The 72,089-nt window shown below is 40.0% G+C and overlaps 1 protein-coding gene across 1 annotated transcript; it reads right to left on the bottom strand.

Moving 5' to 3' along the window:
* Window positions 1-30,149: 30,149 nt before the first annotated feature.
* On the bottom strand, window positions 30,150-54,621 carry LOC148874647 (eukaryotic translation initiation factor 2 subunit gamma-like). The gene is made up of 10 exons (XM_088962509.1): window positions 54,533-54,621; window positions 47,151-47,241; window positions 45,512-45,626; window positions 45,414-45,479; window positions 44,413-44,427; window positions 37,315-37,334; window positions 34,402-34,651; window positions 34,248-34,306; window positions 30,665-30,735; window positions 30,150-30,357 (listed from the first exon to the last, which is right to left on the bottom strand). Exons 1-10 carry the CDS (start codon window positions 54,619-54,621, stop codon window positions 30,150-30,152), a joined length of 984 nt encoding a protein of 327 aa, XP_088818635.1.
* Window positions 54,622-72,089: the final 17,468 nt, after the last annotated feature.

Below are 72,089 nucleotides of genomic sequence, written 5' to 3'. Positions count from 1 at the left end.
CATTTCTAAAGGGATGAGACATCCATCATATGGATGGCCAAACCTTGCAAGAAGGTTCGACGAAATTTCAAAAAATCTTGAACCAAACTGGACCAGATCTGAAACCTATAGGGAGGAGAGGGATATACCTGATACGAAGTAATAGTAACTCCCAATGAAGGTGTTCATGCCCAAGGAGAAGACCAAAAACTATTTCCACTGAAGATGACATGGTGTGAGGTGAAGCAGAATTAGCAAGACGACTCTTCAGCAAGAACAAAATTCTTCAGCAAGAATGGGGTAGAGGGCTGGTGAGCGCGACTTCAGATTGCTTCTTCTATAAGGAAGCAATATCAAGAACAATTCTTGATCACTCCCACAAGTGGAGATCTAACTGGGTAGGAGGGGCAATAATAGGGAAGAACTCTGTAGATTGCTACAATGTCTATTGTGTGTTGTTTGAGGAATTCGTCCCCTTTATTTATAGCCTCTAAGGATCAGCCTCCTAATCCAAGAGAGTTCTTTAATCCAAAATCTGATATTTGGATCTGGACTCTTGAATGGATAAGACTTATCTTGTCCTTCAGCTAATCATAATCAGATTATAAATCCTATCTTGTATCCTTTTGATTAATTGAGTTAAGCCCAGTTTGAATTGGGCTTTAGGCCCATTAAGTTTATGTGCTCATCTAACCACTTAACCTGCTGCCCAGTTGGCTCTCTTTGTATGGCATGGGACCCAAACATTGATTTACACATCAGCCAAATGTGTTTGGCCCAGCCTTTGTAACAAGGCCTGGCCGAATTCACTGTAGGAGACAGTGAACCCCTGAGTCCATCACCATGGGCTCTTAATGGGCCCAACATTTACCCTAAATGGTCCTTGGGTCCAGCCACCTTATGAAAACCCAAGGACTATGGGCAGATGCAAGATTAGCCCATTGGGTATTACCCTCAATGGTCTTACACTTAACCTCTCCGTCCATAATGATCAAACACTACCCGACAAGAGATGACCTTTCCCTCAACTGCAAGGTACAATGCTGCACTCTCTACTCACATGGATCCCGAGAATTAAAACCTTTTGCAAACATTTTGAAACCATAATATATATGTATGTATATCTTTATATAAACATATTTTGCAAAATCAAATTTCAATGGTTGAAATCAACTGCCGACAGTTTAGGTTTCCATTAGAGAGAGTGCATTCCCCGATCATTCACTTTGTCCGATGAAGGGGATGATCCTGTCACTATGATCACCCACTCAGGTGAATTCTTAAACTATCCCAACATACCTAGGTTTTGACCCCCTCTAAGTATCCCATTGATTGGCATATCAAAGACAGCCCAATCCAACACCTAGTGTAGTACCATAATCGGGTCTAAGAGTCAGGTGTAACATTCTAGTTTTACCCATCCAAGGTTTTGGACAATACTGGAATTTGGTCTGGTTCAGGGTTTCAAGTGATAACTCTATATTTTGATGCCCTAAGGGCATTATTTCAGGGGTATTTTAGGCTTTAGAATAGTCAAAATGTCCCCTTTTCCCAGTTAAATTCAATACTGTGACCTCTGAGGGTCTCTGTGCAAATCTTGGGAAAAACTGGGGTTTCACGGTTAAAATGCAGTTTTTGGGAAGCTGGTGTGAATTCCAACTGAGAGAGGGGGTGTTTTTGTGAAAATTTGAGCATAGGAGGGCGCCTATTATCTGCTAAACCCAGACTGGCTTCCCTTCTGCTATATTAGCATACTGCCCTCTCCCTAGCAAACCCTAGAGCAACTCTCCACTCATTCTTTTCATCTCTAACAAACCCTAGCCGCCCCTAACTGCTAAATCTTTACCTTCCATCCCTTCCTAACATCTAATCTCCACCCTCCATTCTAGGGCACCCTCTTTGTAGTGCATTTTTACCCTAGGGCACCACCTAACTTCTAACCCTCCCCATTCAGCCTTGAGCCACTAGATCTCAACCCTCTATTTCACTCTCTATCTCAGCCATTCACCCTAGGGTGCCACTCACTACTTTGAATCTCCACCTTTCAGCCCTAGGCGCCTAAATCTCCACTGTCCAATTCTAGGCACCAAAATCTTATCCCTACATAATATTGGGGACCCTCTCATTCTCTTCTCCGCCTTAGGATCACCTTAGAACAATCCTAACCCTCCATTCTGAACCCTAGGGCACCCACATTTTTGCTAAAACCCAGTTGCCGCCCCCTATTTCTCTATAATCTCAGCTTTATCCACCCTTCTCTATAAAAAGGACTCAAGGGGTCCTAATAAGGGATTGGATTCTGCCCCCATATAAGACAGAAGGATGTTCTTGAGAAGTTCAAGGGTAGAGGAAGAGGAGAACACCCAGGTAAGAGGAGGGATTCATGCTTGCAGTTCGCCTAGCCACTACCATCACCTCTGGATTCGGAACCCAACCAATTTTCCATTAGTTTCAGATTTACTTTCCATTCTTTAATTTCTAGTCCTTATTTTTATTTTTGCAATTTACTTTTATCTAGTTTAATTTTTGTATTCCTTTCTATAGATCTAAAATTCGGCTAGGTAAGATGGAAGGCCTAGCTCGAGGAGTTCAAGAGTCAAAGGAAAGATTCAGAGACTGCTACCTTTGACCGAGTTGCTGACTTTCTATTTAGTTTTATTTATTTATTTATTTCTGTCATTTATTTATCTTTTTGCAAGTTTCTCTTTCGGCATTGTTAGAATTTTATTTTAAAGAATTCTAGTTCAATTAATTCAATTTTGTGTTTCTACAATCTCCAATCGTGTTATTTTGCCTGGATTTAAGTATGTAACGATTTTTCCCTCGCTTCCCTATGGATATGACCCTTTTCTCACCACTAACTGCGTTTGTAGTTATTTTGAGAATTGGAAGAATTTATAAATATTGAAAATGGTGTGCCGAAGTGGTTAACGACATGATTCCGGATACACCAACAAGCTACCCCAACCAACTTGGCGGCACATCAGTGTCAGCCTTGATAGTATAAATCTTCCAAGATCTATCAAACGGCTATGTAGATTGTAACTAACACGAGTCTCATAAGTGTCAAGTTTAAGGGTTTTAGACATGAATCAATTATGCACTTTATTCATTTACAATAAGTGACAATGACTACATCAATCTGATTGAAGCTAATGGCATACACTATCTAATAGCTCCCACTTGCACTTATGTCCAATCGGGTAGAAGCCAGAGTCCCATACTTTCCACGTGTTTCTCAAACACTTTCTATGTCAGTGTCTTAGTCAATGGATCTCCCACATTCTCTACTGGCACTACCTTCTAATAACAATCTCCTATAGACCTAGTGTTGTCACACAATAGTGGAATGGGTGATGTGCTGAATTCCTAATTCCAGAATGAACAACTTCATTCATTAGGCATCCTCACTTATGACAATGTGCTCGGCTTTGTCATGAACCTATTTTTTCTCAGTCATTTTTGCGGTTTTAAATAATTTTAAGATCTTTTGTCAAGTAGAACGATTCTGCTCTTCATACATGGTCCTCAAACTATCCAAGATATCCTTGGACACTTCGATCTGATCGAATTATCTCTATATCAGATTGTCTAAGAAGACTATGATTTAGCACTGGGCAAGAGAATTTTTCTCTTTTCATTCTCAATACTCTCCTATGGGCCTTAGAAGCCCTATCAGTTAGAGAGTGTATGCCCTTACCTCCAGTCAGATTGATGTACTTAAATTGGACACTTATGAGACTGATGTGTCACCAAGTTGGTTAGGGTGGCTTGTCTCAGCTGCTAGGGTGAGACCTGAGGTACATGCAATGTGGGTTTGCTTGAAACACTGAACCGGGCCAAGCTCCAGTATTGCCCTGGACCTTGGAGATAGGTGGGAAAAACTAGAATGTTACACCTAACCCCTAGACTCAATTATGGTACTACACTAGGTGTCAGATTGGGCTGTCCTTGATATGCCAATAAGTAAGATCCTTTACTGGGTCAAAACCTGGGTATGTTGGGGCAGTCCAAGAATTCACCTGAGTGGGCGATCATAGTAACAGGATCAACCCCTTTGTTGGACAAAGTGAATGATCGAGGAATGCACTCTCTCTGATGGAAACATAAACTGCCAGCAGTGGATTTCAAATGTGTTTGAAATTTGTTTTGCAAATTATATTTATATAGATATATACTTATCTGATATGGTTTCACAAAATGTTTGCAAAAGGTTTTAATTCCCAAGATCCATGTGAGTAGAGAGTGCAACATTGTACCTTGCAGCCGAGTGAGAGGTCGACTCTTGTTAGGCAGTGTTTGATCATTTAGGGTTGAGAGGTTAAGTGTAAGGCCATTGAGGGTAATACCTGATGGGCTCATCTTGCATTTGCCCATAGTCCTTGGGTTTTCGCAAGATGGCTCGACCCAAGGACCATTTAGTCTAAATGTTGGGCCCATTAAGAGCCCATGGTGATGGACTCATGGGTTTACTATGACCTATAGTGAATTCAGCTAAGCCTTATAACAAATGCTGGGCTGAACCCATGTGTCTAACGTGTAGATCAATATTAGGGTCCCACGCCATACAGAGAGAACCAAACTAGACAACACGTAATGCGTTAAGTAAGCAATATGACTTAATGGGCCTAAAGTCCATTTTGGACTAGGTTTAAATGGTTTAATTGAAATGGGCCATTCTGGGTTTATAATCTGATTGGGATTAACAGTTGGATAAGATAAGTCTTATCAACTTGAGAGTCCATATCTAAATACAAGATTTAGATTAGGAAGTCACATTCCTAATCAGATTAGGAAGCTGATCCTGAAGGGATTATAAATAGGGGGCGAATTCCACAGAAGGAACACAATTCTCTTTGTAGTCTTTTCTCTCCCTCAGTTCTTGAAACCATCCTAGTTCAATCTCCACCTACCAGAGTGATCAAGAAGTGTTCTTGATATTGTTTCTTTCTGAAGAAACAATCAGAAATCGTGTTCACACCACCCTACTCGATTCTTGGTGAAGAATCCCAGGTTTTTGTTGGTCCTGCCTGAACATACACTGTGTCATCTTCAGTGGAGGTGGATTTGGTATCCTCTTTGGGTGTGAATACCTACATTGGGAGTTCCTTTTAATTCCATATCAGGTAGTTACCTCTCCCTTCTTTTGGTTTCAGATCTGGTCCGATATTGTTTCAAGAACAAACGTTGAAATGTAGTTTTCTAAATTAGGGAATACAATTCCCGGATGGGAGAGAAAGAAATTTTTGAAAATTTGCCCATCCTTTCTTCAAGGTTTGGCCATCCATATGATGTACCTTCCATCCCTTCAGTGGTGTCAGAGCCGGGTTCACATTCTTGAACCAAAATCAGACCTGATCTGAACTTGCACGAATAGGCATAATTAGTTCTACCCGATTTGTGCAGATTAGGGTTTTCTCTGAGAATTCAGTTCTCAGTTATGGGCGAATGATCTGAAAATTAATTTTTTATTTATCTGCAATAACTATAGAAATGTTCCATATTTATTTCTTGAATTATGGGCTGTTTGTATGGTGGAGATCGAAATATTTTATTGGTGCCAAGAATTTGCGCATCCTGCTATATCAGTCTATTCAATTCGATCTGTAAATAAGTTTTTTATATGAAATGTATAGGATCTATTCTGATATAAATTAATAGTGAAATTAGGTTTTTTCTATTTTTTCATTGGAAGAAGTGTTGGTTCGCATGGAGGACAAGAAGACATTTGCACATATAGAAGATCTGTAATCTGTGATTTGCAGAAAACAAATCCGTAAACTGTGACTAACCTCTTTCATGCAGGTTTTCAGACACATGAACTGCCCACTATTATGATTGATTTCTGATTGTTGATTGTCTTTTATCAGCCATAATTATTTTCAGATTATGTTCTTGAATTGTTCTTGCAATGGACGCCAAACCCTAAGCTGGTTTGACCCAAGTTTGGTCCAAACTGGTTAGACTGAACCAGTGGTTCAGTAAGGGGTTTGTTCTTAGCCCCAAATACTGATTTGGAGAAGGGCTTTGATGGCCCATTGCAAGGTGCAATTCGGCCCAACCTATAAAACCCAATTTTGTTAAGTTAAAACTGCATCAGCTCTAATTCAGCATAAATGCTACATGGATTGAACTGCCTTTTGAAGTTCAACCTATATACCTAGATAATGTTATGGGATTTAATGGTCTCATATAATTTAACCTAATTAATTTAGAGTTTTATAGATAATTTAATTGATTGGATCAATTGTGTTATTTTTCATGCATGTGATGTATGATGTGTGATGTGCTACGTACAAGGGCCATAAGCACTTGACCCATGTTAATTTGATAGTGGCTCTTTCGTACTCCATGGCTTAATGCAAATCATTGCCATGGTGTCCTTAAGATCATTGGATGATTTCCCTACTTGATGGGCCCCACTTCAGCTTCCTCCCTAAGTGGAACCATGCGCAACCCTAACCGTTTAAGGCCCATCTAAATCTGACTTTAAGAAAGTCAATAGGAGCCACATTGGTTTGACCTAAATTAAACTAGGGCATAATTATTGATTTCCTCCACTAAAATATAAGTGCAAGTGATAGGGAGATTCATATGATGAACTCTCTAAAGGCCTTCTATCATTAATATGAAGATGGGTCATTCAGTAATGAGGAGATGCACTATAAAATTGGGCTATCCATTTGCTGTTAGGTCTGTTGGATTATTTCATAAGATGATAGGAGTGTCATAGACCGATGTGGAAGGGGCCTATGCTGAAATGGATGACTCTCTCATGGTACCTTGGTGTTCACGAATATGGGTAAGCACTTACAGGACATAAATGTTTAACCTAAGATGGCAATGAACCTTGTGTAATAGAGGCCAAAGGGGAAAGCTCATAAAATGAGTGGATATGATCCTTTAAAGAAGGTGGTGGGGTTATGCAGAACAAATAGTTGGCTCCATGCACTATATGTGATTTCCCATATTTCCAGATACATACTTCGCAGTCTCTGCCATTGAGATAGGAGCAAAATCTCAGAGATGAACAAATGGAAATGGAACATAGATTAAAAGCCATATCTATGTAGTAAACATGAATCAATTCAGGTTGTGGAATAATAATCTACCTTGCCTTTTATCAGAAATGGAAAGCGGACAATTCGTGAAGTTGTTGGACGATAATAAGCTTAAGGGTCCAATCTATGCTGACTGGTTCTGTAACATTATGATGGTATTAATGCCTGAGAAATTGAACAAGGTTGCTAAGAACCCTGCTCCGGATCGTCTAGGTGATAGGGCTTCTAAGGCACGTAGGAAAGCGTATCAAGTATGGGAAGAGAAGAACTCTCTTACCCAGTGATAGGGCTTCATAGCCTCCCTCAATAATCCGATACTGAGACAATTCAATCAAATCAAAGTGTCCAAGGATATCTTGGATATTTTGAGGACCCTGTATGAAGAGTAGAATCATTCTACTTGGCAAAAGGTCTTAAAGTTGTTTATGACCACTAAAATGATCGAGAACCAGATGATTCATGACCATTGTCTTAAGATGATGGGTTTCATTAATGAACTAGAGGCACTCGGGTCAAGGCTAGATCAGGTCACCAAAGTTGATGCCATCCTAAACTCTTTGCCTCCCTCCTTTAATCAGTTTATCATGAATTACAACATGAATAAGCTAAATGTTAGCCTTCAAGAACTCAACAATATGTTGCAGAGGGCTGAAGAACTGATTAAGAAGGATAATCTGATAGCCATGCTTGTTGAAGGTGGCAATTCGGGTATGAAGAAGAGGAGGGCAAAGAAAAAGCTTCAGAAAAAGGTTAGCAAGCCTAAAATGCAAAAGAAAGACAAGACATCTGATGCTAGTCACTTTTGCATGTAGTTCGACCACTAGATGAGGAACTGTCCTCAGTATCTGGACACTAAGAAGCAAGGTAATTTTGAAAATTTTATCATAGAGACCAATTTATTGGTCACTTCTACTTCTTAGTGTATTGACTCCGGGGCTTCAACTCATGCATGTAACACATTGTAGGGGTTCAAGACAAGTAGAAAACTGAGTGACGGAGAAGTAATGCATTACTTAGGGTCTGCAATAGTTACAACTACAACCATAGGATTTGTAGGACTAGTTTTCAGAGAAGGAATCGTTGTGCTGAAAGATTGTCTTTATGTACCAACACTTAGAAGAAATTTAGTTTTTGTTTCAAAATTGTACATGAAAGGTTATTCTATTTTGTTTAGTAACGTGATTAGTATTAAACGGAATAACAAATTCCTCGCATATGGAGAACTTGAGAGCGGTCTCTATGTTCTCCATCTTTTTCTGGAAACAAACATAACTAAAACTACATCAGAAATAATCCCCAAGAAGAGAACTCATGATATAGTTAATCCCACGTGCTTGTTGCATTACCGACTTGGCCACATTATTATAGATCATATCACAAGGTTGGTAAAGGATGGTCATTTGTATTTTCTAACTATAGGAAATCTTCCAACTTGTAAACTTTGCCTTCAGGGTAAGATGATGAGGCGACCATTTATGGGAAAGCCTGAAAGATCTATAGGCACTCTTGACCTTATATATACTGATGTATGTGGTCCCATGAATGTTAGGATACATAACCAACATGTTTATTTTATAATATTCACTGATGATTTTTCAGAGTATGGTTACGTGTACCTAATGAGACATAAGTCTAAATTCTTTGAAAATTTCAAAGAGTTCAGACAAGAGGTTGAGAAACAGTTAGGGAGACACATTAAATCCCTTCAATCAGATCGATGAGGCGAATATCTCTCTGACGTATTCAATGAATACTTAAAGAAAAATGGGATTGTATCACAACTAGCTCCTCCTACTACACCATAATTAAACAATGTATCAGAGAGGAGAAATCAGACTCTATTAGATATGGTCTGTTCACTTATCGTCCACTCAGAGTTACATATATCATTTTGGGATTATGCATTAGAGACTACGATTTACGTGTTGAACCGGGTTCCAATCAAATCCATTTCTAAGACTCCATATGAGCTATGGACCGGTAAGAAACCAAGTCTGAGACACTTAAGGATTTGGGGTTGTCCAGCACATGTTAAAAGAACTAGTGCTGACAAATTGGAATCCAAGACCAACCGCTGCCTATTTGTTGGTTACCCTAAGGTCTCAGTAGGTTACTTATTCTATGATCCAAAAGAGCAAAATGTGTTTTGTAGTCGAAATGCCTACTTCCTAGAGGAAGATTACATCTTGGATAATTTTGACCAGGAAGTTGTTCTTGATGAGGAGAGCCCAAGGCCTCCTAAAGGAAGATTATCCATGATAATCTTCATCTTGTATAATCTTCATCAGGTCTAACCAGGTATCCAGGCCTCTAATTCATTACGACTATAACCAAGAAAGTTACTTGGTGGAATCCATGACCAATGAGGAGGATCCCGTAACTTATATGGAAGCTATGTTGGATATAGATTCCTTGAAGTGGGTAGATGCCATGAGAGTTGAGATGGACTCAATCGAGACCAATGGAGTCTGAACTTTAGTAGATCTTCCCCTTGGGGTAAAAGCAATTGGTTGCAAATGGATTTATAATAGGAAGAAAGGCCTTGATGGTAAAGTTGAGACCTACAAGACTCGTCTTGTGGCGAAAGGGTACACTTAGAAAGAAGGAATCGACTATGAGGAAACCATTTCACCCATGGCCATGCTTAAATCCATTAAGATCCTACTAGCTGTAGTAGCATACCATGACTACGAGATTTGGAAAATGGATGTCAAAATTGCATTCTTGAATGGAGATCTTACTAAATATATCTATATGTAGCAACCGCAAGGTTTTATAACTACAGGTCAGGAACACATGGTATGTAAACTTAATCGATCCATATATGGACTTAAGCAAGCTTATAGGAGATAGAACATCTGGTTTGACTCTACTGTCAAACAGTTTGACTTTGATCAAAATCTAGATGAGCCCTGTGTTTATAGGAAGATAGTGGGAGATAAGGTTATGTTCCTAGTTCTATATATAGATGACATCCTACTCATTGGGAATGATGTAGGAATGTTAACTATGGTGAAAGTATGTCTTTCACAACAATTATCCATTAAAGATCTTGGAAAAGCCTCCTTCATCTTGGGACTTCGACTCTATAGATATAGATCAAAGAGGATAATAGGATTATCCTAGTCTACTTACATTGATAAGATTGTCAAAAGACACAGTATGGAGAACTCCAAGATAGGAAATGTTTCTTTCAGGCACAGAGTCGCTATCTCCAAGGGCATGTCTCCCAAGACTCCCAAGGAGATTGGGGGCATGAATGAGATTCCCTATGCTTCAGTTGGTAGGGAGCATCATGTATGCTATGTTGTGCACTCGGCCCGACATTCCTCAAGAAGTAAGTGTGGTAAGTATGTTTCTGTCTAACCCAGGTCAAGAGCACTAGACAGTTGTGAAACACATACTAAAATACCTTTGAAGGACAAGAATTTTGTTTCGTATTCGATGGTAGTTCACTATAAATCGTCTGGTATATTGATACCGACTTCTAGTCAGACCTAGATGATAGAATGTCTACATTTGGTTACATCTTCACGATGGGGGTTCTGAGTAGTAAAAATAAAGGTCCACAACCCAAGCCACACACATTACCACATGTGAGGCTGCCTAATGGATGAAGGTGTTTATTCTGGATTTGAAATTTAGCATATCACCCATTCCACTGTTGTGTAACAACACTAGATCTATGGGAGATTGATGTTAAAAGGTAGAATCAGAGGAGAATGTGGCTGACCCATTAACTAAGCCACTAACACGAAAAGTCTTTGAGAAACACATGGACAGTCTAGGACTCCGGCTTGTACCTGATTGGACCAAAGTGCAAGTGGGATACCATTAAATTGATGTACTTATTGTCATTTATTGTAAATGAATAAAATTCATAATTGATTCATGTTATTTTGGTGTGTTTCTGTGTAATACCATTAAATTGGATACTTATGAGACACATGTTAGTTTAGAGTTTTCACAACCATTGGATAGATCTAGGGATATTTATCCTACCAAGGTTGACACTAATGTGCCACCAAGTTGGTTGGGGTGGCTTGTCTCAACTGTCAGGTTGAGACTTGAGGTACATGCAGTGTGGGTTTGCTTAAAATCCTGAACTGGACCAAATTTCAAATGTGTTTGAAATTTGTTTTTCAAAAATATATATATATATATATATATACTTATATGATATGGTTTCACAAAATGTTTGCAAAACGTTTTAATTCCCGGGATCCATGTGAGTAGAGAGTGCATCACTGTACCTTGCAGTTGAGGGAGAGGTCCTCTCTTGTCGGGCAATGTTTGATCATTAAGGGCTAGGAGGTTAAGTGTAAGGCCATTGAGGTAAGACCTGATGGGCTAATCTTGCATCTGCCCATAGTCCTTGGGCCTTCATAAGATGGCTGGATCCAAGGACCATTTAGTGTAATTGTTGGGCCCATTAGGAGCCCATGGAGATGGACTCAGGCGTTCACTGTGTCCTACAATGAATTTGGCCAGGCCTTGTAACAAAGGCTGAGCCATGTGGCTGATGTGTAGATCAATGGTAGGGTCCCACGCCATATTAAGAGAACCAAACTAGCCAGAACATAACGGCTTAAGTAAGCAATATCACTTAATGGGCCTAAAACCCATTTCAAACTGGGTTTAAATGATTTAATTAAAATGAGCCATTCTAGGTTTATAATCTAACTGGGATTAACAGTTGGATAAGATAAGTCTTATCAACTTGAGAGCCAGATCTAAATACAAGATTTAGATTAGGAAGTCTCATTCCAAATCAGATTAGGAAGCTAATCCTAAAGGGATTATAAATAGGGGGCAAATTCCATAGAAGGAGCACAATTCTCTCTCTAGCCTTTTCTCTCCCTCAGTTCTTAGCGCCATTCTAGTTCAATCTCCACCTATTGGAGTGATCAAGAAGTGTTGTTGATATTATTTCTTAGTGAAGAAACAATTAGAAGTCGTGCTCACACAACCCTATTCGATTCTTGGTGAAGAACCCTTGGTTCTTACTGAAGAACCATTCTTGTTGATCCTTCCTCAACATATGCTATGCCATCTTCAATGGAGGAGGATTTGGTATCCTCTTTGGGCATGAACACCTACGTTGGGAGTTCCTTTTAATTCCATGTTAGGTATTTCCTTCTCCATTTTTTTGGTTTCAGATCTGGTTCAGTTTTGTTTCAAGAACGAACATTGAAAATGTAGTTTTCTAAATTAGGGAATACAGTTCTTGGATGGGAGAGAAATTTTCTTTTGAAAATTCGCCCAACCTTCCTTAGGGTTTGGCCATCCATATGATGGATCTTCCATCCCTTCACTATCATTCGGATGATCTGGAGCAGGGTTCTTAGCAACCTAGTCCAATTTCTTGGAGTTAATACCAGCATAAGGTTATGAACCAATTAGCATAGTTTGGGCCCTTAAGGTTATTGTCATCTAACAAATTGGTGAACTATCTGTTTGCCATTTCTGATAAAGGCAAAGTAGATTATTAGTCTTTAACCTAAAATGATTCATTTAAATACATAGAAATGGCTTTTAATTTATGTTCCATTCCCATTTGTTCATTTCTAAAATTTCCCTCCTATCTCAGTGACAGAGATGCTATTATGTCTACAAATGTGGGAAATCATATATAGTGCATGGAGCCAACTATTTTGGCTGCATAACCCCACCACCTTCTTTCAAGGATCATATCCACTCATCTTATGGGCTTTCCCTTTGGCCTCTATCAGACAAGGTTCATTGCCATTTTAGGTTAAACCTTTCTGTCCAGTAAATGCTTACACATCATATTAGTGAACGCCAAGGTACCATGAGAGAGTCTTCCATTTTAGAATAGGCCCCTCCCACATCGGTCTAGGATGCCCCTATCATCTTATAAAACAATCCAACAGAGCCAACAACAAATGGATAGCCCAATTTTGTGGTGCATATCCTCATTACTGATGGACCCATCTTCATGCTAATGATGGAAGGTCTTTACAGAGTTCATCATATGAATCTTCCTATCACATGCACTTATATTTTGTTGGAGGGAACAGGTAATTATGCCCTAATTCTTATTTAGGTCAAACCAAAGTGGCTCCCACTGACTTTCTCAAAGTTAGATTTAGATGGGCTCTAAACGGGCTAGGGTTCCGCATAGTTCCTCTTGGGGAGGATGCTGATGTGGGGCCCATCAAGAAGGAAAATCATCGAATGATCTTAAGGACACCATGGCAATGATGTGCATTCAACTATGGTGTGCAGAAGAGCCACTATCGAATTAACATGGGCCAAGTGCTTATGACCCATGTACGTAGCACATCATACATCACACATCACATTCATGAAACAAATTGGTCGAATCAATTAAATTATCTGTAAAATCCTAATCAATTAAAAATTATCATCCCATTATAGCCCATAATATTATAAAATAACATTATCTAGGTATATGGGCTGAATTGTAAAGGGCAGTTCAGCCCATATTGAAATTATGCTGAAATGGGCTAAAGTAGTTTTAGTTCATTAAAACTAGGTTTTATAGGGCTAGGCCAAATTGCATCTTGTGATTGTTAGACAGTGTATGCCCTTAGCTCCAATCAGATTGATGTACATTATGACATTTACTGTAAATGAATAAAGTACATATTTGATTCATGTTATAGTGGTGTGTTTCTGTGTAATACCCTTAAACTGGACACTTATGAGACTCGTGTTAGTTTAGAATGTACACAACTGTTGGATAAGTCTAGGGAGATTTATTCTGCTAAGGCTGACACTGATATGCCGCCAAGTGTTGGGGTGGTCTGTCTCAGTTGCCAGGGTGAGACCCGAGGTATATGCAGTGTAGGTTTACTTGAAACCCTAAACCGGACTAGATTTCTAGTATTGCCTTGGACCTTGGTGATGAGTGGGCAAAATTGGAAAGTTACACCTGATCCCTAGACTCGATTATGATACCGCACTAGGTGTCGGATTGGGTTGTCTATGATATGCCAATCAGTGAGATCCTTAGAGGGAGACAAAACCTGGGTATGTTGGGATAGTCTAAGAATTCATCTGAGTGGGTGATGATCATAGTGACAGGATCAACCCCTTTGTTGGACAAAGGTAATTATCAGGGATGCACTTTCTCTGATGGAAACCAAGACTGCCGGCAGCCGATTTCAATCATTGAAATTTGTTTTGCAAAATATATTTTATGTATAGATATAAATATATATATTATGGTTTCAAATTGTTTGCAAAATGTTTTAATTCTCGGGATCCATGTGAGTAGAGAGTGTAGTACTGTTCCTTGCAGCCGAGGGAGAGGTTCTGTCTTGTTGGGTCCCACGGCATACAAAGAAGCTCAACTGGGCAGCATGCTGGAAGCTATTTTAGCACTTAGACTTATTGGGCCTAAAGCCCATTTCGAATTGGCCTAGTTTGACTAGTTAAATAAGGGGGCAAATCTGGGATTAAATCAATAGATAGGATAGGGTCTTACTCTATCCACTCAGAGAGTCCAGATCTGAATTCAGATTAGGAAACCTCTTAATGAGATTAAGAGAGAGCTGGTCTAATCTGTAGATAAGATAAGGGGCTTATCCTTATCTCTTAAAGAGAACTCCTAATCAAATTTGGATTAGGAAACTCCTAATGAGATTAGGAGCTCTCTTTAAGGCTATAAAAGGAGGATGAGGCAAACCATTCAGCCCATCCCAAAAATCTCAGAGATCAGATCTCAAAGCATCCAGAGAGAAGACAACAACAGTGTGACTGCGCCATCTTCTCCTTGCGATTTCCTCCAGTTGCCACCACAGCCAGTTCCATCTCCTTCCTTTGTAGGAGCGTTCAAGGGGTGTCTTGATATCAGTCTTTGGAGAAAGGTTGATCAGAATTCGTGCTCACTACCTCCATCGAATTCTTGCTGAAGAATTCGGTTCATTGGATGGACCCTACTGATTCTGCTCCACCATTCACTGTGTCACCTTCAGTGGGAGCAGTCTTTGGAGTCTTTCTTTGGGCGTGAAAACCTTCGTTGGGAGATATTGCATCTTCATATCCGGTATATCCCTTTCCTACTATTTTGGTCCAGATTTGCTTTAGTTCTTGGTTCAAGATTGATCCTTGAAAAATGTTGTTTTTCTTAAGCAAGGAATGTGATTCCCAGATGGGAGAGAGGAAATTTTTGAAAATTTTCTCTACCTTCCTGTAGGGTTTGGCCATCCATATGATGAATCTCATCCCTTCAGTGGTATCAGAGCCATATTCAAATCTTGAACCAAAATTGAATAGATTTGAACCTGCGCAAATGGGCAGAAGGCATTCTACCCGATTTGCGCAAATTAGGATTTTTCTGGGAAATCAGTTCCCTGTTAAAGGGTGAATGATCTGAAATTAATTTTTATAAATCTGGATTATATTTAGAATTGTTCTTTATTATTTTCTTGATTTATGGGCTGTTCGTACAACTAGAGATCGAAATGTTGATTGGCGTAGTGAACCTACGATTTGTAGTTTTTCTTTTTTACATTCTGGTTTGTAATTTTTTTTTATTTTCTAGATTGAATATATAGGATTTGATTAGATGTAATATTAATAGAAATTAGGTTTTCTATTTATTTTATTTTCTTGGTCGAAGATGGCGACGCAGAAGGAGATTTCGCAGACTTTTGTTTTGTAGGATGGAGGTGTGCGAACAACCCTATTACTAATTATTGCTTGTTCTTTAATCAGTAATTAATTTCATATCGTTTTCTTGAATTATTTCTTTAATTAAAAATCAAACCCTAGACCCATTCAAACCTTATTGGTTCAAATTGGTTGGACCAAATCTATGGTTCGATGGAGGCTGATGTCAACTCTAATTTCCACTTTTGGGTGTAGGGGTTGATGGTTAATTAAGAGACTTAATTCGGCCCACACCTATAAGGCCCAGTTTTAAGATGTTAAAACAGCAAAAGCCCACAATTTGTAGGAAAACTATATGGGTCGAACTGCCTAACCCTATTCGGCCCATATACCTAGATAATATTAATTGGTAATATTATGGATTCAAATGGGCTTTAATTAATGAGCTCTACAGATATTAATTGATTGGATCAATTCTATCCTTGCATGTAATGTATGGATGTGTGATGTGCTACGTACATGGGCCATAAGTGCTTGGTCCATGCAGATACGATAGTGGCTCTTGCGCACACCATGGCTGAATGCACATCATTGCCACGGTGTCCCTAAAGATCATTGGATGATCTCCCTCAGTGGTGGGCCCCACACCCTTGAAAAGGATTCGTGCGGAACCCTAGCCGTTTAGGGCCCACTAGAAATCTGGATTTATGAAAGTCAATGGGAGCCACTCTGGTTTGACCTAAATTAAAACTAGGGCATAACTTTTGTTCCCTCCTGCAATATGAGTGCATGTGATAGGGAGATTCATATGATGAACTCTCTAAAGACCTTCTATCATTAGCATGAAGATGGGTCCTTCAGTAATGAGGAAATAGACCAGAAAATGGGCTATCCATTTGCTGCTGGATCTGTTGGAATGTTTCATAAGATGATAGGGGCGTCATAGACCGATGTGGGAGGGGCTTCACCAGAAAATGTGAACTCTCTCACGGTACCTTGGTGTTTACGAATATGATGGATGAGCACTCACTGGACAGAAAGGTTTAACCTAAAATGGCTCTGAAACTTCTCTGACAGAGGCCAAAGGGAAAGCTCATACGATGAGTGGGTATGATCCTTTACAGAAAGATGGTGGGGTTATGCAGCTGAAACAGTTGGCTCCATTTACCCTATGTGGCTTCCCACATTTCCAGAGACAATTCGTAGTCTCTGTCACTGAGATAGGAGGAAAATCTCAGAGATGAATAAATGGGAATGGAACATAGATTAAAAGCCATATCTATGTAGATAACATGAATCAAATTAGGTTGTGGACTTATGTTTGCTCTTTTATCAGAAAATGGCAAATGGACAATTTGCAAACCTTCTTGATGACAACAAGCTTAAGGGCCCAAACTATGCCGACTAGTACCGTAACCTTATGCTGGTCCTAACTTTTGAGAAGTTGGACAAGGTGGCTAAAAACCTGCCCCAGAGTGTCCGGGTGATAGGGCCTCTGAGGCCTGTAGGAGGGACTATCTGGATTGGGAGGAGAAAAACTCCTTGGCCCGGTGCTATATCATTGCCTCCCTAGACAATCCGATATAGAGGCAGTTTAATCAGACCGAACTTGCCAAGGATATATTGGATAGTCTAAAGACAATATACGAAGAGCAGAATCGTTCTACTCGGCAAAAGGTCTTGAAGCTGTTCATGACTGCATAGATGTCCAAGGGGCAGCAAGTTCATGACCATTGTCTTCAGATGACGGGCTACATCAATGAGCTTGAGGCTCTTGGATTCGGGCTGGATCACACAACCCAGATAGATGCCATCCTGAATTCTTTGCCTCCTTCCTTTAATTCATTCATCATGAATTACAACATGAATAAGCTGAATGCCAGCACTTAGGAACTCAACAATATGTTGTAGAGAGCCGATGAACTGATTAAGAAGGATGAACCTATTGCTATGCTTGTTGAAGCTAGCAAGTCAGGCAAGAAAAAGAGGAAGGCAAAGAAGAAACCCTAGAAGAAAGCCACCAAGTCCAAGAAGCACAGAAGAAGGACAGGGCATCTGATGCATGTCACTTCTGCAAACAGACTGGCCCCTGGAAGAGGAACTGTCCCCAACACTTGGAACCCAAGAAAGGTAATTTCGAATCTTGTGTCATAGAAACCAATTTATTGGTAGCTTCTGTGCCCTGGTGTATTGACTTTGGGGCTTCAACTCATGCGTGTAACTCATAGCAGGGGTTCAAAGTAAGCAGAAGGCAGAGTGAAGGAGAAGTAACGCTTTACTTAAGGACTTCTACAAGTGTTGCAGCTACGGCCATAGTAACCGTAGAATTAATTTTTAGAGAAGGATCTATTGTACATAAAGATTGTCTTTTTGTACAAAATTTAAGAAGAAATTTGATTTCTGTCTCAAAACTATGTGCAGATGGATATTCTATCTTCTTTAGTAATAGAATTACTATCAAAAGAAACACAAATTCATCGCATATGGGGAACTTGAGAACGGTCTCTATGTTCTACATCCTTCTCTAGAAACTAACATAGCTAAAACTACGTCGACTGATATCCCCAAGAAAAGAATCCATGATACAGTTAATTCCACATGCTCATTGTTAGACAGTTTTGTATGCCCTTAGCTTCAATCAAAATGATGTACTTTATGAGTTTATTGTAAATGAATAAAAGTGCATATTTGATTCATGTTCCCTTGGTATGTTTCTGTGTAATTCCCTTAAACTGGACACTTAATGAGACTCGTGTTAGTTTAGAATGTTCACATCCAATGGGTTGGTCTGGGGAGACCTATCCTAACAAGGCTGACACTGTGGTGCCACCAAGTCGGTTGGGGTGGTTTGCCTCAGCTACTGGGGTGAGACCTTAGGCACATACAGTGTAGGATTATTTGAATCTCTGAACTGGACCAGATTTCTAGTATTGCCCTGGACCTTGGAGATTGATGGGCAAAATCTGGAAAGTTACACCCGACCCCTAGACTCGATTATGATACTGCACTAGGTGTCGGATTGGGTTGTCTTTGATATACCAATCAGTGAGATCTTTAGCGGGGGTCAAAACCTTGGTATGTTGGGACAATCTGAGAATTCATCTGAGTGGGTGATCATAGTGACAGGATCAGCCCCTTTGTCGGACAAAGGTAATGATCGGGGATGCACTCTCACTGATGGAAACATAGACTACCGGTAGCCGATTTCAATCGTTGAGATTTGTTTTGCAAAATATATTTTATATGAGATATAAAAGTATATATATTATGGTTTTAAAGTGATTTGCAAATGGTTTAATTCCTGATATCCATATAAGCAGAGAGTGCAACACTGTTCCTTGCAGCCAAGGGAGAGGTCCTCTCTTGTCGGGCAGTGTATGATCATTATGGGCTAATTTTGCATCTGCCCACAGTCCCTGGGTGTTACAAGGTGGCTTAGCCCAGGGACCACTTAGGGTAAGTGTTGGGCCCATAGAGCCCATGAGATGGGTTTCAGGGGGTGCACTGTCCATAATAGTGTATTCGGTCAGGCCTTGTAACAAAGGCTGGGCCGAACCCTTGGACAATCCAATTCAGAGGCAGTTCAATCAAATCAAACTTGCCAAGGACGTATTGGATAGTCTCAAGACAATGCACGAAGAGTATAATCGTTCTACTCAGCAAAAGGTCTTGAAACAGTTCATGACTGCATAGATGTCCAAGAGCCAACAAGTTCACCACCATTGTCTCCGGATGATGGGTTATATCAATGACGGGTTTGTCAAAGCCCTCAAAATTAGTACTTGTCCCACAATAAAATACTTGTAGTAAAAGTGGTACTGGGTCGAATCCCACAGGGAGCAAATCAGTAATCTCTTAGCTGAATGGATAAAGTAATTGTGTGAAAAAATTTAATAACTAAAATTAAAAGAATAACAAACTAAGCAAACTTAACTAAAATTGAATCGATCCTATATTTATTAGGATAGCCATAATAAACCTTGTGTTTTCCTAATTCAGTTGACCAAACCCAGCATTCGATCAACTCTTATCACCACTCAACTGGGTACGATAGCGTTCCATGTTAAACAATGATAGCATTAAGATTTGTGAAAATAGTTAAACCAAAATAACAATAATTGATATAACTGCAATTATTGAATTTTGTTCCATCAATTCCTTTAGGTTGAACCATGATAAAACATTGGTCAAAGGCTAACAGGAATAATTGACCCAAAAAGATATCAACCTAATTGCTACATGTACCATTATTCGTGACAATTACGGATCACCGAAATCATGGATAGCAATAGGAAAATCAACATTAATTCAGTTTGTCAAACTAATTAACATCAACATCCAATAAAAATATGCACAAGAATCAATGAATACTTGAATTAGAAATCAAGAAAATAAAGTAACTACAGAACCTCACAATGACACAATCAAACCTCCCCCCTTGAACCAGAAAAAGAAGCTTAGCTACTCATGATCTGTGCAATCTCCATGCCTTTCTTCTCCATAGCCGAACTGCATCCTTGATCTTCTTGGCCTCTTGATGATCTCTTGGATCTTGGAATGAGAGTGTTGCTAGAGCTGGTTCACCCCCCTCTCTATATAGCCAAAGGAGAGGGCTATTTTCCAACTCCTTCTAGGAGATCATCTTATCTTTAGGGAGTCTTGATCTTCTTTGAACTAATCCTATCCTATCTCTTATCTAATCCCCAACCTTCTTATCCTTATAGAATTACATTCAAAGTTTAGATCTAATAAGACTCTTTTCCTCTTGGGAGATTACATTCGAATTAGGACTCTAGACTCTTGCATCCGAGTTGGGCTTCTCTGCTACTTGGGCTGCTTCAAGGTTCTTCTGCGAGTTGGGCTTCAGCTGTTAAATGGGCCTGGATGCGAACTTGCTTTGACTTCGGTCCCGGTTTCGTACTCGATGTGGATCAAATCAGTCAAAATCCAAAACACAAAAGTTATGGGCCTTTCTTTCTTCTTTCTAATGCTTCTTTGATTTCCCAATTCGGAGTCCGGAATTGTGAGTTAGGCCCAGATCACTGACTGTTGCCGAAACTGTGCAAAATCACCCGAATTGGCATGTTTCCTTCCAATTGCCTTCTTTATTGCCCTGAATCGAAATATAAGAGTAATGAGTGCATTTAAGTGCCAAAGTAGTGTAAAAGGATGAAAATTAGGGGACAAATATAGGATTCTTTTCATTCTCATCAATCAACGAACTAGAGGCTCTTGGATCCGGGCTGGATCTAGTAACACAGATCGATGCTATTCTCAACTCTCTGCCTCCATCCTTTAATTCATTCATCATGAACTACAACATGAACAAGCTGAATATCAGCTTGTAGGAACTCAGCAATATGTTGCAGAGGGCCGAAGAATTGATTAAAAAGGTTGAGCCCATTGCCAAGCTTGTTGAAACTGGAAAATCGGGCAAAAAAAGGAAGGCAAAGAGAAATCCCCAGAAGAAGGCTGCCAAACATAAAAGCAGAAGAAAGATAAAGCATCAGATGCCTGTCACTTCTGCAAGAAGACTGGCCACTGGAAAAGGAACTATCCTGCCTACCTGGAATCTAAGAAAGGTAATTTCAAAACTTATGTTATAGAAACCAATTTATTGGTAGCTTCTGCATCCTGGTGTATTGACTCTGGGGCTTCAACTCATGCATGTAACTCACTACAAGGGTTCACGGTAAGCAGAAGGCTGAGTGAAGGAGAAGTCACACTCTACTTGGGAACTACTACAACTGTTGCAACCACGGCCATAGGAATTGTGGAGTTACATTTTAGAGAAGGAACTATTGTACTTAAAGATTGTCTTTATGTACAAAATTTAAGGAGAAATTTGATTTCTGTCTCGAAACTGTGTGCAGATGGTTATTCTGTCTTCTTTAGTAATATTATTACTATTAAAAGAAATAACATATTCATCGCATACGGGGAACTGAAGAACGGTCTATGTTCTACATCCTTCTCTAAAAACTAACATAACTGAAACTACGTTGGCTGAAATCCCCAAGAAGAGAGCCTATGATACAGTTAATCCCACATGTCTGTGGCATTACCGACTTGGCCACATCGGTGTTGACTGAATCACAAGGTTGGTAAATGATGGTTCTTTGGATTTTCTAACTGTAGAAGATCTTCCCACCTGTGAGCCTTGCCTACAAGGCAAGATGACGAAACGACCATTTAACGGTAAGCCTGAAAGATGTACAAGCACACTTGACCTAATACATACTGATGTATATGGTCCCCTGAGTGTTAGGACATGGAATCAACACGTGTATTTCATCACCTTCACAGATGATTTTTCACGATATGGTTACGTTTACCAAATGAGACACAAGTCTGAATCCTTTGAAAAGTTCAAAGAGTTTAGACAAGAGGTCGAGAAACAGTTAGAGAGAGAAATTAAAGCCCTTCGATCAGATCGAGGTGGCGAGTATCTCTCTGACGAATTCAGGGACTACTTAAAGGATAATGGGATAGTATCACAATTAACTCCTCCTGCTACACCACAACTTAATGGTGTTTCAGAGAGGAGGAATAGGACCTTACTGGATATGGTCCAGTCGCTTCTCATGCACTCAGAGTTACACACATCCTTTTGGGGTTACGCATCAGAGACTGTGGTTTACGTGCTGAATTGGGTTCCAACCAAATCGGTTCTAAATACTCCATATGAACTTTGGATCAGAAAGAAACCAAGTGTCATACACTTGAAGATTTGGGGTTGTTTAGCACATGTTAAAAGAACGAGTGAGGACAAGTTGAAATCCAAGACCAGATGTTGCCTATTTGTAGGCTACCCAAAAGGCTCTGTAGGTTACCTATTCTATGCCCCAAGTGAGCAGAAAGTGTTTTATAGTCGAAATGCACAATTCTTGGAAACCGATTTCATCCTGGACACCCATTGCCAGGAAGTTGTTCTTGATGAGGAGAGCTCAGGAGTAGTGGAAGATGTCCCACAAGTTCTAGGTAGTGACCATCATAGAAGATCCACTCGGGTATCCAGGCTACCAGTCTGTTATGGTTATGACCAGGATAGTTACCTGGTGGAAACCTTGACTAGTGAGGAGGATCCCGTGACTTACGCGAAAGCTATGTTGGACATAGATTCCCAGAAGTGGGTGGAGGCCATGAGAACAGAGATGGATTCAATGGAGAACAATGGAGTTTGGACTCTAGTAATTCCGCCCTCCGGGGTAAAAGCAATTGGTTGCAAATGGATTTACAAGAGGTAGAAGGGCCCCGATGGTAGGGTTGAGACCTTCAAAGCTCGTCTGGTGGTGAAAGGGTACACTCAAAAAGAGGGCATCAATTATAAGGAAACCTTTTCGCCTGTGGCCATGCTTAAATTCATTAGGATCTTGCTAGCTGTAGCAGCGTACCATGATTATGAGATTTGACAGATGGATGTCAAAATTGCATTCATAAATGGAGATCTTACTGAAGATATCTATATGCAGCAGCTGCAAGGCTTCATTGCTGGAGGTCAGGAAAACATGGTATGTAAACTCCAAAAGATGTCTCCCAATCTACCTACATTGACAAAATAGTCAAAAGATACAGCATGGAAAACTCCAAGAAGATGTCTCCCAAGACTTCTGAGGAGAATGATGGCATGAAAGACGTTCCCTATGCCTCTTTCGTAGGAAGCATCATGTATGCCATGCTGTGTACTCATCCTGACATTGCTCAGGCAGTGAGTGTAGTAAGCAAATTTCAGGCCAACCTAGGGCAGGAGCACTGGACTGCTGTGAAAAACATACTTAAGTACCTTCGAAGGACAAAAGAGTTTTGTCTAGTATTTGATGGTAGCTCACTACAGATCCAAGGGTATACGGATCCCGATTTCCAGTCAGATCTAGATAATAGAAAGTCTACATCTGGATATGTTTTCACGATAGGATTGTGTGCTGTTTGCTGGAAAAGCAGCAAATAGGTTTCCACTAAAGACTCCACGACCGAGGCCGAGTACATTGCCGCAAGTGAGGCTGCCAAAGAAGCCATGTGGATGAAGAAGTTCATTCACGAGTTAGGAGTAATTTCATACAGCACATCACCCATCCCATTGTTGTGTGACAACAATGGAGCATTGCTCGGGCTAAGGAGCCACGAGCCCACTCGAAGTCAAAGCACATCGAGAGGAAGTACCACGTACTACGGGAGATTGTTGGTAGAGGGGACGTCCTGATTCAGAAGGTAGCATCAGCGGAAAATGTAGCAGACCCATTGACGAAGCCACTATCACAGAAAGTGTTTGAGAAACACGTGGAAAGCATGGGACTCCGGCTTATACCTGATTGGACCTAAGTGCAAGTGGGAGCTGTTAGACAGGAGAAATATGACCTTATTGGATATGACCTTATTGGATATGGTCCTAAGTGCAATTGGGATAGTATCACAATTAGCTCCTCCTGCTACACCACAGCTTAACGGTGTTTCAGAGAGGAGAAATATGACCTTATTGGATATGGTCCGGTCACTTCTCGTGCACTCAGAGTTACCCACATCCTTTTGGGGTTACGCATTAGAGACTGCGATATACATGCTGAATCGGGTTCTAACTAAACCGGTTCCGAATACTCCATATGAACTTTGGACCAGAAATAAACCAAGTGTCAGACACTTGAAGATTTGGGGTTGTCTAGTACACATTAAAAGAACAAGTGCGAACAAATTAGAATCCAAGACCAGCCGTTTCCTATTTGTAGGCTACCCCAAGGGCTCTGTGGGTTACCTATTCTATGACCCAAGTGAGCATAAGGTGTTCTACACTCAAAATGCACATTTCTTGGAAAATGATTATATCCTGAACAGCCATCGTCAGGAAATAGTTCTTGATGAGGAGAGCTCAGGAGCAGTGGGAGGTGTCCCACAGGTTCCAGGTATTGACCAACCTAGAAGATCTACCTGGGTGTCCAGTCCACCAGTCCGTTTTGGCTATGACCATGATGGTTACTTGGTGGAAGCTATGACTAGTGAGGAGGATCCCGTGACTTATGCGGACGCTATGTTGGACATAGATTCCCTAAAGTGGGTAGATACCATGAGAGGAGATGGACTCAATGGAGACCAATGAAATTTGGACTCTAGTAGATCCGCCCCTCGGGTTAAAAGCAATTGGTTGCAAATGGATCTATAAGAGGAAGAAGGGCCCATGGTAAGGTTGAGACCCACAAAGCTCGTTTGGTGGCCAAAGGGTATACTCAAAAAGAGGGCATCGATTATGAGGAAACATTTCCGCCCATGGCCATGCTTAAATCCATTTGGATCCTGCTAGCTATAGTAGCATACCATGATTACAAGATTTGGAAAATGGATGTCAAAACTGTGTTCCTGAATGGAGATCTAACTGAAGATGTCTACATGCAGCAACCATAAGGTTTCCTAGCTGCGGGTTAGGAACACATGGTATGTAAGTTAAATAGATCCATACATGGACTTAAGCAAGCTTCTAGGAGTTAGAACATCCGGTTTGACTCTACTATCAAAAAGTTTGACTTTGAGCAGAATCTGAATGAGCCATGTGTTTACAAGAAGTCTAGTGGGGATAAGGTTACGTTCTTGGTTCTGTATGTAGACGACATTCTACTCATTGGGAATGATGTAGGAATATTGACTACGATGAAGGTATGGCTTTCATAGAAATTCTCCATGAAAGACATTGAAGAAGCCTCCTATATACTGGGTCTTCGGCTCTATAGAGATAGATTGAAGCGGATAATAGGATTATCCCAATCTATTTACATTGACAAAATTGTCAAGAGATACAGCATGAAGAACTCCAAGAAGGGAAATGGTCCTTTTAAGCACGGAGTCACTCTCTCAAAGAAGATGTCTCCCAAGACTTCTGAGGAGATTGAGGGCATGAAGGACATTCCCTATGCCTCAGCCATAGGGAGCATCATGTATGCCATGCTGTGCACTCGTTCGGACATTGCTTAGGTAGTGAGTGTGGTAAACAGATTCCAGGCCAACCCAAGGTAGGAGCACTGGACCGCTGTAAAAAATATACTTAAGTACCTTCAAAGGGCAAAATAGTTTTGTCTGGTATTCGATGGTTGCTCACTACAGATCCAGGGGTATACTGATGCTAATTTCTAGTCGGATCCAGATGATAGAAAGTCTACATCTGGGTATGTTTTCATGATAGGGTCGTGTGTTGTTTGCTAGGAAAGCAGCAAATAATGGTCCATAGTAGACCCCACAACTGAAGCCAAATACATAGCTACAAGTGAAGCTGCCAGGGAAGTCATGTGGATGAAAAAGTACATTCCCGAGTTGGGAGTAGTTCTGTCCAGCACATCACTCATCCTATTGTTGTGTGACAACAATGGAGCTATCGCTCAGGCTAAGGAGCCACGAGCCCACTCGAAGGCGAAGCCCATTGAGAGGAAGTACCATGTACTGCAGAAGATTGTTGGAAGAGGGGATGTCCTGATTCAGAAGGTAGCGTTAGTGGAGAATGTAGCAGGCCCATTGACTAAGCCACTAAACGGGCTAGGGTTCCACACGGTTCCTCTTGGGGAGGAAGCTAATGCGGGGCCCATCAAGAGGGGAGATCATCCAATGATCTTAAGGACACCATGGCAATGATGTGCTGCATTCAGCCATGGTGTGCGAAAGAGCCACTATCGAATTAACATAGGCTAAGTGCTTATGGCCTATGTACGTACCATATCACACATCACACATCACATGCATGAAATAATCAAATAATTGATCCAATCAATTAAATCATCTATAAAACCCTAATTAATTAAAACATTATCAGCCCATTATAGCCCATAATACTATCAAATAACATTATCTAGGTATATGGGCAGAATTGCAAAAGGTAGTTCGACCCATATAGCAATTATGCTGAAAATGGGCTAAAGCAGTTTTAATTCCCCAAGAATGGTTTTACAGGGGTGGGCTGAATTGCATGTTGTGATAGTCCATCAAATCCTTGGCCCATAACCGAATTTGGGTCAAAAAACTAATTCCATTGAACCATGGGTTCGGTCCAACCAGATTGGACAAAACCTAGGTCAAATTTGGCCTAGGGTTTGGTCTCCAAAAAATTATACAATTTCAAGAACATGATCTGAAAATTAATTACAACCAAAAAAGACAATCAAGATCAGCAAGAAAAATAAATCAAAGGGTTATAGTGTGATGTTCTTGGACAATCTGCAAATCGCAGATTGTAGATCTTGTATATACGAAATGTCTTCTCTCCTCCATTCGAATCAACACTTCTTCCAATGTAAAAAATAGAAAACCCTAATTTTCTATCAATTACATCAGATCAAATCTGATACATTTTGTCTAAAAAATAAAAAAAAAATTATTTAAAGACCAAAATGATAGAATAGAAAAATGCAGGGTGCGCAAATCTTAGCGCCATTAAAGATTTCGATCTCCATCACACATACAACCCACACATCCACGAAATAATCACAGAACCATTCCATGATTAAATTAGAATAATAAAAAATTAATTTTCAGATCATACACCCCATTACTGAGAACCAAATTGTCAGAAAAACAACAATCCATGCAAATCGGGTAGAAACAATTCTACCCATTTGTGCAGGTTGAAATTAGGACTGATTTGGTTCAAGAATTAAACAATGGCTCTGATACCATTCTAGGGATGGGAGATCCATCATATGGATGGCTGAACCATGTAGGGTGGGTGGTTGGGCAAATTTTCAAAAATTTCTTTCTCTTATTCGGGAATCATATTCCCTAATTTAGAAAAACTGCATTTTTCAAGGTTCGTTCTTGAAACAAACTGAATCAGATCTGAAACCAAAAGATGGAGAGGGATATACCTGATACAAAATCAATGTAAAGAACTCTCAACGTAGGTGATCACACCCAAAGAGGTCACCAAAACTTGCCTCCACTGAATATGACACATCTTATGTTGAGGCAGGATTAGCAAGGAGGTTTTTCATCAAGAAACCTAATTCTTCAGCAAGAATCACACAAGGGGTTGTGAGAATGACTTCAGATTGTTTCTTCTAGCAAGAAAAAAATATCAAGATCTAATCTTGATCAATTTCAAGTGTGGAGATCGAAATGGGTAAGGGTGGCCGAAAGAAACTGCAGAATGATGAATGTGTTAAATGAGGATTTCGTCCCCTTATTTATAACCTTCTTTGGATTAGCTTCCTAATCCAATTAGGAAAGAGTTTCTTGATCCAAATCTAATATTTGGATCTAGACTCTTATGCGGATAAGACATATCTTATCCTCTTGCTGATCCTAATCAAATTATAAACCTAATTCGCACCATTTAATTAAATCACTTAAGCCTAGTTCAAAATGGGCTTTAGGCCCATTAAGTCATGTGGCTCACTTTCCCTTTTAAATGTTGGCTAGTTTGGCTCTCTTTGTATGGCGTGGGACCCTAGCATTAATCTCCACCAAAGCCATATGGGTTTACCCTAGCTCTGTTACAAGGCCTAGCCAAATTCACTACTGAAGACAATGAAACCCTGAGCATATCAGTATGGGCTCTTAATGGGCCTAACATTTACACTAAATGGTCCCTAGGTCCAGCCACCTTATGAAGGCCCAAAGACTATGGACTTATGTAAGATTATCCCATCAGGTAAAATCCCTGAACAGTCTTAAACTTAACCTCTCAACCCATAATGATCAAACACTGCCCGACAAGAGAGGACCTCTCCCTCGGCTGCAAGGTATAGTGTTGCACTCTTTTACTCACATGGATCCAGGGAGTTAAAACCTTTTGCAAAAGTTTTATGAAACCATAATATATATCTATATATCTATATAAATATATTTTTCAAAAACAAATCTCAACAAGTTTAAAATCAACTACCGGCAGTTTAGGTTTCCATCAAAGAGAGTGCATTACCAGATCATTCACTTTGTCTAACAAAGGGGTTGATTCTTTCAATATGATCACCCACTCAAGTGAATTCTTAGACTGCCCAACATACCCAGGTTTTGACCCCCTCTAAGGATCTCACTGATTGGCATACCAAAGACAACCCAATCCTACACCTAGTGCAGTACCATAATTGAGTCTAGGGGTCAGGTGTAACTTTCCAGTTTTTTCCATCTATCTCCAAGGTCCAGAGCATGACTGGAAAATGGTCTGGTTCAGAGTTTCAATCAAACCTACAATACATGTGCTTAAGGTCTTACCCTAGCATTTGAGACAAGCCACCCCGACCTTTTTGGTAGCACATTAGAGTCAGCCTTTGAAGGATAAACCTGGGGAGGTTTATCCAGCAGCTGTGAAGATTTTAAACTAACACAAGTCTCATAAGCGTCCAATTTAAGGGTATTACACAAAAACACACCATAATAACATGAATCAATTATGCACTTTATTCATTTACAATAAATGTCAGTAAGTACAACAATCTGATTGGAGCTAAGGGCATAACTGTCTAACAATAAAATCTTTTGCAAACTTTTTTCTTAAAACATAATATAAATGTATTTTGCAAACAAATGTCAAACACGGTTGAAATCGACTGCCGGTAGTTTTGGTTTCCATCAGAGAGAGTGCAGTCCCAATCGAAAACTTTGTCCAACAAAGGGGCTGATCTTGTCTCTATTATCATCCACTCGAGTGAATTCTCGGACTGCCCCAACATACCCAAATTTTGACCCCCAAAGGATCTCACTGATTGGCATATCAAAGACAACTCGATCCGACACCCAGTGCAATACCATAATCGAGTCTAGGGGTTATGTGTAATTTTCTAGTTTTGCCCACCAATATCGAAGGTCCATGGCATACCTAGAAATTGGTTCGGGTTTACTATTCCAAACAAACACACACTATATGTGCTTCGGGTCCAACCCTGGCAGCTAAAGTAGGCTGCCCCAACCTTCTTAGTAGCACATTAGTGTTAGCCTTGCCAGGATAAACTCCCTAAGTCTATCCAACGACTGAGAACATTCTAACTTAACACGTCTCATTCAGGATTCTACTTTGCTTGAATCCCTTAAATGTGTTACAAGAGATTCGAAATTATACTATTTGTTGTTGAATACCAGATATTGAGGACAATTCCTCTTGTGGTGTTTGGTTTATTTGCAGAAGTGACATTCATCCAATGACTTGTCTTTCTTCTACTTTTTCATCTTGCTTGCTTTCTTCCAAGGCCTCTATTTCCCCTTCCTCTTTCTCTTTCTAGATTTTCCACCTTCAACAAGCATGTCTACTAGCTTATCATTCTTTATTAGTTCTTCAGCCCTCTGCAACATATTGTTAAGTTCCTGAAGGCTAACCTTTAGCTTGTTCATGTTATAGTTCATGTCAAACTAATTAAAGGATGGGATAAGAGAGTTTAGGATGGCATCAGTCTTTGTGTCTTTGTCCAGCTGGGATCCTAGAGTCTCCAATTTATTTATGTACCCCATCATCTTCATGACGTGGTCATGAACCATCTGGCTTTCAATCATCCTTGTGGTCATCAACAACTTGAGGACCTTCTGTCTAGTAGAACGATTATGCTCTTCTTACATAGTCTTTAGACTATTCAGAATATCTTTGTAGATTTTGATATTATCGAATTGTCTCTGGATACTGTTGTCTAATGATGCCATGACATAACACTGGGAAAGAGAGTTCTTCTCATCCCATTCCTGATATTCCCTCCTACGTGCTTCAGAAGCCCTATCACCCAGATGTTCCGGTGCAGGGTTCTTGGCAACTGTGTCTAATTTCCTAGATATAAGGACCATATTAAGGTTAAGGTACCAATCAACATAATTGGGTTCCTTTAATTTATTGTCATCCAATAGTTTGGAGAATTGTCTGTCTGCCATTTTTGATAAAAGGCAATAGATATTGGCCCACAACCCAAACTTGTTTCATGTTACGTCACATAGAACGGACTTTTATCTATGTTCCATCTTCATTTATTCATCTCTAAGATTTTGTATCTCATTAATGAGGACACGATGCATGTCCCTAGAAATGTTGGAAATCACATAGGTGCATGGAGCCAACTATTTCAGTTGCAAAACCTTACCACTTTTTGTAAATGATCAAGTATCCACCCATCCAATGAGCTTTCTCTTTGATGGAGACGCTATTATGTCTCTGGAAATGTGAAAAATCACATACGGTGCATGGAGCCAACTATTTCAGTTGCATAACCCCACCACCTTCTTTGAAGGATCATATCCACTCATCTTATGAGTTTTCCCTTTGGCCTCTTCCAGACAAGGTTCATTGCCATTTTAGGTTAAACCTTTTTGTCTGGTAAGTGTTGACCCATCATATTATGGACCCCAAGGTACTAGGAAAGAGTCTTCCATTTTTTGATAGGCCTCTCCCACATCGGTTTATGATATCTCTATCATTTCATGAAGCAATCCCACCGATTGGACTAGCAAAATGGATAGCCCAATTTTATGGTGCATCTCCACCCACCAATTTAGTCTATTTTCAAGCTATTGATGGAAGGCCTTTATAGAATTCATCATATGATATTCTGTATCTATTTGTAGTTATATTAAACCAAAGGGAACAAATACCCCTAGGTCTGATTTAGGTCAAAAGAAAGTAGCTCGCACTGACTTTCATAAATTCATATTCAAGTGGGCCCAAAATGGGCTAGGGTCCGCGAGGTTCCTCTTGAGGAGGAAGATGATCAGGGGCCTGCCGAAGAGGGAGATCATGTAATGATCCTCAGGGCCTCATAGAAGTGATGTACATTCAGCCATGATGTTCATAGTGAAGGGATGAGAGATCCATCATATGAATGGCCGGACACTGCAAAAAAGTTGGGTGAAATTTCAAAAATTTCTCTCTCTCCCATATGGGAATCGCATTCCCTATTTTAGAAAACAACATTTTCAAGGATCAATCTTGAACCAAACCAGACCATATCTGAAACCAAAAGGGAGAAGAGGGATATACTTGATACTATGTAACAATAACTCCCAATGAAGGTATTCATGCCCAAGGAAAAAACCAAAAACCCGCTTCTACTGAAAATGACACACTGTGTGGTGAAGCAGGATCAATAGGACGGTTCTTTAGCAAGAATGGAGTGGAGGGCTGATGAGCATGACTTTAGATTGCTTCTTCTACCAAGAAGCAATATCAAGAACAATTCTTGATCACTCTCACAAGTGGAGATCGAACTGGGTAGGGGCAACAAGAACTCTGTAGATTTCTTTTGATGATTATTGTGAACCGAGGAATTCACCCCCTTTATTTATAGCCTTCTTAGGATAATCCTCCTAATCCAATTAGGAGAGAGTTCTTTAATCCAAATCTGATATTTCGATTTGTAATCTTGAATGGATAAGACTTATCTTATCCTTTAGCTAATCCTAATCAGATTATAAATCCTGTCTTGCCTCCTTTTAATTAACTGTCTTAAGCCCATATCAAATTGGGCTTTAGGACCATTAAGTTTATGTGCTCACTTAACCTCTTAACCTGCTGCCCAATTGGCTCTCTTTGTATGGTGTGAGACCCAAACATTGATCTACACATCAACCAAATGGGTTCAGCCCAGCCTTTGCTACAAGGTCTGGCCAAATTCACTATAGGAGACAGCGAACCCTTGAGTCCACCATGGGCTCTTAATGGGCCCAACATTTACACTAAATGGTCCTTAGGTCCAACCACCTTATGAAAACCCAAGGACTACGGGCAGATGCAAGATTAGCCCATTAGGTATTACCCTCAATGGTCTTACACTTAACCTCTTAGCCCATAATGATCAAGCATTGCCTGACAAGAGAGGACCTCTCCCTCGGCTGCAAGGTACATTGCTGCATTCTCTAATCAGATGGATCCTGGGAATTAAAACATTTTGCAAACATTTTGAACCTTAATATATATAAGTATAACTTTATATAAATATATTTTGCAAAACCAAATTTCAAACACATTTGAAATCCACTACTGGTAGTTTAGGTTTCCACCAGAGAGATTGCATTCCTCAATCATTCACTTTGTCCGACAAAGTGGCTGATCCTATCACTATGATCACCCACTTAGGTGAATTCTTGTACTGTCCCAACATACCTAGGTTTTGACCCCCTTTAAGGATCTCACTGATTGACATATCAAAGACAATCCAATCTGACACCTAGTGAAGTACCATAATCGAGTCTAGGGGTCAGGTGTAACATTCCAGTTTTTCCCTGTGCCCATCTATCTCCAAGGTCTAGGGCAATATTGGAATTTTGGTCTGGTTCAGGGTTTCAAGAAAACCCACACTACATGTACCTCAGGTCTCACCCTGGCAGCTAAGACAAGCCACCCCAACCAACTTAGTGGCACATCAGTGTCAGCCTTGGCAGGATAAATCTTCTAAGATCTATCCAACGGCTATAAAGATTCTAAACTAACACGAGTCTCATAGGTGTCCAATTTAAGGGTATTACACAGAAACACACCAAAACACATGAATCAATTATGTACTATTATTCATTTACAATAAATGTCATTAAGTACATCAATCTGATTGGAGTTATGGGCATACATTGTCTAATACGCAGAGAGTCACATACGTCTAAACATGGACCAAGCACTTATGGCCCATGAGAGAATCACATTCAGCGCATCACAAGCATAAGCACACAAATTGATCCAAATCAACCAAAATTTTGTAAAACCCACATAAAATCAAGTGAACATATAATCTGTCAATTTAGAGGCCTGGAATTATCCAATAAGTTCACCTTGGTATATGGGCTAAACTTTGAAAAGTAGTTCGGCCCATATACACTACAAGAAAAATGACTTTTTGTGGCAGTCAAAACTATCACTAAAAGTCACGACTGCCGACAGTCGACAAATTGCCACTAAAACTACTGTCACTTGAATGTTTTAGCAGTAGTTTTTGTGACTACCGGTATAAGTTGTAAGCTGCCACTATAAGTCTTTTTAGCTATAGTTGGGAACTTCCTTAGCGGCAGTCACGACTGCCGTTAAGAGTATAATTTTTTTAAATAACCTCTTTTTTTCTAATTTTCTTCAAATTTCCTATTCTCTTCTCTGTATTCATTTAAATAGAAATAAAATATGAAAATAAATAAACCTCAATTACAAATAAATAAAAAAACATTCTCCATTCAAAATATTTGAATCACAAATACATTTTACTTTCATTTTGATAAATTCTTGGTTTGTAAAAGAATTTACAAGGTAATTTCAATTACAAATAATGACATCTAATCAAACTTGAAATGATTTCATAGATTGGCAAGGTAACTGATAAATTTTCATGAAGGACAACTTTGCCAAGGATCAAATTTCTGTAGCTTTACAAGGTCAAAGTCGGATCCTGATCACTAGCAACACTAAAATGGCAAGTTTGCAAAGCAATGAACTTATTATCCACAATCATGTTGTTCGAAACTTCAGCATCAGAGTGAAGATTGGTTGTGCAGTCCGCTAGCATAGCTGGTTTTGGAAACCCTGTCTGACACTCAAATTAACTTGTTGCTGCATCCGAGCATGACCTTGATGATTGGAGCCACTCTTTTCCAGTTTCTGAGTCTGATTGGAACCCGATCATGCCTTCCAAAACATTAAATAACATCTTTATAAACTAATCCAAATATAGTTCTCTCTAAAAACAAACACACATTGGTGATAATGCTGCAGGTAGTATATTTTAACTGAGCAGAAATTGGAATGACTGGTGCTCCATCAACAACAATTTTTTGAAAAAGGAAAGCCATAAAATATTTTAGTTCAACTTAAACAAGATGGTGATGGCAAACCAACATATATCCTTGCATTGGATAACGCTCCAGGATACTTGAATAAATTTCTGGGTTGCTTCATGCTGGTTAATTGCAACATTTTCTTGAATGAGATCAACTTTATTTTGTAGAATAATTATATGTTGAAGGCGCGTAATCTCCACAGTAGCCAAATGTTCAGAAGTCTGAGGCTGGGGACAACTTTCATTCGCGCCTATCAAAAGTAATGCCCCATCCATAATTGCCGCTTCGTTAAGCATTGTAGCAATGAGAATATCATGACCCTATTACAGAGTGAGGAAACAAAATGTGATGCAACAGATCAGAAATTGAGAAAAAGGAAATAAAAAATAGAAACATAACATATAAGGTGAACATTGTTATAAGGAAATCCATAAAAAAATTATAAAACCAGAATGATGCCATTTATAAATTCAAATAATAACTTCTGCAAGAAAGCCTTTTTATAATCAGCAATAATAATCAATTTACTTATGGACTAGAAAAAAACCTACCACCTACTATTACTGAAGGGATGAGAAGTCCATCATATGGATGATTGAACCCTGCAGGAAGGTTGGGTGAAATTTCAAAAATTTCTCTCGCATCTGAGAATCGCATTCCCAATTTTAGAAAACTGCATTTTCAAGAATCATTCTTGAAACAAAACCGGACCAGATCTAAAGCCAATAGGAAATGAGGGATATGCTTGATACGAAGTAGTAGTAACTCCCAATGAAGGTTTTCACGCCCAAGGAGAAGACCAATACCCGCTTCCACTAAAGATGACACAGTGTGTGGTGAAACAGGATCAGCAGGATGGCTCTTCAGTAAGAACCAGGATTCTTTAGCAAGAATCGAAGAAGGGCTGGTGAACATGATTTCAGGTTGTTTCTTCAACCAAGAAACAATATCAAAAACCTTTCTTGACCAATTCCACAAGTGGAGATCGAACTAGGTAGGGATGGCAAGAACAAGAGAGAATTCTGTAGATTGTTGTGTGTATATATATAAACTAAGGAATTCGCCCCCTTATTTATAGTCTTCTTTGGATCAGCCTCCTAATCTAATTAGGAGAGAGTTTCTTGATCCAAATCTGATATTTGGATCTGGACTCCTAAATGGATAAGACTTATCTTATCCTTTCAACTAATCCTAATCAAATTATAAATCAGATCTTGCCTCCTTTTAGTTAACCAACTTAAGCCTAGTCCGATTTGGACCTTAGGCCCATTAAGCTTATGTGCTCACTTACTCCTTAACCAGCTACCTAGTTAGCTCTCTTCATATGGCGTGGGACCATTACATCGATCTATACACCAGCCACATGGGTTCAGCCCAACCTTTGTTACAAGGCTTCGCCGAATTCAATATTGGAGATAGAGAACCCCTGAGTTCATCACCATAGGCTCTTAATGGGCCCAACATTTACACTAAATGGTCATTGGGTCCAGCCACCTTATGAAAACCCAAGGATTGTGAGCAGATGCAAAATTAGCTCATCAGGTATTACCCTCAATGTTCATACACTTAACCTCTCAGCCCATAATGATCAAACACTGCCTGACAAGAGAGGACCTCTCCCTCGGCTGCAATGTACAGTGTTGCACTCTCTACTCACATGGATCCCGAGAATTTAAACCTTTTGCAAACATTTTAAAACCATAATATATATATGTATGTCTCTATATAAATATATTTTGCAAAAACAAATCTCAACGTTTGAAATCAATTACCAGTAGTTTTGGTTTCCATCAGAGAGAGTGCATTCCCCGATCATTCACTTTGTCTGACAAAGGGGCTTATCTTGTCACTATAACCACCTACTCAGATGAATTTTTGGATTGTTCCAACATACCCAAGTTTTGACCCCCTCTAAGGATCTCATTGATTGGCATATCAAAGACAGCCCAATCCGACACCTAGTGCAATACCATAATCGAGTCTAGGGGTCAGGCGTAACATTTCGGTTTTACACATTTATCTCTAAGGTCCAGGGCAATACTGGAATTTGGTCCAGTTCAGGGTTTCAAGAAAACCCACACTGCATGTACCTCAGGTTTCACCCTGGCAACTGAGGCAACCCACCCCAACCAACTTGGCGGCATATCAGTATTAGCCTTCACAGGATAAATCTCCCCAAATTTATCCAACAGCTGTGACAATTCTAAACTAACACAAGTCTCATAAGTGTAGTTTAAGGGTATTACACAGAAACACACCAAATCACATTAATCAATTATGCACTTTATTCATTTACAATAAATAACAAATGTACATCAATCTGATTGGAGCTAAGGGCATACATTGTCTAACAGCTCCCACTTGCACTTAGGTCCAATCAGGTACAAGCCGGAGTCCCATGCTTTCCACGTGTCAGTGGTTTAGTCAATGAGTCTGTTACATTTTCTGCTAATGCTACCTTCTAAATTAGGACGTTCCCTCTTCCAACTATCTCTCGTAGTACATGGCACTTCCTCTCGATGTGCTTCGACTTCTAGTGGGCTCGTGGCTCCTTAGCCTGAGCAATGGCTCTAGCATTGTCACACAACAATGTAATGGGTGATGTGCTGGATGGAATTACTCCTAATTCCTAAATGAATTTCTTCATCCATGGCTTCCATGGTAGCTTCACTTGCAGCAATGTACTCGGCCTCGGTTGTGGAATCTGCTATGGACCCTTGTTTCCTACTTTTCTAGCTAACAGCACACGATCCTATCGTGAAGATATAACCAGACGTAGACTTTCTACCATCTCGATCTGACTGGAAATCGATATCAGTATACCCTTAGATTTGTAGTGAGCTACCATCGAATACTAGACAAAACTCTTTGTTCCATTGAATGTATTTTAGTATGTTTTTCACAATGGTCCAATGCTCCTACCCTGTGTTAGATTGGTATCTGCTTACCACACTCACTGCCTGGGCAGTGTCAGGACGAGTGCATAGCATGGCATACATGATACTCCCTACGATTGAGGCATAGGTAACCTCTTTCATGTCCTTAATCTCTTCGGGGGTCTTGGAAGACATACCCTTGGAGAGAGTGACTCCATGTTTGAAAGGAACATTCCTTTCTTGGAGTTCTCCATACTTTATTTTTGACAATTTTGTCAATGTAAGAAGAATGGGATAGTCCTATTATCCTCTTCGATCTATCTCAATAGAATCGAAGACCCAATATGTGGGAGGCTTCTCCAAGATCTTTCATGGAGAATTGCTATAAAAACCATACTTTCACTTAGTTAACATTCCTACATCATTCCCAATGAATAGAATGTTATCTATATACTAAACCAAGAACATAACCTTATCTCCTACTGTCTTCCTATAAAGATAGGGCTGATCCGGATTTGGCTCAAAGTCAAACTGTTTGATGGTAGAGTCAAATCGAATGTTCCAACTCTTAGAAGCTCACTTAAGTCCATATATGGATCAGTTGAATTTACATACTATGTGTTCCTGACCTACAACTATGAAACTTTGTGGTTGCTAATATATATATATATATATATATAATATCCTTAGTAAGATCTTCATTCAGGAATGCGGTTTTGACATTCATTTTCTAAATCTCGTAGTCATGGTATGCTGCTACAACTAGTAGGATCCTAATGGATTTAAGCATGGCCATGGGCGAAAAGGTTTCTGATAAGCCTATATGTGTACATATTTTCATACCTCTAACTTGATGATTTTGGGTAATAATGTTTTTGGAATTAATTGAGGGGAGTCTGCATTGAGAGGAGGCTGCATTGAGGAAGCAATTTCAGAGAGAGGGGAGGAGTCTGCATTGAGAAGCAATTGAGGGGAGGCTGCACTATAAAAAGGACCATAGGCTCAAGGCAGAGGGGCACATCATTAGAGAGAATTTAGCAGAGAAGAGAAGAGGAAGTAGTCTCAGCACATCAGAAGAGAAGAGGAAGCAATTTCAACACGCCAGAGGAGAGGAAGAATTTGAATTCAAGAGGGAGAAAGGCTTAGTTGCTGCACTTGTCTTCTACCTTCAAAGGCTAAAGTTTTCTTGTTATTCTATTCATTCTTTGATGTGTTCTTGCTATGTTTCCCTTTAATTTTTTTGAGTATGTTGAATTTAATGATGTCGAGCTAAATTCTCTTAACTAGGGTTTAGATAGATTTTGATCTTAAGATTATATAGTTATTTGTTTAATTCAATTCAAGACCTTTATTATTTGCATGGGGATTTTTTTATTGCTATGCTTAATGCTTTAAAAGAATTGGCCAATCTTTTAATGATTTGATGATTCATGCATGACTGACCAAAGGATTGTTATGAATTAGATCCCTAGGAAATAAAAATCGCATGAAAGACTATGATATCGAAAGATGATTAGCTCATGTGTGGGAATCAAGGAAGCTTAGTGAGTCAAATCCCCTTCTATGATTAGAGGTTTCCAAAGAAGTTAATGCTTATTTTTCCTTTTGACAACCACTTAGAAATTTGATGGTAGAATTGGATTGATAAAGGATTAATATGACTTGAGAAAGCTTATTAATTAATTTAGGGAAATCCACCATCACATGCAAGTAACTTTAATATATCTTAGGGTAATTTCGGTCTTGAGTTGGATTAAATAGACAATTATATAACATTGATTTAATGAAATCTAAACCCTAGTTGCATTCTTCCATCAATTCAGTTTTTATTAAGTTCTTGGATTTGCATTAATTCTTATAGTTTTTATTCATTCAATTGATTCACGAGTTCAACTTAGGTTAGTTTAAAATTGATTTGGTACTGTGATCTAGTCTCTATAGGATTGACATTTTTCTCATCATTATACGCACATTTGACTAAGGTACACTTACCTGAATTAACTATGCATAAATCACACAATAGTTTCCTCATAATCGATTACCTCTTTCTGAGTGTACCCTTTTGCTACAAGACAAGCCTTGTAGGTTTCAACCTTACCATCGGGGCCCTTCTTCCTCTTATAGATCCATTTGCAACCAATTGCTTTTACCCCAGGGGGTGGATCTACTAGCGTCCAGACTCCATTGGTTTCCATTAAGTCCATCTCAGCTCTCATGGCATCTACCCACTTCAAGGAATCTACATCCAACATAGTTTCTGAATAAGTCACGAGATCCTCCTCACTAGTCGTGATTTCAACCAAGTAACTTTCTTGATCATAATCGTAACGAATTGGAGGCCTGGAAACCAAGGTAGATCTCCTAGGTTGGTTATTTTCTAGAGCTGGTGGGACATCTCCCACTACCCCTGTGCTCTCCTCATTAAGAACAGCTTCCTGATGAAGATTATCCATGATGTAATCTTCCTCTAGGAAGTGGGCATTTTGACTATAAAATACCTTTTGCACTTTTGGATCATAGAATAAGTAACCTATAGAGCCTTTGTGGTAACCTACAAATAGGCAATGACTAGTCTTAGATTCCAATTTGTTAGTACTTGTTCTTTTATCATGTGCTGGACAATCCCAAATCTTCAATTGACTTACACTTGGTTTCTTACCGATCCATAGCTCATATGGAGTCTTAGGAACAAATTTGGTTGGAACCCGGTTCAGTACGTAAATCGCAGTCGCTAATGTGAAGCCCCAAAAGGATGTGGATAACTTTGAGTGGACAAGAAGTGAACGGGCCATATCTAATAGAGTCTGATTTCTCCTCTCTGGCACACCATTTAATTGTGGTGTAGTAGGAGGAGCCAGTTTGACACAATCTCATTTTCCTTTAAGTAGTCCCTGAATTCGTCAGAGAGATATTTGCTACCTCGATCAGATCGAAGGGTCTCAATTTCTCTCCCTAATTGTTTCTCAACTTCTTGCCTGAATTCTTTGAACTTTTCGAAGGATTCAGACTTATGCCTCATTAGGTACACGTAACCATACCGAGAATAGTCATCGGTAAAAGTTATGAAATAAGCATGTTGGTTATCTATCCTAACATTCAAGGGACCACATACATCTGTATGTATCAGGTCAAGTGTGCCTATAGATCTTTCAAGCTTTCCCGTAAATGTCTGCTTCGTCATCTTACCCTGGAGGAAATGTTCATAGGTTGGAAGATCTTCTACAGTTAGAAAATCCAAAGGACCATCCTTTACCAACCTTGTGATACGACCTATATTAATGTGGCCAAGTCGGTAATGCCACAGGCACGTCGGATTAACTATATCACGAGTTCTCTTCTTGGAGATTATTTCCGACATAGTTTTGGTAATGTTTGTTTCCAAAGAATGATGGAGAACATAGAGACCACTCTCAAATACTCTATATGCGAGGAATTTGTTATTCCATTTAATAGTAATCACATTAATAAATAAGATAGAATAACCATTCAAACACAATTATTCCTTCTCTAAAAAGACAAACTTTAAGCACAATTGTTCCTTCTCTGAAAACTAGTTCTATAATTCGTATGGTTGTAGCTACAACTATTGCAGAAGTCCCCAAGTAGAGTGTTACTTCTTTGTTACTCAGTCTTCTACTTATCTTGAACCCTTGCACTGAGTTACACACATGAGTCGAGGCCCCAGAGTCAATACACTAGGAAGCAGAAGTGACCAAAAAATTGGTCTCTATGATAAAAGATTCTAACTTACCTTGATTCTTAGTCTCCAGATATTGAGGACAGTTCCTCTTCCAGTGGCCGATCTGTTTGTAAAAGTGACATGCATCTGATGCCTTGTCCTTCTACTTTTTCAGTTTGCTAGTCTTCTTCTAAGGCTTTTTCTTTGCCCTCCTCTTCTTCTTATCTTAATTTCCACTTTCAGCAAGCATGACTATCGGTTTATCCTTCTTAATCAATTCTTCACCCCTCTACAACATATTGTTGAGTTCCTAAAGGCTAACATTTAGCTAACTCATGTTGTAATTCATGATAAACTGATTTAAGGAGGGAGGCAAGGAATTTAGGATGGCGTCAACCTTGGTGACATGATCTAGTCTTGACCTGAGTGCCTCTAGTTATCATCTTGAGACAATGGTCATGAACCATCTGGATCTCGGTCATTTTTGCGGTCATGAACAACTTCAAGACCTTTTGACAAGTAAAATGATTCTGCTCTTCATTCATTGTCCTTATACTATCCAGGATGTCCTTGGACACTTCGATCTGATCGAATTGTCCCTGTATCGGATTGTCGAGGGAGGCTATGATGTAGCACCGGGCAAGAGATTTCTTATCTTCCCATTCTTTATACTCTTTCCTATGTGCCTCAAAAGCCCTATCACCCATACGATCCGGAGCAAGGTTCTTAGCAACCTTGTCCAATTTCTCGGACGTTAACACCAGCATAAGGTTACGGTACTAGTCAGCATAATTTGGGCCCTTAAGTTTGTTATCATCCAACAACTTGGCAATTGTTTGTTTTCCATTTCTAATAAAAGGCAAGGTAGATTATTAGTCCATAACCTAAATTGATTCATGTTTACTACATAGATATGGTTTTTAATCTATGTTCCATTTCCATTTGTTTATCTCTGAGATTTTCCTCCTATCTCAGTGACGGAGACTATGAAATATGTCTTTGGAAATGTAGGAAACCACAAACAGTGCATGGAGCCAACTGTTTCAGCTGCATAACCCTACAACCTTCTGTGAATGATCATATCCACTCATCTTATGAGTTTTTCCTTTGGCATCTGTCAAACAAGGTTCATTGCCATTTTAGGTTAAACATTTCTGTCCAGTAAGATCTTATCCATTATATTTGTGAATGCCAAGGTACCGTAGAGAGTCTTCCATTTTAGGATAGGCCCCTCCCACATCGGCCTATAATGTCCCTATCATCTTATGAAACAATCAAACAGATCCAACAGCAAATGGATAGTCTAACTTTATGGTGCATCTCCTCATTACTGAATGACCCATTTTCATGCTAATGATGGAAGGCCTTTAGAGAGTTCATCATATGAATCTCCCTATCACATGCACTTATATTTTCAGGAGAGAACGAATAATTATGTCCTAGTTTTATTTAGGTCAAACCAAAGTGACTCCCATTAACTTTCTCTCAATCAGATTTAAATGGGTCCTAAACGGCTAGGGTTTCGCACGGTTCCTCTTTGGGAGGAAGCTGATGTGGGGCCCATCATGCAGGGAGATCATCCAATGATTTTATAGACACCATGGCAATGATGTGCATTCAGCCATGGTGTGCGAAAGAGCCACTAACGTATCTACATGGGCCAAATGCTTATGGCCCATGTTCGTAGCACATCACATCACATCACATGTATCAACATCCATAATTGATCCAATCAATTAATAACTGTAAAACCCACAATTAAAGCCCATTTAAGAGCCATAATATTACCAATTAATATTATCTAGGTATATGAGATGAACTGCAAAGAGCAGTTCAACCCATATAGCTTTTATGCTAAATTGGGCTAAAGCAGTTTTAACAAATCAAAACTGGGTTTTACAAATGTGGGCCGAATTGCATCTTGCAATTAACCATCAACCCCTCGGCCCATGAAGGAAATTTTTAGGACTGTTAATAGCCCTAATCAAACCACATATTCAGTCCAATCTATGTCGAATAGGTGTAGGGTTTGATGTTTAATTCAAGATCCAATTCTTAAAACATGATATGAAATTAAAAGCTGATACATGACAATCAAAAATTAGTAAACAATAGCAAGAGGGCTGTTCATAGGGCTGCAACCCTGCAAAACAAAAGTTAGTTTGCAGTTTGTAGTTTCCAAAACTGCAAATTATAGATTGTCAAATCCAAATTTGCAAAATTTCTCCTTCGCGCTTCCAGCAATTTCTTCCGATGAAAAATAAAAGAAAAAAACCTAATTTCTCTATTAATTACATCAGAATCAAATTCTTATAAATTCCGCCTAGAAAATAATAAAAAATAATAATTATTTACAGACCCAAAATGAATAGAATAAAGTAGTAGATGCGTAGATTCACAACGCCTAAAGAAATTCGATCTCCACTGTACGAACAACCTAGATTTCAAGAAATATAAATAGAAGAATTCTAAATATATTGCAGAAAAAAATAATTTAATTTCAGATCAATCGTCCATAGCTTAGAACCGAATTCTTAGAAAAAAAACCTAACTTGTGAAAATCGAGTAGAACCAATTCTACCTATTTGCGCAGGTTCAGATCATATATGATTTTGGTTCAAGAATGTGAACCAGGCTTTGATACTACTGAAGGGATGAGAAATCCATCATATGGATGGCCGAACACTACAAGAAGGTTGGGCAAATTTTCAAAAATTTCTCTCTTCCATCTAGGAATCGCATTCCCAATTTTAGAAAATTGCATTTTTCAAGGATCATTCTTGAAACAAAACCGAACCAGATCTGAATCCAATAGAAAGTGAGGGATATATTTGATACGAAGTAGCAGTAACTCCCAATACAGGTGTTCACACCCAAGGAGAAGACCAAAACCTGCTTCCATTGAAAATGACACAGTGTGTGGTGAAGCAGGATCACCAAGATGTATCTTCAGCAAGAACCAGGATTCTTTAGCAAGAATCGAACAGGGGCTGGTGAGCACGACTTTAGATTGTTTCTTCAACCAAGAAACAATATCGAAAACCTTTCTTGATCAATTCCACAAGTGGAGATCGAACTGGGTAGGGATGGCAAGAACAAGAGAGAATTCTGCAGATTGTTGTTTGTATATATAAACTAAGGAATCCGCCCCCTTATTTATAGTCTTCTTTGGATCAGCAACCTAATCTAATAATTAGGAGGGAGTTTCTTGATCCAAATCTGATATTTGGATCTAGACTCTTAAATGGATAAGAATTATCTTATCCTTTTAGCTAATCCTAATTAGATTATAAATTAGATCTTGCCTCCTTTTAATTAACCAACTTAAGCACAGTTCGAATTGTGCCATAGGCCCATTAAGCTTATGTGCTCATTTACTCGTTAACTTGCTGCCTAGTTGGCTCTCTTTGTATGGCATGGGACCCTTACATCAATCTACACATCAGCCACATGGGTTCAGCCCAGCCTTTGTTACAAGGCTTCGCCGAATTCAATATTGGAGATAGAAAACCCCTGAGTTCATCACCATGGGCTCTTAATGGGCCCAACATTTACACTAAATGGTGTTTGGATCCAGCCACCTTATGAAAACCTAAGAATTGTGGGCAGATGCTAGATTAGCCCATCAGGTATTGCCCTCAATGGTCTTACACTTAACCTCTCAGTCTATAATGATCAAATACTACCCAACAAGAGAGGACCTCTCCCTAGGCTGCAAGGTATAGTATTGCACTCTCTATTCACATGGATCTCGGGAATTAAAACATTTTGCAAACATTTTGAAACCATAGTATATATGTATATCTTTATATAAATACATTTTGCAAAAACAAATTTCAACATTTGAAATCAAATGCCAGCAGTTTAGGTTTCCATCAGAGAGAGTGCATACCCCAATCATTCAGTTTGTCCGACAAAGGGGCTGATTCTGTCACTATGATCACCCACTCAAGTGAATTCTCGGACTGTCCCAACATACCCAGGTTTTGACCCCCTATAAGGATCTCACTAATTAGCATATCAAAGACAGTCAAATCTGACACCTAGTGCAATACCATAATTGAGTTTAGGGGTCAGGTGTAGCATTCCAGTTTTTCCCATCTATCTCAAATGTCCATGGCAATACTAGAATTTGGTCTGGTTCAGGGTTTCAAGAAAACCCACACTGCATGTACCTCAGGTCTCACCCTGGCAACTGAGACAAACCACCCTAACCAACTTGGCAGCACATCAATGTCAACCTTGGCAGGATAAATCTCCTCAGATTTATCCAATGGCTGTGAAGATTCTAAACTAACACAAGTCTCATAAGTGTCCAGTTTAAGGGTATTACATAGAAATACTCAATCACATGAATCAATTATGCACTTTATTCATTTAAAATAAATGACATAATATACATCAATCCGATTGAAGCTAAGGGCATACACTATCTAACAATTCTTCTAAACACGATACTAGATATAAGGGAGATGTCTAAATGTCTATCCTTACCGACTAATCTACAAATGAAACATATCAGCCATTTCATCCGTGCATTTTCAAAGCCTCGCACATCACAAAGAAGATTATCTTCTTTTCCACTTCCATAGGCCGTGCAAAATCATTTTCTTGGATATCACCATACTTGTAGCACATGGGCCGAGGGCATCTTTCATCTTCACTTTTATATATCTTTGCATTAGCATATCCAAGCTTGATTGTAATGTTACGCTCCAACTCATTTTTACAACGAACAGTCTGAAATGACAAAGAAGGAATCATAAGAGCCTATTTTAAGGTTTACATACGCATCATCATAAACAAACCATTGAATTAGTGGACCCAGGACAAAATTATAGGTGGTTGTATCTTGCAATAACCAAGCAAATGGGTAAACTATAAACACAATTAATTTGTAATGGAAGGTACATGCATCACTTAACTGGTATTTGCTCCCCTCCCCATAAGTAATGGAAGGTGCATGCATCACTTAACTGATATTTGCAATAACCAAGCAATTAATTTGTAATGTAATGGAAGGTGCATGCATCACTTAATTGGAGAGTGTGCCAAATGATATAATATTATTTAACCGCTATTTGCTTACCTCCCCATAAGTTAGGTTCTTTTATTTGAATAATTAGAAAATAATTTTATTTATAACTTGCTTCACCTAAACCTTAGGAGTAATAAGCTTTAATATTCGGGCATGTAAGCAACCCCATGGTTTCCATGTTTTGCCCTTTTTAAATGGAATATCTTCAGCACATGTTCATTATTCATTAGAAGAGAACTCCACAAACTTTCTTATAAGCAACAGAAAATATTCCATTAAATAAGAAGAAGATCCCCAAACTGCTCAAAACAAAGAAGCTGACCGGTAATAGGGTAATTACAACAGCTTCCTTCACAGAAGCCCATAATAAAGAACAAAAAGGTCTTCCAAATTACAGCCCGGTCCTGGACAGACCCAATCCAAACTAACTCTCCCTACCCCATTTCCTGCCAACAAGTCAGCTAGCAAATTAGCACTCCTAAGGACCCAGTTGAATGAGGTGTTCAATCTGGCACCTAAGGAATGAGCCAACACCATATGCCTAAACTGCCAAGGAATCTGGTCCAGAGATTTCATCCATAATATATGATTATTTCACAATCCCCCTCCACTTGTACATTCCTTAATCCCTGCTGCAATAACAGTTTTAAACCTTGAAGAAAGGCCATCAATTCTGCACTTTTTTTGATGAATCATCAACTTTTCTGCACTTACGACAGTTCCCAAATCCAGCTGGCCCTGAATAACTGAGAATTATATTACCACTAGAATCCCTAATCACTCCAGATTCCCCAGGATTCCCAAAGCAGCACCCATCAAAGTGGGAACTACTACACCACCCTTTGAGGCACACTGCTATGAAAAACCCTAACTCTATGTTCCACCCCCTCAATAGGTCATTGGGATTGACCCCATTAAATTCTTTTCAAATCATTTCACAATGCGCAGCTCTTATCATTCCTTGCCCCCCATAATCCCCATATAAAGCTGCTTCTCACACAATACCACAAAATTCTTAGTTGGGTTTTTACAGATAATTTCCTTGTAGACTACTTCATTTTACATTCTAGCTAGATAAGGAAATCATTCAGTACATGAATGAATATTAGAACAAATACAAAAGGATGTTAACAAGAAAAATCAAAATAAGGAAAAACACCTATTTTATTTTCTCTTTGTTTTATCTTAATGAATGTTCATTTACTATCAAAAACAAATAGACTCACCTGAACACCAGATATTGCTTTTACGACTGTTGACTTTCCATGGGCCACATGGGCAATGGTGCCTGAGGAAATACTTCGTTTGACGTGAGCTCTGAAGCCAAAAACTTCGTTTGGTGTGAGCTCAGAAAATCACTACATTTTGTTCAAATTCGGTTTCAAATTGAATCCAGTAAAGAATGATCCAATCAGACAGCTTCTTCTTTTTTTTTTTTTTAATTTTAGGAAAAATTACTGATATGGGCATTACTAAAAGTGGTAACCAATCAGATGGGTTTTCATCAAATTCATGGGGAGGGGGGACTTGTGATTGGTCAAAGACTTTAATCATGTCTTTCCAGCATCACAGTTTTTCCCCATCAATTAACATGAATTAGTTTTTTTCTTTTTTGTATTTGCTTTATGCTTTGTATATTTCTGATTTTATTTTAAAAAAATCAAACTGCTAAAATATGTTTCTGATTTTATTTTATCATTTTATATTTATTTGATTAATATCCATTTACGTTTCCAACAATATGATTTTGTGACATAACACAAGAGCAGAATGTAAATAAATATTCTAGGTTTTGTTGTTAACTGATAAGATATTAAGTAATACAGAATGGGGTTTATGCTAGATTTAGGACTAAGTGGGAACTACCCATAACTTTAAAGATGGTGAAAATTAATGCAAAGAATCTTAATGCATTATCCTGAAAGACAGACACAACCATTCTGGGAGGGGTGCTCTTAAATAGAGTTCCCCCATCGCATACTGGTTTAAGTATCAAAATATTGTTTATCAAATATATATAATTCTCAAAATCTGGTAATTTTTGTTTTTTTTTTCAACTAAAAAGGAATTAAAATCAGTTCTATAACTTGTAAGGCTCAGAACATACCAGATGGTTCAACTGATGACGCAGTGACCTTTCCAGATCCTGGTTAAATGACAGTTTCATGGTTTAAACAGACCCAGTGAGCATTCCAGTTTTATGCACAGTCCAAGTCTTAGTTTCTTATAACTAGGGATGTCAACAAGTCAGGTTCGGCATAGGTTTGGCTCAACCCAAGCTCAAGTCAAAACTACAGAAACCCAAACCAACCCCAACCTGACTAAAGAATATGGAAAGCCAAACCTGATCCGATCCACCCCACAAATAGCACACCACACTACAAAAGCTACTTTCACAAATGTTTCAATGCTACATAGCGACTTATGTCATTAACAATGAATCTAATTAATTGTTTATTGTTGTTAGTTAGAGTAAAAAAAAAGGAATGTTCCTGGTGTGAATTTTTTTGTTGATTAAATGGTTCTCTAATATATGAGTATAAAGTGGAAAATCAGGGATTTTTATAGCAGCTTTCACATAGAAGCCATGAGAAGGATTCATTATGCTGATACGGAGGAGCCTTGTTGAAAAAAAATCAGCCTAGGAAGAGTTGGAAAAAGGAAAAAAGTGCTGATTTAAACAAATCTTACTCTGAATTATCTCTATCAGATGAAAATGATGCATACCATAATTTTTTTAAGCTAAATGAATTTGAGTTAATTATCTCTCTTACCTAAAACTCACAGACCTTGTAGTACTTATAGCTACTCTGTGATTTAATTTATGTTATTGTTTTTCTGATTATGACTGCTCCGCTCTGGCCTATGAGAAAGCCCTCACTAGGGAAGATTCCACCTCTGGCCTTCACTATGACTGCTCCGCTCACATTCTTTGGGTTGGGGAACGCACCCGACAGCTAGATGGAGCCCAAATTTTGGGCTCTGGACAACCCATGAGTGCTTGCTGTTCAACTTTCATGAAATTCAAAGTTCTGTTTATCAAATTGTATGTGTTTTTCTCCCAAATTTTAGGTTGTGTTATGGACGTATTCCTCGGGAAGAAGTATCATTGTCGCTGACAACAGCAGCAGTGATTCAATGTTCTCATCCTACCCAGTTTGGCAACAGCAGACTTATCCATATTAGATTAGACCATCTTATTTGTTCTTATCGTATTGCTCTTATTTTATCTTATTAGTTGATTAGATTATCCTATCTTATCAGATTAGGATTAACTTGTCCTTATCAAGATAGAGCTGGAAGTTTCCCTATTCAGCAAGGAGACTCCCTAAGATTAGGACTCTTGTAATCTCCTATTTAAGGAGACACCATTATTGAATGAGGGCATCGAATATTCAGTCAAGAAGAGAGTAAGGAGAGTTGGTGATCTCTTGGACAAATCACCATTAGGGCGGCCAAGATAGGTTCTGCAAGGAAGGGGAGGAACAAGGGAAAACAAGAGGTTTTCCCTGTGGACCGACCCATGACGAGATCCTATTCGCAGGCCCTCAACAACGTGGTATTAGAGCCAATCGTCATGGGAGATCTGGAGCAGCTGCCATCCAGGGTCCATGACCTCGAGCACCAACTCGCGGAGACCAGTTCAGAAGTACGTGAGATTAAAGATGAAGTAAGGGAGCTACGGCATCTGATGGAGTTATTCCTTTCCATCAAGGAAAGGAACACTGAAGGGGGACAGCCACTAGCGACTACCAACCAGATCTACCGGAGTCTTCCTGTTAGACAGTTTTGTATGTCCTTAGCTTCAATCAAAATGATGTACTTTATGAGTTTATTGTAAATGAATAAAAGTGCATATTTGATTCATGTTCCTTTGGTATGTTTCTGTGTAATACCCTTAAACTGGACATTTAATGAGACCCGTGTTAGTTTAGAATGTTCGCAGCCAGTGGGTTGGTCTGGGGAGACCTATCCTGACAAGGCTGACACTGTGGTGCCACCAAGTCGGTTGGGGTGGCTTGTCTCAGCTACCGGGGTGACACCCTAGGCACATACAGTGTAGGATTAATTGAATCTTTGAACTGGAGCAGATATCCAGTATTGCCCTGGACCTTGGAGATTGATGGGCAAAACTGAAAAGTTACACCCAACCCCTAGACTCGATTATGATACTGCACTATTTGTCGGATTAGGCTATCTTTGATGTACCAATCAGTGAGATCCTTAGCGGGGGTCAAAACCAGGGTATGTTGGGGCAGTATAAGAATTCACCTGAGTGGGTGATCATAGTGACAAGATCAGCCCCTTTGTCGGACAAAGGTAATGATCGGGGATGCACTCTCACTGATGGAAACCAAGACTGCCGGCAGCCGATTTCAACTGTTGAGATTTGTTTTGCAAAATATATTTTATATGAGATATAAAAGTATATATATTATGGTTTTGAAATGTTTGCAAATAGGTTTTAATTCCCAGGATCCATATAAGAGAGAGTGCAACACTGTTCCTTGCAGCCAAGGGAGAGGTCCTCTCTTGTCGGGCAGTGTATGATCATTATGGGCTGAGAGGTTAACTGTAAGACCATTGAGGATAATACCTGATGGGCTAATCTTGCATCTGCCCACAGTCCCTAGGTGTTACAAGGTGGCTTGGCCTAGGGACCACTTAGGGTATTTGTTGGGCCCATAGAGCCCATCTAATGGGTTTCAGGGGGTCCACTATGGTGGGTTGTCGAAGCCCTCAAAATTATTACTAGTCCCACAATAAAATATTTGCAGTAAAAGTGGTTCTAGGTCGAATACCACAGGAGCAAATCAATAATCTCTTAGCCGAATGGGTAAAGTAATTGTGTGGGAAAATTAAATAACTAAAATTAAAAGAATAACAAACTAAACAAACAAGAGAAAATCAGTCTTACCGAATTCTGGTTCAAGGGTTCGGGTTGAATCGATTGACCATCGATCCTAGGTACACTTCAGCATTCTCGCAACTCAAGCATTTAACCTTAGATTTATTAGGATAGCCATAATAAACCTTGTGTTTTCCTAATTCAGTTGACCAAACCCAGCATTCGATCAACACTTATCACCACTCAACTGGGTACGATAGCGTTCCATGTTAAACAATGATAGCATTAAGATTTGTGAAAACAGTTAAACCAAAATAACAATAATTGAGATAGCTGCAATTACTGAATTTTGTTCCATCGATTCTTTTAGGTTGAACCATGTTAAAACATTGGTCAAAGGTTGTCATGAACAATTGACCCAAAAAGATATCAACCTAATTGCTACTTGTAGCATTATTCGTGACAATTACGGATCATCGAAATCATGGAAAGCAGTAGGAAAATCAACATTAATTCAGTTTGTCAAACTAATTAACATTAACATCCAATAAAAATGTGCACAAAAACCAATGAATACTTGAATTAAAAAGAAAGAAAATAAAGTAACTACAGAACCTCACAATGGCACAATCGAACCTCCCCCCTTGAACTAGAAAAAGAAGCTTAGCTGCTCATGATCTGTGCAATCTTCATGCTTTGCTTCTCCATGGCCGAACTGATCTTCTTGAATTGCTTGATGCTTGATTGTTGGATGATTGAGTGCCTATAGAACTCGTTCGCCCCCCTCTTTATATAGCCAAAGGAGATGATTGTTTTCCAACTCCTTCTAGGAGATCATCTTATCTTTAGGGAGTCTTGATCTTATCTTCTTTGAACTAATCATATCCTATCTCTTATCTAATCCCCAACCTTCTTATCCTTATAGGATTACATTCAAAGTTTAGATCTAATAAGACACTCTCCCTCTTGGGAGATTACATTCGAATTAGGACTCTAGACTCTTGTATCCGAGTTGGGCTTCTCTGCTACTTGGGCTGCTTCCAGGTTCTTCTGCGAGTTGGGCTTCAGCTGTTAAATGGGCCTAGCTGCGACGTTGCTCCGACTTTGGGCATGGTTTCTTACTCGATGCAGACCGAACCAGTCAATGCCCAAAACATAAAATTGTGAGCCTTTCGTTCTTCTTTCTAATGCTTCTTGAATTGCCCAATTCGGAGTCCGGAATTGTGAGTTAAGACCAGATCACTGACTATCGCCGAAACTGTGCAAAATCGCCCGAATTGACATGTTTCCTTCCAATTGCCTTATTTATTGCCCTGAATCGATTTACAAGAGTAATGAGTGCATTTAAGTGTTAAAATAATGAAAAAGAGTGAATATTAGGGGATAAAATTAGGGTTCGTTTTGGTCTCATCAAATCCCCCCACACTAAAACTTTGCCCATCCTTGGGCAAGGCAAAAGCTCAAGTAACACAAGAGAGACTAACTATTGATTTTCAATCTTTCTTTTTCTCTACATGAGGCTTGGTTCATTTCATGCTTTAGTTCAGACTTGGTAACCTTTCCCTTTTCATCTCTTTCTCCCCTTTTTCTTGTCCAAGAGTGATCGCAAATCACCATTCCTCATGGTCCCAAGTTAAATCCATAGTCAAGGAGACAAGCCTTCCAGGGCTGAAACTCCTTGGACTGCACAGGTGCTCATTGCTTTTAACAAACCAATTCAACCAGATGCAATTACTTTCCTTTGAATCAAAACAAGGTGTGCTTATTGCCATAAGCTTGCTATGTATCACATCTTCACCACTTAGTGTGAATTCCTAGGATCTGAAGGTGAGAATGGGGTTGGGGTTCTAGGGTGAGTGCATTTTATGCTCCATCTCACCCTTGCCTTCTTTTCAAGATGTGAGTGCATTTTATGCTCCATCTCACACTTTCTTTCATTTCTAGATGTGAGTGCATTTTATGCTCCATCTCACATTAGTCACGATTTTTTTTTTTTTTTGCACAAGAATCACAGGGTTTCACTGCCTGATCCATGAATTCATTGATCATGGTCTCTATATGCCTAACACAGCAAGTTCTAGAATAATCAACCCATGTTTGACAGATAATTATGTGAAATCAATCAAACCCTTATGCATCTTGCCTATTGATCGATTAAAATCATGAGGTACCATATGCAGCCAAGAAAGATTCAGTTAGTCATGCTTGCATCCTATCTTATCTATTCAGCCTAAGCACATGATTCCTGATAAGTTGGAATCGTTCAAGGATAAGTTTCTAGGGAGCAAAAATTTCAAGAAGGTAAGGTATCCCAAATTTCCATCAAAATTTCGTAATCCCCCCACACTTAAGTTATACATTGTCCCCAATGTATGTGATTATGCATAAAGTATAAGGATTTGGGGGTACTTCCCTGTTTGTCTTGTTGGGTTCCTGCTAAACACAAAAAATCAATAACAAAATTAACTAAACACAATGGGTTGCCTCCCACAAGTGCAATTGATTAACGTCATCATGCTCGACGTCCTCTTTTTGCTCCTTTAATCCAATGAATACCGTGGAATGTCCAACGAGATGTCTACCGTAGAGGGGACATTTGCATCCTCATGGAACAACTTCAATCGATGTCAATTCACCTTGAAGATCTTACCTGTGTCGAGACTTTTGATCTCTATTGCACCATAGGGAAAAACATTAGTCACAGTAAACGGACCCATCCACCTGGAACGCAGCTTACCTGGCATGAGTTGAAGTCGAGAATTATACAATAAGACTTTTTGTCCAATTTTAAATTGTTTTCTTAAGAGTGCATTGTCATGGAACGATTTGGTCTTTTCTTTGTAGATTCTTGAATTCTCGTATGCCTCTAACCTCAACTCTTCCAGCTCTTGCAACTGGAGCTTCCTTTCCTTCCCTACTTCTTCCATATTCATGTTGCATTGTTTGATTTCCCAATAGGCCCTATGTTCAATTTCCACTGGCAAGTGACAAGATTTGCCAAAAATTAACCTGTAAGGGGACATACCTATTGGGGTCTTGTAAGCTGTCCGATATGCCCAGAGAGCATCATCTAGACGTAGGTTCCAATCCTTCCTTCCTGGATTCACCGTCTTTTCCAAGATGGACTTTACCTCTCTATTGGAAATTTCAGCTTGCCCGTTAGTCAGGGGATGATAAGCAGTGGCAATTCGGTGATGCACCCCATATCTTCTCAACAAGGCTTCAACTATTCTATTGCAAAAATGGGTCCCTTGATCGCTTATGATGGCTCGAGGAATGCCAAACCTACTAAAAATGTTAGACTTTATAAACCCTACAACACATTTAGAATCATCAGCTTTGGTGGCTTTGGCTTCCACCCATTTTGAGACATAATCGATTGCCAAAAGTATGTAAGAAAAACCACAAGAGGGGGGAAAGGGTCCCATGAAATCAATGCCCCAAACATCAAATATTTCTCATATAAGAATGGGGGTTTGGGGCATCTCATTCCTACGAGATAGTGTACCTGTTTGTTGACATCTTTCACAATTTTTACAAAACAAGTAGGCATCTCTAAATAGGGTGGCCCAATACAACCCACTATCCAAGACTTTTCAAGCAGTCCTCTTTGGCCCAAAATGGCCCCCACAAGCATAATTATGACAAAACCTTAGAATTGACATCTGCTCCTCCTCAGGGACACATCTCCGAATCATTTGGTCAGAACAAAATTTCCATAGGTAGGGTTCGTCCCATACATAATATTTCGCCTCATACCTGATTTTATTCTTTATGGATCTGCTAAGGTTATTAGGCAAAATTCCCGTGACCAAGTAATTCACAATGTCAGCATACCATGGAGTCATACCTCTCATGTGGAACAATTGCTCATTAGGAAACAACTCACAAATGGGAGAGGAGTCCTCGTCTTTCACCAACCTACTTAGGTGATCAGCCACTGAATTTTCAGCTCCCCTTCGATTCTTGATTTCTAGATCGAACTCTTGGAGCAAGAGTATCCACCTTATCAGCCTCGGTTTTGACTCCTTCTTTGCTAATAGGTATCTCAAAGCTGCATGGTCAGAAAAAACAATCACTTTAGAGCCAAGCAAATATGACCTAAATTTGTCTAAAGCAAACACAATAGCTAATAGCTCTTTTTCAGTGGTTGTGTAATTGCTCTGTGCAGCATTCAACGTTTTAGAAGCATAGTGAATGACATGGCTCTTCCCATTTATTCGCTGCCCTAGAATAGCCCCTACTGCATAATTACTTGCATCTGTCATGATCTCAAAGGGCAAGTTCCAATCGGGTGGTTGAATGATGGGTGCAATGGTTAATAAATTTTTAAGCTTGTTAAAAGCTTCGTTGCACTCATCATCAAAATCGAAAGGCACATCTTTTTGCAACAAACTGGACAATGGCAGGGCAATTTTTGAAAAATCTTTGATGAACCTGCGATAAAAGCCTACATGTCCAAGAAAAGAACGAACCTCCCTAACATTTGTAGGGTAAGGTAAACTCACAATCAAATCAATTTTTGCCTTGTCGACTTCTATTCCTCTGGCTGAAACTACATGTCCCAACACAATACCCTCCTTCACCATAAAATGACATTTTTCATAGTTTAAGACAAGATTTGTTTCCACACACCTATTCAGAATTTTACTTAAACTATTCAAACAATCATCAAATGAATCACCATAAACAGTAAAATCATCCATGAACACTTTAATGCATTTTTCAATAAAATCAGAAAATATGCTCATCATGCATCTTTGAAAAGTGACCGGAGTGTTACACAAACCAAAGGGCATTCGTCTATAGGCGAAGGTGTCGAATGGACAAGTGAATGTTGTTTTCTCTTGGTCCTCCTGCGCAATAACAATCTGACAATACCCGGAGAATCCATCGAGAAAATAGAAGAAAGCCTTACCTGCCAATCTCTCTAGCATCTGATCAATGAAGGGTAGGGGAAAATGGTCCTTTCGAGTGGCCAAGTTGAGTTTTCGAAAATCTATTACCATTCGCCAGCCACCTTGTACCCTCATGGGAATTAGTTCATTATTTTTATTTTTTACTACAGTCATCCCATTTTTCTTAGGCACAACATGAATAAGACTTACTCATTTGTTGTTAGAAATTGGATAAATTATCCCTTCATCTAACAATTTAAGCACCTCTTTCATTACTACCTCTTTCATTACCGGGTTGAGTTTCCTTTGTGGTTCTCTAACCGGTTTGGCATCATCTTCCAAAAGGATCCTATGCATGCAAATTGAGGGGCTGACCCCTTTTATGTCGGCTAGGGTCCAGCCAATCGCCTCCTTATGGTCCTTTAGGACTTTGATGAGCCTCTCCTCTTGCTCCTCAGTCAACCCTTTTGCAATGATCACAGGCAGTGTCTCTTTTTCGCCCAAGTAGGCATATTTTAGGTGATCAGGTAGGGTCTTTAGTTCCAGCTCCGGAGCCTGCAAAATAGAGGGCAGCAGCCTTGTGTGAGAAACCTTCGATTGAACATCAGAAGTCCTTACCTCCTGTTCAGGTTCCGGAGTATCATAGGATGCATCGATCTCCTCCTCCCTGTCCGATTGTGCCTTATATTCTAGCTCATCATCCATGTCCTCCTCTCCAAAGACTTCCTGCACAATCGAATCGATAGTATCAATAGAGCAGATCGAATGACACTCACTAGGATATTTCATTGCATCAAAAATATTAAATTTTACAATCTCTCCATCAAATTCGACGGAGAGGGTACCCTCGTCCACATCTATTTTGGTCTTAGCCGTTTTCATGAATGGACGACCTAATAGAAGTGGGGTTGAACTCATGGCTGTGTCTTCTTCCATCTTCAGGATGTAAAAATCAGCTGGAAAGATCAAATCGTTAACCTCCACTAATACATCCTCAACAATCCCTTCTGGGTATGCATTAGAACGATCAGCCAATTGAATAACAACTCTAGTCTCTTTTAAAGGACCTAGTCTCAATGCACAGTAAATCGAGTATGGCATGACATTAATAGATGCACCTAAGTCCAGCATGGCACGCTCGATTCGTTTATTACCAATCACACAGGGTAGGGTAAACATACCTGGATTAGCACGCTTTTCTGGCAAGGTCCTCTTGATCACGACTGAAACGTTTTCTCCCACTCTTACCTTTTCATCAATTCGCAGCCTCCTCTTGTTAGTGCATAACTCTTTCAAAAATTTTGCATATTTAGGGATTTGTTTTATTGCATCTAGCAAGGGAATGTTGATCTCCACCTTCCTGAAGGTTTCTAGCACTTCTTGTTCATATTCCTCTTTCTTTGAATTTTCCAACCTGCTAGGAAAAGGTGATACAACATTAGTAACCTTAGGGAGAGCGGGGTCCGATTTTACCTCAATGGGGCTGTCGTTTGACCCTTGTCCTTCCTCTTCCTTGACTGCCTTCGATGGTGAACTTGGTTGGGACTGCAACTCTCTTCCGCTTCTCAACACCACCGCACTTGCATTCTCTTTCGGATTAACTACCGTTTGTGAGGGTAGTTTCCTGGAGTTCTGCGCATCCAACTTAAAGATGGACATGGCAAGTTGGCTAATTTGGTTCCCCAAATTCTGAATGCTGGCTCTCATTTCCTGCTGAAATTGCTGAGTATTAGTAGCTAGAGCCTTAACTATTTCATCCAAAGACATACCTGAATTCGGGGGTTGGCCTTGCGCTGTGATGGGTGTTGAAAACTGGGGCTGTCGACTGAAAAATTGGGGCTGATATTTCTGCTGTACTCCTTGGGTCCCGTAGCTAAAGTTTGGATGATCACTCCACCCCAGATTGTAATGATTCGAGTAAGGATCATACTTTCGTTGAGGCTGGCTCGGGAACCCCCCCACGGCATTGACTTGCTGTATTGGGCCATCTTGTAGTGATGGACACATGTCCATAGGATGTCCAGGGATCGAACAAATGCCACAAACCCTGACAGTTTGTAACTGTCCTGCTGCAAGCTGCTTAACCAAGGCAGTTAAGTCAGAAATCTGGTTTTCTAAATTTGCATGGCTTACCTCGTTAACCCTTCTAATGGAACCTTCTGTCCTTGTACCAAATTGCTGAGAATTTTTGGCCATATTGGAGATTAATTCCCTAGCCGCTTCAGGTGTCTTGTTCACTAGAGCTCCTCCACTGGCTGCATTGACCATACTTCTATCCATGGGATGAAGCCCTTCATAGAAGTATTGGATTAACAATTGTTCAAGAATTTGGTGGTGGGGACAACTAGCAACAAGTTGCTTAAACCTTTCCCAATATTCATATAATGTCTCACCACCAAACTGCCGAACTCCACATATTTATTTTCTTATATTTGCAGCCCGGGACGTAGGAAAATATTTATCTAAAAATATCCTATTCATTTCATCCAATGTGCGTACTGAACTGGGAGGGAGAATATACAACCAATCCTTTGCTTTATCTCTTAAAGTAAATGGAAAGGCTATGAGTTTTACCTGGTCCTCGGTCATACCGTGGGGTTTCATGCTTGAACAAATGACATGAAATTCCTTTAGATGTTTGTGAGGGTCCTCACTTGGGAAACCATGAAACAGAGGTAATAATTGAATCAAACCAGATTTGAGTTCAAAAGCTACTTCAAGAGTGGAGTACTTGATGCATAAGGGTTGTTGGTTCATAATTGATGCAACCAACTCCCTTAATGTCCTCTCTCTATCAACCATTCTTTCTACTTCTTCGAAGATGGGAAAATCACAAGTGGGTAGATCGAAATCTGAGTTCACCCTTTTAGGTGAACGATCCTTCCTTTGCTTCGCCTCCTTTCTTAAACGACGGGTGGTCCTCTCAATTTCGGGGTTGTACTCGAGTTCACCTCGTTGAGAAGCACGAGTCATAAAACAAAAGAGGTTAACAAGAGGAAGGTAATAGCTAAGAAATTAAAGTTGCTCCCCAACAACGACACCAAAATTTTGACGGGTTGTCGAAGCCCTCAAAATTATTACTAGTCCCACAATAAAATATTTGCAGTAAAAGTGGTTCTAGGTCGAATCTCGTAGGAGCAAATCAATAATCTCTTAGCCGAATGGGTAAAGTAATTGTGTGGGAAAATTAAATACTAAAATTAAAAGAATAACAAATTAAACAAAAAAGAGAAAATCAATCTTACCAAATTCTGGTTCAAGGGTTCGGGTTGAATCGATTGACCATCGATCCTAGGTACACTTCAGCATTCTCACAATTCAAGGATTTAACCTTAGATTTATTAGGATAGCCATAATAAACCTTGTGTTTTCCTAATTCAGTTGACCAAACCCAACATTCGATCAACACTTATCACCACTCAACTGGGTACGATAGTGTTCCATGTTAAACAATGATAGCATTAAGATTTGTGAAAACAGTTAAACCAAAATAACAATAATTGAGATAGCTGCAATTACTGAATTTTGTTCCATCGATTCTTTTAGGTTGAACCATGTTAAAACATTGATCAAAGGCTGTCACGAACAATTGACCCAAAAAGATATCAACCTAATTGCTACTTGTACCATTATTCGTGACAATTACGGATCACCGAAATCATGGATAGCAGTAGGAAAATCAACATTAATTCAGTTTGTCAGACTAATTAACATTAACATCCAATAAAAATGTGCACAAGAACTAATGAATACTTGAATTAAAAAGAAAGAAAATAAAGTAACTACAGAACCTCACAATGGCACAATCGAACCTCCCCCCTTGAACTAGAAAAAGAAGCTTAGCCGCTAATGATCTGTGCAATCTCCATGCTTTGTTTCTCCATGGCCGAACTGATCTTCTTGAATTGCTTGATGCTTGATTGCTGGATGATTGAGTGCCTATAGAGCTCGTTCGCCCCCCTCTTTATATAGCCAAAGGAGAGGGCTGTTTTCCAACTCCTTCTAGGAGATCATCTTATCTTTAGGGAGTCTTGATCTTATCTTCTTTGAACTAATCATATCCTATCTCTTATCTAATCCCCAACCTTCTTATCCTTATAGGATTACATTCAAAGTTTAGATTTAATAAGACTCTCTCCCTTTTGGGAGATTACATTCGAATTAGGACTCTAGACTCTTGTATCCGAGTTGGGCTTCTCTGCTACTTGGGCTGCTTCCAGGTTCTTTTGCGAGTTGGGCTTCAGTTGTTAAATGGGCCTAGCTGCGACGTTGCCTTGACTTCGGGCCCAGTTTCTTACTCGATGCGGACCGAACCAGTCAATGCCCAAAACATAAAAGTTGTGGGCCTTTCGTTCTTCTTTCTAATGCTTCTTGAATTGCCCAATTCGGAGTCCGGAATTGTGAGTTAGGCCCAGATCACTGACTATCACCAAAACTGTGCAAAATCGCCAGAATTGGCATGTTTCCTTCCAATTGCCTTATTTATGTCCCTGAATCGAAATACAAGAGTAATGAGTGCATTTAAGTGTTAAAATAATGAAAAAGAGTGAATATTAGGGGATAAAATTAGGGTTCATTTTGGTCTCATCACACTATCCATAACAGTGTATTCGGCCAGGCCTTGTAACAAAGGCTGGGCTGAACTCATGTGGCTGATGTGTAGATCAATGTTTGGGTCCCACGCCATACAAGGAAGCCCAACTGGGCAGCAGTTTGGAAGGCTAAATGAATACATAACCCTAAATGGGCCTTAAGCCCATTTCGAACTGGGCTAATTTGATTAGTCACTTAAGGGGCGAATTCTGAGATAAGACCAGTTGATAGGATTGGGCCCACACCCTATCCACTTAGAGAGTCCAAGATCTAAATGAGATTTAGATCTGGAAACTTCCTAATTGGATTAGGAGCTCGTTGATCTAATCTGCAGATAAGATAAGGATTATCCCTTATCTTAAAGGGACTTTTAATCCAGATATGATTTGGGTTAGCAACTCTTAATGGGATTAGGAGCTGATCCCTTTAAGTCTGTAAAAGGAAGAGGGGGCGGCAGCCTTTAGACACACAGACAACCACAAGCAATAGTCTTGTCTTCAGAGTTGAAATCACAGAAGAGAGAATTCTGCACCCTGCAAATACTCTCTTGCCGCCTCCTTCCTGCAACCGCTGCCTACAGCAGTTCGATCTCCATTCCTTGGGAGAAATCAAGATTGGATCTTGATTCGAATCTTTTGGAGAAAAGATTGGTGGGAGTTGTATTCACAAGCCGTCTAGGTGATTCTTGAGAAGGATCAAGTTCTTTTGGAAGAACACTGCTGATTCTGCTCCACCCTGCACCGCGCCAGTGGGAGCAGATTTTGGATCCTTCCTTGGGCGTGAACACCTCCATTGAGAGATATTATTTCTCTGTATCAGGTATTATCTCTCCCTACTCCTTTTGGTTCAGATCTGGTTCAGTTTATGGTTCAAGAATGATCCTTGAAAATATGATTTTCTAAATAGGGAATTCAATTCCCAGTTGAAATGAGAGAAAATTTTTTGAAATTTGCCCCCTTATTCCGCAATCTTTGGGCGTCCATATGATGGATTTCCTATCCCTTCACTTCCGACGAACAGCAGTTCGTTAGCCAAGGGACTGCAATCATTCCCAAGTACAACAGGTTAGAATTTCCGTCGTACAACGGCAACAGAGACCCCTTGGGCTGGTTGTACCGGTGCGAGCAGTTTTTTTCAGAATCAATGGACTGACGACCAAGATAAGGTAAGCCTAGCCGCCTTTCACTTAATAGAGAAAGCACAACTGTGGTTCTATCAGTTGGAGTAGGAAAAACCCAGGCTCAGTTGGCCCCAGTTCAAGTCCTACTGCCTTCTTAGGTTCGGACCCCCACTGACAAGTAACCCCCTAGGCGAACTGATTAACCTTAAACAGACCGACACGGCGGCTGAATACCAACGCCAGTTCCAAACCCTCCTTGTGAGGGTATCCTCAGTTCGACCGGACCAGCAGGTGAACATGTTCATGGTAGGGTTAGCAGAACCCTTGCGAGTGGATGTAGAAATGCAGAATCCCCCAAATCTGGTTACAGCCATGAACTTAGCTGACGCGTTCGAGCGCAAGCTGCAACTCAGCCGCGGGACCTACAATATGGGACGTCCGCCAAACTCATGGGCAACCCCGAAATCGGCGACAGTGACCCCTTCTTCGGCAACCAGCCGGGAGCTGAGATCTCACAACCAATGCCTCTAGATCGGCGACATGTACAGGGAGCAACATGGTGGCTCCACCCATTAAGCTTTTGACTAGGGCAGAAATGGCAGAACGCCAAGCACGAGGCCAATGTTTCAACTACGATGACTTCTACTGGGCAGGACATAGGTGCAAGAGGCTTTTTTGCCTCCTAGTAGATGAACAGGAAGAGGATGAAGAAGAACCCATCGTATTCGAGCCGGAGATCTCTCTCCATGCGATCACCGGTATGAAAAGCTCTCAGACCATGCAGTTACAGGCACAGATAGCAAATAATCCAGTGCACATACTCATCGATTCAGGGAGCACCCACAACTTCATAAGTGAGCATGCCGCCCTACAGTTAAAACTACCAATGGAACTCTGGCCACGACTACAGGTAGCCATCGCAAACGGTGAAAGAGTTCACAGTCCGGGAATTTGTAAGAACGTCCAGATACAGGTCAACTCTGAACTATTTCCTGCTAATTTGTTCATACTCTCCTTGGATGGGTTCGATATTGTTCTTGGGGTCAAATGGTTGATTACCCTAGGTCCAATTTTATGGGACCTTAGCACACTCACAATGACATTCCACTTAAATGGAAAGCAAGTCTCTTGGCACAGCTGCAGGGTTAAGGAGAAGACACCACAGGTCCATGCACTTCAGACAGAACCGGCAGCCATGGAAAGACTCTTTGCCAAGTTTTCAGACATATTCTAGGAACCCAAGGAACTCCCACCTCCCCGAGCATGCGACCATTGAATCCCTCTTGTGGCGGGTTTAGAGCCAGTCGTCATCCGGCCGTATCGCTACCCTCACCTACAAAAGGACGAGATAGAAAAACAATGTGCAGAGATGCTGAACCAAGGGATCATACGCAAGAGCCACTCCCCTTTCTCTTTGCCGGTTTTGTTAGTGGTGACACAAGATGGGACTTGGAGGTTCTGTGTTGACTACAGAGAGCTCAATGGCCGGACAGTCAAGGATAAGTTCCCTATTCCCATTGTGGATGAACTGTTGGATGAGCTGCATGGTGCTCAGTACTTCTCTAAATTGGACCTTAGGTCCGGGTATTTCCAGGTGTGCATGGCTCCTAGTGACGTGAAGAGGATTGCCTTTCGAACCCACCAGCCACTTTGAATTTTTAGTCATGCCATTCGGTCTCACCAGCACCCCATCCACATTTCAGTCATTGATGAACGAGGTATTTCAGCCCCATCTGTGCAAATTTGTTTTAGTATTCTTTGACGACATCCTCGTTTATAGAAAATCATGGGTAGAGCATGCGCACCATCTGCGGACCATCTTCGAGCTCTTGCGCCAACACAAACTCTTCCTAAAATGGTCCAAGTGTTCCTTCGGGGAGCGGCAGGTTCTTTATCTAGGCCACATCATCCACGGGCCAGGTGTGACAGTGGACAGTTCCAAAATTCAGGCTATTAAGGAATGGCCCAAGACTCAATCCGCCAAGGCTTTATGCGGGTTCCTAGGATTATGGACTGTTGGCTGCCCCGTTAACCAACCTATTAAAGAAAAATTCCTTCTAGTGGGATGACGCAACCGATGCAACTTTTCTGACACTGAGAGATGCGTTGTCTTCCACCCCAGTCCTGCAATTACCAAATTTCGCTCTCGAATTTACAGTCGAGTGCAATGCCTCTGGAGTGGATATTGGGGCCATGTTGCAGTAGCAAGGGCACCTGATTGCTTTCTATAGCCGCAGACTGGCCGATCGACATCTGAAACTTCCAGCCTGTGAGCGTGAATTAATCGGCCTATCTCGAGCCATTCAGCACTAGAGGTCGTACTTGTGGGGGAGGGCGTTCGTCGTCAAAACTGATTATTACAGCCTCAAATACCTGTTGGAGCAACGTCTCACCACTTCCCTTCAACAGTATTGGGTTAGCAAAATGCTCGGGTTTGATTTCCAGGTAGAATACAAGGTGGGAACCTCAAATCGCGCAGTTGATGCCTTGTCTAGGCGCGATGAAGACGCCATGGCACTGTGTGGAATTTTCCAACCCTGGATCTCTTTAATAGACGACATCAAGAAGGCAATGCCACAGTCTCCGGAATGGTCACTCCTGGTTCAAAAGATCCAGTCCGGCGCTGCCGACTCCCATTGATCACTTCAGGACGGGTTGGTACTGTACAAAGGCCGGGTACACCTTCCGCCAAACTCCCCGTTGATTCCCACCCTCATCGCCAGCATCCATAACTCCACCCATGAGGGCATTCAGAAAATGTCACACCGTGTCCAGGCTAATTTCCATTGGCGAGGTATGAAGACTTTTATTCGGGATTTTGTCCAACATTGCTCCATGTGCCAATAGCATAAATGGGAAAACCTACACCCAATAGGCCTCCTTCAACCCCTTTCAATCCTGACACAGATCTGGACCGACATCTCCATGGACTTCATCGAGGGTCTACCCAAGGTAGGTAGCAAATCAGTCCTCTTCATGGTGGTAGATCACTTCTCTAAATATGCCCACTTCATTCCTCTATCACATCCATACGGTGCCACTTCAGTTGCCCTTGCCTTCTTTACGCATGTTTTCCACTTACATGGGTTACCAGAATCCATCGTCAGCGATAGGGACCCGGTTTTCACTAGTGCCTTCTGAAATGAATTATTTTGGCTACATGGCACCACCTTGGCCTTCTCTTCAGCATGTGGTAAACCGCACGATCAAGATGTACCTCCGTTGTTTCGTAGGGGATCAACCGCGATAGTGGGTGGACTAGCACCCTTGGGCCGAGTACTGTTACAACATGACCTACCATTCTTCCCTCGGCATGACCCCTTTCTGCGTCGTTTATGGCCGGGACCCTCCTCGCTTACTGTCCTATGAGCCCAGTTCTACTCGTTTGGAGGAAATTGATTACTCCTTACAAGAACGCGACGCCCTCCTAGCCGACGTGCACCTTCGCTTATAGCAAACCTAGCTCCGCATGAAGCTCACCTATGACAAGAACTACCGGGAATTGTCGTTCGAACAAGGACAACTTGTTTGGTTAAAACTCCAGCCCTACCGACAATGCTCCTTGCACCACAGGGCTGCCCTAAAACTGGCACCTAAGTTCTATGGCCCCTTCAAGGTTCTGCAATGGATTGGCAGTGTGGCCTACTAGCTGGAATTGCCGAGAACAGTCGGATTCATGATGTTTCCCACATCTCCTTACTAAAACCATTTACGGGTATTCCTCCGGACCAAGTCCCCTCCCTGCCACCCTTGAAAGAAGGCAAACTTGTTCCCTAGCCTAGGGCCCTCATCTGCTCTCGTGCCAATCGAGGTATTCTTGAAGTTTTGGTTGAATGGGATAGCTTACCATCAGCCGAAGCCACCTGGATTCCCTTGACAGAATTCCAAGCCACGTATCCGGAGTTCGAGCTTGAGGACAAACTTGTAGTCTAGGAGGGGAGTAATGTTATGGACGCATTCCTCAGGAAGAAGTATCATCGCCGCTGACAGGAGTAGCAGTGATTCAATGTTCTCATCCTACCCAGTTCGGCAACAGCAGAGTTATCCAGATTAGATTACACCATCTTACTTGTTCTTATTTTATCTTATTAGTTGATTAGATTATCTTATCTTATCATATTAGGATTAACTTATCTTATCCTTTTCAAGATAGAGCTGGAAGTCTAGACTCTTGTAATTTCCTATTTAAGGAGACACCATTATTGAATGAGGATATCGAATATTCAGTCAAGAAGAGAGTAAGGAGAGTTGGTGATCTCTTGGACAAATCACCATTAGGGCAGCCAAGATAAGTTCTGCAAGAAAGGGGAGGAACAAGAGAAAATAGGAGGTTTTCCTCGTGGACTGACCCATGACGAGATCCTATTCGTGGGCCCTCAACAGGTTGACACTTTTGTTTTCTACTTTTCTTTTGAGTATCATGTTTTTGTTTTTGTTTTTTTTTTGGTAATTAAGGAGGTTTCATTTCATTTGATTCTGATTTCTGAGTGGGAGAGAGAGGCTGATTGCTTGCTTCTGGTGCATGTTTGAGTTAATTATCTCTCTTACATAAAACTCACAAACTCAAACCTAAACAATAACATACTTCATACATGTTTGTTTATACTCCAGGGAGCATGTCTGTTTATACTTCAGACTCAACGAATGGTAGAAAGGGATTGTGAGATTTGGTTAATGAAGATTATGAATCTCTGCAACCTGAAGGGAGTAAAAAGAGGATGATGAGTTTTACAGAGAAGTTGCAAAGGAGTAATAGAGTACAGAGATTAGGGTTTCCTAGGAGAATGATGGAATCTTCCCAAAGGAAAGTATGTTCCAAAGAGCCAAGTATATAAGGACCTAGAGTTGCCTGATCTGAGGGGATGTTATGTTGTTGTTTGACCTGATTATAATTGAGCTGCATATGTATTATTAATTATTATTCTTTTGGTAGACATTGCTGAGAACTTCTATTAAAAAGAATGAAAAACCTATTCATTATCTATTTTTGTGGATCTTGTTATTATGATTACAATTATAGATTTATTGTTATAAATATAATAATTATGAGATTTTTGTTATAGATGCTTCTAGGATAGGGAGAACTTCTATTAAAAAGAATAAAAAGCCTATTCAAGGAGAAGTGAGGTATGGACTTGTTTATCTCAACATTCTCAATGTTTACTTTAAGCATTTATGTCCTTTTCCCTATTGCAGCTTAACTCTATGATGGATATTGGAAGTGATGTCCAAGTTCGTGCAAGTGGGGCCCTTCTTGCTATACTAGAGAATGAGAGGCTTGTAGATACCCTTGAACAGAAGGATTCTGGGAATTCCTTAATTACTATAGATTGTGTAACAGAAATTTCATTTTATCCTCCATCTTACCTCATACTTCATATATAGTTTCTATTGTTCTAATTTTATAAGTTCAAATCCCTTTAATATATCCATATAATGAAAAAGACCTTCAAGAAACAACCTTACATCCAACACAGACACAAATTCCTCAAACTGGATTCAGCAGCTTATGAGGCATTACAGATTTTCCAAATAGACAAACATCCAAGCCATATGGGTATCGGGAGAGCAAAAGAAGGGTAAAGAGTGACAACATATTTTGAAGTTTTTTCCCATGGTCCTAAGGGTGTGCACTGATATGCTCAATACGCAGGTTCTCTACACTGATATGCAGGGACTATGCAAAACCACACATATAATTGTGAAACATAAATTAAAATGATATTCTAAAGAGAAAGACCAAGTAGAAATAGTGTCAAACTCTTAGAAATGATTCCAAGCAATTTTACCAAGTTACAACCGAGGTTTTCTTTTTATTGATAGCAAAATTTAAACATTTAAAAATATTTACGAACTATGTTAGGATCAAATGCCAATGTGAGAGAGAGAGAGTGATTTACCTATCAATCTTCCTTTACAGTTTGAGTTTCAGTTTTTTACTCTCTCTTAAATCAAACAGACAGAGAGAGAGAGAGAGAGAGCGCAAGAAACGACTGAGAACAAGCGAACACAATACTAAAATTAATACTAACACAATTTTAGTATTAAACTAACCCAACGAAAGAATGATAGCTATCCTAAGTCATGTAGGCTTTCAATCTTACCTTTTATCAGTGATGACGAACAATGCTGCATCAAGAAATTAACTCAAGCTTCAGATCCATCTCCCACTTCTTACTGCACTCTAAGTTGACTGAGGGATCAGATCAGAGAGATTAGATCAAAGTTGGCAGAGGGATAAAATCAAAGAGATCGAGAGCGAGAGAGGGATGACTAAGAGCGATGAAGATCTAGAAAAGGACGACTGAGTGAAAGAGAGGTAGAGATGTTAGACAGTGTATGCCCTTAGCTCCAATCAGCAAATGAATAAAGTACATATTTGACTCATGTTATTATGGTGTGTTTCTGTGTAATACCCTTAAACTGAAGACATATGAGACTCGTGTTAGTTTAGAATCTTCACAGTCATTGGATAGATCTGAGGAGATTTATCCTACCAAGGCTAACACTAGTGTACTGCCAAGTTGGTTGGGGTGGCTTGTCTCAGTTGCCAGGGTGAGACCTGAGGTACATGCAATGTGGGTTTTCTTGAAACCTTGAACTGGACCAATATTCCAGTATTGCCCTGGACCTTAGAGATAGATGGGCAAAAGTAGAATGTTACACCTGACCCCTAAACTTGATTATGATTCTACACTAAGTGTCAGATTGGGCTGTCTTTGATATACCAATCAATGAGATCCTTAGAGGGGGTCAAAACTGGGTATACTAGGACAGTCTGAGAATTCATCTGAGTGGGTGATCATAGTGATAGGATCAGCCCCTTTGTCGAACAAAGTGAATGGTCGGGGATGCACTCTCTCTGATGGAAACATAAACTACCGGCAGTTGATTTTAACCGTTGAAATTAGTTTTGCTATATATATATATATATATATATATATATATATATATATATATATATATATATATATATATTTATGGTTTCAAAATGTTTGCAAAAGGCTTTAATTCCCAGGATCCATGTGAGTAGAGAGTGCAGCGCTGTACTTTGCAACCGAGAGAGAGGTCCTATCTTGTCGGGCAGTGTTTGATCATTATGGGCTGAGAGGTTAAGTGTAAAACCATTGAAGGTTACACCTGAAGGGCTAATCTTACATCTGCCCACAGTCCTTGGGCCTTCATAAGATGGCTGAACCCAATGACCATATTTAGTGTAAATGTTGGGCTCAGAGGTTCACTGTATTCAGTAGTGAATTTGGCCAAGCCTTGTAACAGAGGGTAGGCTGAACCCATGTGGCTGATGTGTAGATCAATGATAGGGTCCCACGTCATACAAAGAGAGCAAGCTAGCCAACATTAAATTGGAAGTGAGCCTGAAAGTTTAATGGGCCTAAAAAGCCCATTTTGAACTGGGTTAATTAGATTAATTAAATAGGGGTGAATCTGGGATTTGGATCAACAGTTAAGATAAAGGATTATCCTTATCCAGTTAAAGAGTCTAGATCTAAATAAAGATTTGGATCAAAGGAACTCCTAATTTAATTAGGAAGGTTGATCTTTATCTGTAGATAAGATAAAGGATTATCCTTATCAATTAAAGAGTCTAGATCCAAATAAAAGATTTGGATTAGGAAACTCCTAATGGGATTAGGAAGTTGTCTCTTTAATGCTATAAATAAGAGAGCAGGGCAAACCTCCAAAGACACATTCACTGAATATAGAGAGAAGAAAACACAGTTAGACTGCTCTTTCCTTCTGCTTTATTTCTTCCTGTTCTTGCCACTCCACCCTGTTCGATCTCTAGTTCTTGGATTGGATCAAGATTGGATCTTAATATTGTTTCTTGCCAGAAGAAACAATCTAGAAGTTGTGCTCACTGTCCTATTTAATTTTTGCTGAAGAATCACTAGTTCTTGGTGAAGAATTACTTGATGATCTTGTCTCACCCTAAGTTGTGTCATCTTCAGTGGAGAGAGGATTTGGCCGAGCCATGCTATATAGTTGGGAAAATTTTCAAAAATTTCTTAATCCTCTTGGTAATCGAATTCCCTACGTTTCAAAAGATTGCATTTTTCAATGATCGGTCTTGTACTAAAGCGGACCAGATTTGAAACCAAACAAAGAGAGAGATGTATATATGATACAAATACCACAAACGCAGATCTCAATTTCGAAGTTCACGCCCAAAATCAGTCCTAAAACCAGCATTCACTAAAGATGGCGCAATGTACTCCTTAAGTTGGTTCAGCAACGCATTTTTCAACAAAACTGCAATCCAACTACTTGGATCGAACTAGGGAGGTGAGCACGAAATTACTCTAAATTTTTCTTTGAAAAAGCAGAGGAAAACTGATATATCAGTCCTAAAATAGTTGTGGTCGAACTATGGTTTCTTGGGAGACAAAAGAAGAAGAGAAGGTAGAATAGAGAGAGTTCTTGAACAGTTTGCCCTCTTCTTCTTTTATCTCTTCATGGAGCCATCTCCTAATCTAATTAAGAGATAAACCAGATTTAAATCAGAGCAAGACTCTAATTAGAAATATAATTTATCTTCTTATAAGATTAGGTGCTCCATTCCTAGATCCAAAACCAGATTCGCCCCATGTCACATGACAACTTAAGCTGTCATGTGGCAGCTTAATTAATCATATTAATTATAGGCTTTAGGTTCATCAACTATAAGGCTTACGAAACAAGGGTGTTGCATGGCCAAGTTAGGCCTGCTTTGTATGGCGTGGGACCCCACAATGACCTCACATAAGTTCACATGGGTTCAGCACAGCCTCTGTGAATAGGCATGGCCGACGGCTAAACGTAGTGAACCCCTGAACACATCACCATGGGTTGAAAATGGGCCCAACATTTACACTTAAATGATCATTGAATTCAGCCATGATATGAAGACCTAAGGATAACGCACTTAAGTAAAATAAAGCTCATCAACTAATCAGCCCTGTAATGGTCTCTTACACTTAACCTCTCGGCCCATAATGATCAAACACTACCCAACAGGAAAGGACATCTCCCCGGACTGCAAGGTGTAATGTTACACTCTCTACTAGAATGGATCCCAGGAATTAATGTTAGACAGTTTTGTATGCCCTTAGCTTCAATCAAAATGATGTACTTTATGAGTTTATTGTAAATAAATAAAAGTGCATATTTGATTCATGTTCCCTTGGTATGTTTCTATGTAATACCCTTAAACTGGACACTTAATGAGACTTGTGTTAGTTTAGAATGTTCACAGCCAGTGGGTTGGTTTGGGGAGACCTATCCTGACAAGGCTGACATTGTGATGCCACCAAGTCAGTTGGGGTGGCTTGTCTCAGCTACCAAGGTGAGACCCTAGGCACATACAGTGTGGGATTAATTGAATCTTTGAACTGGACCAGATTTCCACTATTGCCCTGGACCTTGGAGATTGATGAGCAAAACTGGAAATTTACACCCGACCCCTAGACTCGATTATGATACTGCACTAGGTGTCAAATTGGGCTGTCTTTGATGTACCAATCAGTGAGATCCTTAGCGGGGGTCAAAACTTGGGTATGTTGGGACAGTCTAAGAATTCATCTGAGTGGGTGATCATAGTGATAGGATCAGCCCCTTTGTTGGATAAAGGTAATGATCGGGGATGCACTCTCACCGATGGAAAACAAAACTGCCGATAGTCGATTTCAATCGTTGAAATTTATTTTAAAAAATATATTTTATATGAGATAAAAAGTATATATATATATATATATTATGGTTTTGAAATGTTTGCAAATAGGTTTTAATTCCCGGGATCCATACTTGAGAGAGTGCAACACTGTTCCTTGCAGCCGAGGGAGAGGTCCTCTCTTGTCGGGCAGAGTATGATCATTATGGGCTGAGTGGTTAACTGTAAGGCCATTGAGGATAATACCTGATGGGCTAATCTTGCATCTGCCCACAGTACCTAGGTGTTGTAAGGTGGCTTGGCCCAAGGACCACTTAGGGTAAGTGTTGGGCCCATAGAGCCCATCTGATGGGTTTCAGGGGGTGCATTGTCCATAACAGTGTATTCGGCTAGGCCTTGTAACAAAGGCTGGGCTAAACCCATGTGGCTGATGTGTAGATCAATGTTTGGGTCCCACGCCAACCAAGGAAGCCCAACTGGGTAGCAGTTTGGAAGGCTTAATGAATACATAACCCTAAATGGGCCTTAAGCCCATTTCGAACTGGGCTAATTTGATTAGTCTTAAGGGGCGAATTTTGAGATAAGATCAGCTAATAGGATTGGGCCCACACCCTATCCACTCAGAGAGTCCAAGATCTAAATGAGATTTAGATTTAGAAACTTCCTAATTAGATTAGGAGCTGGCTGATCTAATCTGCAGATAAGATAAGGATTATCCCTTATCTTAAAGGGACTTCTAATCCAAATATGATTTGGGTTAGCAACTCCTAATGGGATTAGGAGATGATCCCTTTAAGTCTATAAAAGGAAGAGGGGGCGGCAGCCTTTAAACACAACATACAACAGATAACCAGCTGTCTTGTCTTCAGAGCTGAGATCACAGAAGAGAGAATTCTGCACCCTGCAAATTCTCTTTAGCCACAGCCGCTGCCTACAGCAGTTCGATCTCCATTCCTTAGGAGAAATCAAGATTGGATATTGATTCTAATCTTTTGGAGAAAAGATTGGTAGGAGTTGTATTCATAAGCCGTCCAGGTG

The sequence above is a fragment of the Nelumbo lutea genome, chromosome 1, assembly GCF_056320005.1.
Source record: "Nelumbo lutea isolate HS-2025 chromosome 1, American lotus-T2T, whole genome shotgun sequence".
Lineage (NCBI taxonomy): Eukaryota > Viridiplantae > Streptophyta > Magnoliopsida > Proteales > Nelumbonaceae > Nelumbo > Nelumbo lutea.
The sequence above is the reverse complement of the archived record's forward strand: the minus strand, read 5'-3'. Positions and strand labels throughout refer to the sequence as shown.

Excerpts from the sequence above, each read along its gene's own strand:
- LOC148874647 (XM_088962509.1), bottom strand. The coding sequence starts at position 54,621 with ATGACTCCATGGTATGCTGACATTGTGAATTACTTGGTCACGGGAATT. Across the intron at positions 34,652-37,314 it reads TATCATGTATGCCATGCTAT|GGTCATGATATTCTCATTGC; the intron begins GCACTCGTCCTG and ends ACTCTGTAATAG. Across the intron at positions 34,307-34,401 it reads ATCCTGGAGCGTTATCCAAT|CACCAGTCATTCCAATTTCT; the intron begins GCAAGGATATAT and ends TTGTTGATGGAG.